This window comes from Electrophorus electricus, chromosome 6, assembly GCF_013358815.1.
Source record: "Electrophorus electricus isolate fEleEle1 chromosome 6, fEleEle1.pri, whole genome shotgun sequence".
NCBI lineage: Eukaryota > Metazoa > Chordata > Actinopteri > Gymnotiformes > Gymnotidae > Electrophorus > Electrophorus electricus.
Window position 1 is genome coordinate 26,949,534 of NC_049540.1, and position 67,500 is coordinate 27,017,033.

A 67,500-nucleotide genomic window follows, 5' to 3' on the forward strand; every position below is an offset into this window, starting at 1 on the left:
CAAACCGAGATGAAGTGATGCAAAACAGGCAGCCAGAGCCACACATACAGCGATACCCGCCCCAGGGTTAACGAGCAGCTTCCTCGCTTGCCGGGTTCGTTAACTAGGGCCGGCTCATGCCGCATCTGGAGACGCTGCATCGGCTAACAGGAAAACAGAGTGACTCCTGCTCAGAGAGAAACAGAAAAGGATAGAAGGAGAGAGGGAGGCACTTAAAACAGCAGGCAATCAAAGCTTTGATATACATTGGCATTAATAATTCACGTGTGCTGCTTACTCAGCCAAGCCTCGCTGCTGTAGCAACCCCAGAGCCCTCTGTGGCTCCTCTGATTTGTTTTGACCCCTGCTGCCAGCACACACACTGATCAGCTCGTTTCAAGGAAGGACCGAGACGATGCCGCTCAGGTAGAGGTAACTACAAGGACTCTTTTGGGGGGGCAGAGATCTGTGCGTACCTTCACTGCTATGCTGCCAAACAAGTTTTAAATGCAGTAAATGAACTACTAACAGTAACAGTAGGTTAGGCTGACAAAAGTCAGATGCTGCGTCCTTTCATTCTAAAGTGACAACGAGGAACTTCGAATGATTAGTGTGGAATAGCGCAAATCGAGACATTCAGTAGCATTAACAGCGCCTGCGAATGTCGATTCCCTGTGCAGGAATCCACTAATCTTACATAACCTCCCTTAAACCTAACAGGAGCGATGATCGCAGGAAGCCCATGCCTGTTAGATGTCCGCGTGTGTATGCTGGGGGACCCTCAACGTGACCACCGGCTATTTGGCTGTTTCTGACCAACAAGTCAGCCAGCAGAATCTGAACCACCTTTGCCCCCTTGACATGCTGTCCACGCCGCGAGACAGCGCTCTGTTCTGAGGACCAGGCCTCGCTCCCTCTCACTCTCTGACTGCCACACTTTCATTCTGTGAGTTCTGGGGGTTTGATTGTCCTTCGTCTCTCGCTTTCTCTCAGTCTATTTCTCACTCCTAACTTTATGGTGCTAATGAGTGTGTAGTGTCGTAAAATAACTAAACAAACAAACAAATAAATCAATCAATCAATCAAATAAAGGCAGGCTGACAAGTAAACCACGCAAGGGACAAAGAGAGACAGAGTGTCTTCATGATTACGCTAATGGTTGGTTCAGATTTAGACAGGCTTACAGGCACAGAGCATGAAGTAAACACCCCCCCCCCCCCACCCACCCTAGTGCTACAATTACACAAGTACATCTCTGTGCACTCTCGAACTCCTGGAACACTATGGCTCACAAGTCAGCCTTTAGGTTCAGTGCAAACAGATATCTTTGAAATACAACTGGAACACTAGGGAACAACGTGTACCATTTAAAATGTTCTCTTCTCGTCTCAGCTAGTTCTGCAGTGCTTAAGTTGCTTTGATACATAGCCGATATGTTGTCAATGTTGGTATATTCTTAAATCTAAACAGAATATATTGGTATATATTTTCTGTATGTTCCATTTTGCATAGAAAGAGAACGAATGGAACTTACTGAAAGAAAACTTGTCCCTGGAAAACAGGAACTGGCTCTAAAGCACGTGGACAGGCTTTTCTCCTGTGCCATCATCTCCAATAAACCAGGAGCTCCATCAGCTCTGGCCGCCTGAGCCAGCGCTGACCCTGCTCCCCATAGTCGGCCACGTTGCCTCTGTACATCGAAATTACAAACCAGGAATTATGTACTGCACATGAGCCATAGTACAGTTCTACAGTACAATATTCACAATCTCATCTATACCATGCTTCTTAATATGTTGTTTTTTAATATGGCCTTCCCTAATGTAATATCTATTGTGTTTATATGTTTAAAATGTTTAATATGTCTATTGTTTTAACATGTTTAAAATGTTTTTTTCTTATCTCTGCGCAGGATTGATAAGCACTGAAAATAAAAGTGATTTCAGTAGTCCCAATAAGAGAGGAAACTATGAGTTACTGGGCCCCCAGATGTAAGTCCTAGATCATCGTTTGTGGTTTTGATAGGGTGATCAAGTCACTGTGATGGCAACTGCAAGTAACTCACTGGTCCGTGCAGTGACTGCACTGTGTGTGTCTGTGTGGGGTTTACTGTCCTAGGCTGCATGCATTGCCTGGTCTTAACCTGCTGGCATTGGCAGCTACATGGGATGTTGATCTAAGGTCCCCTGGTGATTGATAAAGTCCACGATGTCATGTACATAATGAGGTGTGTGAGGCCTTTGGATGACACGCTGCCCCACAACAATCACCAACATCCACCAGCATCCTTTGCTGCAGGGATGAAGATCTTTTCTGCATGACTTTGCCTCTTAAAATCAAAGATACCTCTGGTGTTTGATCCCAGAAAAAAACAACAACAACAACTCTATATTGTTCAAGTTCCAAGTAAAGCAAACTCCAGGCAGTTAAGCTCGCAGACAAAAAAAAAAGTGCCGTGTCCACCAATAGCGCGTCATTGTTCCGTGTCAATACGTTGCTTTGGTTTTCGTGTCAACTTTAACATATCTATAGAGTGTCTCTGAACAACCACAGATATCATTCTGTGCTTCGTGTCCAAGCAGAACACAACATTCACACTCATACATTTCAGAATATAGGGTGCACAGGGCAGCATCCATGTGTGACTGGTCCAGCGAGCATAAGGGATCACTGGAAAACTTTGACTGTTCCATCGAATACTTGGGATGATTAAGAATGGCAGGTGAAACAATGAAGCAGGCAGCCAGGAACTCTGGCTGAGTTTCACCACCTGTTAGTGGAAGAGTGGGCTAAAACTGACAGAAACTCAAGACTCTGGTGGAATCCTTACCTGACAGGATTAGCACTGTTATTAGGACGAGGAGAGGCGTAAACAAGTATTAGGGAAGAAATGACATCTGTGACTGCTTTTTTCCTTTTGGGGATTGATGACAGCGTCTTTCTTCTGGCAAGATTTACAAATAGTCTGCCGGTACGGATGTGCCGCCTAACTGTAGTTTTGGAGAGTCTGTGACCCAAGCTTCTGCAGTTGTCCAACTGGGATTCTTGGAGAAAGTTTTCCCTCTCAAGCCTTGTACTCGTTGTGCTGTTGGTAGCAAATATATGTCTATCCTCTACATGCAGGTTTATTGGGAACATCTTAAATATTACTCTAACAGTAGATATGTCAGCTTTTGTCTCACTGTATTGTGTATTTTCTTGTTTTATTGGGTATTTTCATTTTTCTGGATGACAAAGTTTGGCTTTTCTGTCATCTCATATTTATACTTCAGTGAAACAGGAAGTCATGGAAGTCAACAGGATGACCACTTAAGAGTTCCCGGTGCTTGAATAAGGTCAAATAAATAGGCAGGCATGTCAATTTTAACGAGTGACAATTGTGTACTTGTAATTTAGTTTTATGATTTTTTACATTTTTATTTATATCATGTTTTAGGTATAAGAGCTTTTTTTGGCTCATCCTTACCAAGGGTGAGTTGATTGGGATTAAAAAAAACGTGAAAGTGAAAATGTTGGCGTTTTATGAAACAGTACTAAAATTTTTAATTGGCTCTGCTTGGTGTGCCAAATGAGTATTGCTGAAACGCTAATGAAAGTCTACAGATGTCTCCTGTAGTTAACCATGCAAGCTGGACTTTAACAAAAAAGCCAAATAAACAGGAGTCACCTTCTTCAAATGTGAACTGATGATCACTGTGTGCACACTGTCACACACACACACACACACACACACACACACACACACACACACACACACACACACACACACACACACTTACTTATACATGAGCATGACATCAGCCCACTCTGACCTGCATGGTCCCTAGAGGGCACTGGGCTCCTAAATCCAGTGTGGTAATGAAAGCTACAGTTTCAGAGTAAACCTTCCCGCGTCTCCCCCAGTAGCGGGACTGCCTCAGCCGGCACACATGTGGTTAATAAGCGCAGTCTGAGGGAGGCCCTCTGCACCCCCGGCCAGCTAGAATAACCAAATAATCGGAATTTCTGAAAACAATGGCTTCCTGACTTCTCCCCGAACCCTCACCTCATCCTTCTGGGGTCACGAAGCCTAAACTTGAACCCCCGCCCCCTTCCTGCTACCTATGGCCAACTGACACCTCTGTTTAACCCTGCAGTCTCTCACCAAACACATAAAGTGAGACAGAAATAGAGCTAAACCAAGCCCAGGTGCACCAGGCCAAAGGCTCTGCTGTCTACCCCTGAAAACTCCAAAACACTTTTAAAATGCTTTTAAAAATAATGCCCTGAAATAGCTCAGAGCAACACTAGACGTACATTTCCCTCAAGCTGAAGAAACTGGAAGAGGCCTGTTTACTTGTGGTCACAATGCCAAAAATAATGGCCTCTTGGATGGAGAAGTTGGGTTAATTATCTGTACTGTGGGCGAATCAAAATAAATCAATAGGTATAATACATATAACTAGTTTTGAAAACCTCAGGAAATGAAGTACTTTCTAGGGGCCCTGATCCATACTGAACAGCCGAATAAACAGTTTTACCAGACAAATATGCCCTCAAGTCTCTCGATCACACAGGAACAGATGGTACAATCACAGTTTCTTTGAAGAGATGCGGTTGCTTTCATTATTCTTTTTTGTACTAGAGACCTCAACTGGGAAAATGTTTAAGCAACCTTAGAACACAAATAAGATTTGGTAATAGCTCTCAAAAAGAGCTCAGTGCTAGATAATTGAACCAACTTTGTACACAAACTGCAAAACATATTTAGTGGGCAAGACATAACCATGGCAACAGCAGACTGCCATGTCGCTGAAAATAAGTTCTACACCATTGTGAAAGTGAAGATCAAGATTGTTTATTGAGACATTGCTACAATATCAGTAGAGATTAATTTGCTTAGAAAGTTTGGATCACCTCAAATGTTAAGCTTGAAAGCAGGAAAATTGTTTATGCATGAAACTTTAGATTGAACCTCAAAAGATAAGACTCAGTTATGTGCTAACGGAATCGGCCTCTTATAAACACTCAATGCCATTTTATTCTCAATTCAACAAAACAGACTATGCTGAAGGTTTGTAATCTAGCTTCAATACAATGAGGACAATAGTCTACTTTCTTTTCCCTCTTAGACATATGGTCCTCCTCGCAGGAACAATAACTGGCCTATTCTCTCTGAGGCCATATATTTACTTTATTCAATAAACATTTATAGATAGAGAGCATTGCATACCTCAGCACAGAATGAAAGCCCTTTTCAACAGGGCAATTAATCTCTTTTTCTACACGAGCATACACCATCCATTTAAGCTAAGCCGAACGACTAGTGCTCAGGGCTTCAACCAATCGGGGTGGGGGGTTGGGGGCGATGGGGGGGGGGGGTGGTCTGCCATCCAACAAGCTTATAGAGTAGAGACTAAATCACAGCAGTGATTTGATAAGGTCTCTGTTTAAGGTTCGGGCGATGTTAGTGTACCGTTGTGTTTGTGTGTATGCCTACTCGCTGCAATTGCCCTGTCACATCGAACTGCAGGGAATAAGGGGTGAGGTAGGGGGTTGCAATATAATTACGCAAGCTGACGCTATGCTTCGAAACCGCCTGGCAACAGTGAGGCACAGCACCAGAGTCCATAGGCCCCCGTTCTGCTGAACGCGCATGTGAAAAACAATCGCAAAAGTGGATGATGACCGTACACAGGGAGGGGGTAACTAAGGGGGCAGGGGTGTCTGCTCACAGGGTCAGCATCCTCAGTGTCATGTTCATTTGTGAATGAGGGGTGGTGATCTATATTACATGGTCAAAAGTATGAGGACACATCACCATCACAGCTGTATGCGTTTGTTGGACGTCCCATTCCAGAACCAGTACCCTCGGTGACTGTAACAGCTCCCACTCTTCTGGGACGGCTCTGCACAAGATTCTCCCATTTGGTCAAGAGAGCATTTACGAGTTCAGTCACTGATGTTGGACAAGTCCTGGCTTCCAAGTGGTGCTCCAATGCATTGATGTTCACTAGCACTGAGATCAGGGCTCTGTGCAGTACTGGAGAGCCCCCCCCCACACCAAACTTGTCCAACCATGTCTTTATGGACCTCACTTTGTGCACAGTGGCAGTTGTGCTGGAATAGGAAACTGTCTTCCCCGAACTGTTGCCTTAAAGCTGGAATATAATTGTCTAAAATGTCTTGTATATATATAATTGTCTAAAATGTATAATTGTCTAAAATGTCTTGTATATGCAGTAGCATTAACAGTTCCTTTCCCTGGAACTAAGGGGTCTATAGCAAAGTCAGAAAAATATCCCTACCACAATCCTTCCTCCAGCAAATATTACTCTAGGCTCTATGAATTCAATAGGTAGCTAGCTTTCTCCTGGCAAACCCAGACTCGTCCATCAGAATTTCAGATAGTGACGCATGATTCATCACTCCAGAGAACGCGCTTCTACAGCTCCAGAGACCACTGGCGGCATGCTTTACACCACTCCAGTAGACGCCTGGTGTTGCATATATTGATATTTGGCTTGTGTACAGCTGTTCGGCCATGGAAACCCACTTCTTGAAGCTCCCTACACACAGCCCTTATGCTAATGTTGCTTCCAGAGGCTATTTGTGAGTGAGTGATGCAAGAGAAGGGGATTTTTATGTGCTACATGTTTCTGCACCAGACAATCCTGCTCTGTGGGTTTGCATGGTTTAACCTTTCATGGCTGAGCTGTTTCATGTCCATTTCACAATAATAAACACTTACAGTTGAGCAGAGAACAGAGCCAGCAGAGCAGAAAATGTAGGAACTGACCTGTGGCATCCTATGACAAGTTTAGCTTTGGAGAATTGCATGGCTATGTACATATTTTATTTCCTTTTTATTTTTATACACCTTTTAGCAATAGGTTTGACTAAAACACCTGCCCTGTCATTAGGAGGAGTATTGACATTCTTTTGGTCTTATCTGCAAGCTTATCTGCAAGCTTTTTTCCTTTTCTTTCTTCTTCTTCTTCTTCTTCTTCTTCTTCTTCTTCTTCTTCTTCTTCTTCTTCCTCTACTACTACTACCACTACTGCTACTTCTACATATTCTTCTCTCCAGATAGAGTGAACGGTTCTCGCTGCAGCAGCGGATTATGTGAGCTGTACGAAGCAGTGGGCATTAGCGGTGTTTATATGAGTTCATCATCTTCCGAAACAGGTCCCTGGAGCTTGCCTGCCACCATTAATCTCTCTTTCATCTGCCTACCACTGTGGCACTAGGCTGGCTCCACACAAAAGAGACTTTTCGCCCACTGCGACTTTGATGTGATTTCTTACACCATCTGAGATGGTTTTCAGCTGAATGGAGAAAACACAATGAAGTTACTAATGAAGTTACTGTCTGCCTGGAGATGTTCTAGGAATACAGTTGTACAGGACTGCTTATATCAATACCACGTTATATCAATACCATGTAGGCATTAAGATATCAAATATTTACATTTGCAGAATGTTCCGTGATCGAGCAGCAATCGCATTTGTGTATAAAAGGGTGATTTCCCTTTGAGCAGTTGTTCTGAGTAGGCTATTTCATGTAATGAAGTGAGCTCCAACTCCTCTTGACAGCAGAAGAGAAAGAGATGGAGAGAACTGGAAAGTAAGAGAAATGGAAGAGTGAAAGACTTCTCCCTTTTGACGAGGTGGGACAGCTCCCATCATTACTGGAAGGCATGCGCGTGTTGCACTGTGCCAGGCTGAGGCGGTTAAATCGGGCAGCATGAAGCAGCTCCAGCAGCTGCCACAGACAGACAGACACTCGCAGCTTTGAGTGTATTGTGCAGAGAAAGAGAGCATCGTATGAAAAAACGAGCAGGCAGCCTCTTCCAGCATTATCTGATTTGCCAATTAGTTGGGCCAATTGTGTCCGTGGGACTGAAGTGCTTATAGAGTTTGTGATTTAAAACTGTGCTTGGCACAGAGTATCGTGTAGTGCCGGATTTGTTTTTTGGCGCCTTTATAAAGCTTCACTTGTAGGGCAGTGGCAAAACCCTTTTGCTGCTTTTCTACACTAACAAAGAAACAGCCTGGACATCTACAGTGGCCAGACTCACGGGGATCTATCCTGGTCAGGAAAAGTCATTATTTTCCCAGCAGTGCCTCCATGGCATTCCAGAAAATTCCCTGGTGACCCGTATTTGCATAAACAAATTTGACTGTGAGAGGGAATATGCTCTATGACAATTAAGCAGTCTATGTGCATGTGCATCGGCACAGCCCAGGATGGGGGAAATGGTTAATGGGGCTTTGTCCCTGAGGAGGGCCCGGTCTTTACCGGGACCGCTTTTCTACATAATCCCCCCTTTGTGTTACCGAATGAAGTAATGCAACCAGACTCGGAGCAGCCGCTCACATTTATGGAACCATAAATTGAATTTTCATAAAAGGAACACTGTGAGAGCGGGAGCACTGGGGCGAACATGTCTCTCGTCAAAACGAGAGTTGAGAAACCAGTTGGGCAATTACCACTCCTACATGCAAATAAACAAGAGTAAATCACTTTTGCCAGCCGCTAATATTCTACTCGCTACTTTTCCATTCATGCTTTTCACCCAGATTACGGAGAGCAGATCAGGATCGCGAAAATTATGAGGTAGGTGATTTATATTCCGCCCGGAAAGGGCAATGTGGCAGGAACATTGTGAGACTGTGCGACCTCTAAGCATCACCACAAAACCACCCGGAACTGGGAGCCAAGCTAACCATCAAACGCTGGCAGTCACTTGAAAAGGGATTGGAAGACATCAAGATTCAGTATTGTTACAGAAAATTTTAAAAACAAAGAGATTGACCGGGAGTACAGGCTTGCTGAGGACAAAAGCTTTTTTTTTTTCCTCTAGACCCCTCTCAATAATGCAATTTAGTTCCGTTCCTCCGAGTCTGTTTTCTGTTGCCAGTCCACGTGAACTCCGTCTGCCCTGTGTTCTGTAACTACGGGACAGATGAATTGCCTAATCCTGTTTCTCTTTCTATCACATGTTGCTAAATCATTGTGGACTAGTGTGTCAAGACAATGGAATGAGAAGAAAATCAAGAGCGCGCAATAACTCTTCGTCTTTAAACGTGCTCCGTGTACCACGGGGAGACCTTTCTCCTTCCATTCTGAACAAACTCTCTTTGCTTACGAAAAAAGCCTCAAACGGTAAATTAAACGATCGTCCAGGCAGCCACAAATCTCTCTGGAAACGCAGTCTTTTAAGAGAGGAGAGAACGCCAACAACATTTATGAAATGATTACGCGCTTTCACTCTAAATTGTATATTTACTGCAGAGTTCGATACGAAGCAGAGAGAAAATTGCGAACAAATGCGTCCGAGGTTTTACTAGACACGGCCAAAGCTTCTCGCTGCAGAGCTCGTGCGCACGCGCTCTGGCGCAGGTCAGGTCTGGTGCTTGGTTACATGACACTTCAAAGCTGGATTACTGAGCGTGCGACATGGCTCACGTTGTTGCAAATAACATTGATTTAAAGGATCTGCTTGGTTACAATTTAGGGGATAAATTAAACCTGTCAAAAGGCAGGTTTCGTTTCACAGTAGCGACGCCCTAAATGCACGGGACGTCCGTGCAGTTTAACAGGACGCAATATCCAAACGGTCTGTGAAAACCATACACGAGCATACATACTTTTACATGACTATGAGGGATCCTTCCATACGAAGTAATTTATTTACACATGTCCTGTTTCATATAGTGAATGTTTAATGCTTTACACTTAACTTTGGTTTTTGACCCATTCAGGTCTTATACTATATAAATATTTTATAGGAAGTTTTATGTATTTTAAGGAGCTATTATATATTTTAAGAAATGTATCTGGCATATGTGATTCACATGGGTGATTGAAATAACCTTTTTTATATGAGAAACACTTCATAAGTTAAAAGAGCTCTCTTCATGTGCAGTTTGCTGAGATATTGAGAATTCTTAATCCAAGGCTGTCTGGAGGGCCACTATAGTATCAAAGAGGTTCAAAGATCTGTATGTAAACAAGACATTCGCTTCTGTAGAAGATTCTGTACTGAACTATTCCAGCATGAAACGCTGGAGTAGCTAACTCACACCATAGCATGTGCACACACAACAGAGCACCCTGACGGAGCACAAACTGTGCCCACCATAACTATTTTAAACTGAAAACCATGCATCAGATTCACTGTCTTAGCAACTTCACACACACACCCCACACACACACATACACATATTCATCTGTTTGTTCATTCTTCATTGTACACATCTCTATTCATACATTCAGTCAAACTAGGACTTTTAATTTCGTTTTTGTTTGTTTGTTTGAGCGGTTTTCTTTCTCACCATGCTTCCTCTCAGAACAATCCGTTCTATAATAGGCACAGCAACGCTGATTCTGGATTTTAGCCAAAGCCAATTGCAAAGAGGAACAGCAACACAGTCAGGAAAACCATCAGCCGTTAGTAGAGTTCTCGAGTTTGGCAACTTTCTTTTGCCCTCCCTTTAAAAAAAAACAACAAAAACGAAAGTCAAAGTCAAACCAGCTATTGGGAGATTTCGTACTGAAGGAAGGGGCTTTGATGTGAGGTAAAAGCGCTTCGCTTTGATCTGTGCTGAAATGCTAAATACATGTCAATGCGGATATTTGCTCAAACATGTTTAAGATCCCAGGCCTGACGAGACTACTGAAAGCATAACAATCCACGCGTGAAGGATGGGACAGCTTGCTTTAGCTTTTCCGCATCATGGTTGACTTGTGTTGCCCTGTGATGTTAGCACGGAGCATTTGGAGGGTGTGAATTGTTATGATAAATGAGAAGATCGATTAGGAGGAAAGCAAATGTCCCCTTCTGTTTTCCAGCATTCGGGAACTGAAGCTTTCACAGATTTACATTTACATTTACGGCATTTAGCAGACGCTCTTATCCAGAGCCATTTACTCATAGAATATATCCAAGTACAGTATAGTAGGTTAGAATTAAACATACCAATGAACTAGAATACTGTAGAATACAGGGATGAATGCTGATACCTAGAAGTGCAAAATACATAAGGTCTATCTTAAACAATGATAAGTGCTGTATGTTTAAAAGCATAAACAGTGCCCTACATTAAGTACTAAATTAGTCAGTCAATAAGGAAGCAGTGTCAGTTGTCCTTTAAATATTCCACAAATAGATGGTCTTCAGTCTGCATTTGAAGACTGCAAGGGACTCTGCTGTCCAGACAGCAAGCGGGAGTTCATTCCACCATCTTGGAGCCAGGACAGAAAATAGTCTTGATGCTTGTCGTCCATGAGACCTGAAGCAAGGTATTTCAAGGCGAGCCATACTTGAGGTTCGAAGTACTCGAGGTACAGATCGGGCTTTGACCATTGACCTCATGTATGAAGGGGCTGGTCCATTTTTTAGGTTTTAAATCTGATGTGTGCAGCTACAGGGAGCCAATGAATGGAACGCAGCAGTGGAGTAACGTGTGAACTTCGGAAGATTGAAGACCAGTCGTGCTGCTGCATTCTGGACAAGTTGTAGAGGTTTGATGGCTCTTAGAGGAAGACCAGCAAGTAATGAGTTGCAGTACTCTAGCTTTGAGATTACAAGAGAGTGCACAAGCACCTGGGTAGCTTCCTGCGAAAGAAAGGGTCAAATCCTTTGTATGTTACAAAGAAGGAATCTGCAAGACCGGGTTAGATTAGAAACATGAGTTGAGAACGACAACTGGTTGTCCAAAGTTACGCCCAGGCTACAGGCAGCTTCGGGTGGTGATACCAGGGAGTTCTCAAAGGAAACAGTGAGGTCATGGTAAGGGTTGGGAGTACCTGGGATGAACAGAAGCTCAGTTTTAGTGGGGTTGAGCTTCAAGTGGTGGGCTGTCATCCATGACGCAATGTCAGTCAAGCATGCCAAGATATGTCTGGAGACCTGCGTGTCAGAGGGTGGAAAATAAAGAAATAATTGAGTGTCATCGGCATAGCAGTGGTAGGAGAAACCATGAGAAGATATTATATCACCAAGAGAACGAGTATACAAAGAGAAGAGAAGGGGGCCCAATACTGAGCCTTGTGAAACACCAGTGGAGAGTCTACACAGTTTGGATGTGGATCCTCTCATGTCACCTAATAGGACTGTCCATCTGCACAGATCTTCACAGACTGGATCTCTCAGGCCAGGCAGGAATATAGAGCATTAGTGGAAGAAGAAAACACAAACAGCTGAAAGAGAGAGAGAGAGAGAGAGAGAGAGAGAGAGAGAGAGAGAGAGAGAGAGAAAGAGAAAGAGAGAGAGAGAGAGAGAGAGAGAGAGAAAGAGAAAGAGAGAGAGAGAGAGAGAGAGAGAGAGAGAGAGAGAGAGAGAGAGAGAGAGAGAGAGAGTGAGCATAGTGGAGGATAAATACAGATCCCAGGGATAGAGATACTGTTAGAATCATGCAATGGGTACTGCCAAAGTCCACTGGGCAGAATAGAAAAAACATACTTTCTCTCTATATTCATAAACATGTCAAATTCACTGTCGGCTTTGGTGACATCCAAACGGTATTTCATTACAGTCATCTGGACAGCAAAGGTTACAGTGGACTATGGGCACGGCTGTTCCCCACTCCACATCTAAACTCGTGAGACCAGAGACCACACCGTTAATGCACCATGGGGACAGCTGAGAAAGGGTTAAACACTGATGGCACCAACACTCCAACAACATTAGATCTTTGGAGCACAGCAGCACGAGGAAGACTATCAGGCCAAGTGAGAAATGCAAGTGCCAAGCATGTAAATTGATTCAAAGTTATTTGTCAACTGGAAAATTTGTTTAGAGCCAACTTTGAAAGTGACATTTATTTTCCTTGTAACGTTAAGGGCATCTAACAAGTCATTCACCACAGCAGTTAAAAAGAAAGTGATTCTTTCAAGATTAATCATTGATTCAATCAGGAAATTAACTACGTGCTGGATATTAGATCGAACGTCTGGCCCTGCTTCTGTCATAAGGCTGCAAATGTTCTGTAACTGGCCGGTTGCCATGGAGAAGGTGGGACCTGAGTGTTGTTTTCCTTCCCTGGTCTCTGGCTGGATGCTGTTCACATGGTGTTCTCATACACTACAGAAAACAAGTGCTAACTAATGGATGACACAGGCTGTATGGGAGGTTAAAGCGGAGTTCGTCAGTCTTGGTTTCCGAGGCACAAAGTGTTTGTGGTGTTTGTGTCAAACACACACACACACACACACACACACACACACACACACACACACACACACACAGAAAGAGAACAGAAAGAGAGAGCGAACATATGAGGCTTTGTGGTTGTATTTTCATTAGTAGGGTAACCGGAACCAAATACAAATCTAAAATTAGAGTGTTAAATGTTTTACGTCACTCGATAAAATGCTAAACGCCTTCATTTTCTATGACATGCCTTGCTTGAGCCAATTGATTTGTATAACAGAACCTCAGAATGATCCAAACTCTTCATGAACATCACCCTAATGAGAATTTTCAGCATAAATTTCTGCACCAAAAGAAATATTTTTGCCCAGAAGCCACACCTGTCTGCTGACTTCCTGTCTTGTTTAAGGCCCATACACACAACACAAAACTAGACAGACAGACGAGAGACAGATAGACAGATGGATAGATAGATAGACGGACAGACAGACAGACAGACAGACAGACAGACAGACAGACAGACAGACAGACAGACAGACAGACAGATAGATAGATAGATAGATAGATAGATAGATAGATAGATAGATAGATAGATAGATAGATAGATAGATAGATAGATAGATAGATAGATAGATAGATAGATAGATAGATATGTGAGCGGTAGTAAAGCAGAGACTCATGTCAGTGCAATGCTGGCTGTGCTGAATATAAGAGTAGTGTGAGAATGCCTGAGAGCACCATTCACTTTTACACACATGTTCAAGTACTTATCTTAGTTTGCACCACCCCACCCCTCTTCTCAGAGAGAGAGAGAGAGAGAGAGAGAGAGAGAGAGAGAGAGAGAGAGAGAGAGAGAGAGAGAGAGAGAGAGAGAGAGACCAAAATAAATTCAAGTTTAGTTAATTTTGAGGTTTTGGTCACACACGTTTGAATGGCATTTTCGATGACTAGAGAAAAACTGTGGGTGGAGGTTGTGGAAGTTGTCATTTTGTAAGTGCTTCTCCATCCCCCACCCTAAAGATGCATTTTACAGGAACTACTACTGGAGGGCAAACCAGAGGGATTTTTCGTATCCTGTTTTTATTTTTGTTTCTCACTGTCCACAAAATCAGTTGACATGCCGGACTGAGCCGTCAGTTCTGAAAACGGGTGGAGTTTGAATAATATGAGGAGTTCACGATAATATGTTCCCATAATTTCTTTTACAACCACTCCCACTGATTCTTTCCCCACATGTCCGAGCCGTTTCATACGACTGGCTGCAATCTCGCAGGCGCTGCGCAGCCACTGGTTGCACGGGCCCCTCCATAATTATTAACATGAATAAATAAAACATCCAACGCTTTCCATCCCTCGCGCTCTTAATAGCGTTTTGCAACTGAAATGTGCAATTGTGGGCTGGCATGAAACTGACCTAATGGATTCATTAGCAAGGCATGATACCAAAAAAATAATCAGGAAAGCTATCGGAGCTCAGCTCTGTCACCGTGTGTACGTGCCCGTACCCCACACCCCTCCACCCGTACAGGGTACGGAAACAATCCACGTCACAGCTACACCAGGGTTACGGCTGAGGCAAAGAGCAAAAGTTCAAGGAGCCCGTTTTTCCTGCTACTCACATGTTGGTAAATGTCTCCATCTGGTGGGCACAGCACCAAAGAGCAACTCCTGCGTTGATTACCGAATAGCCTTTATACAGATCCTCTGTCAGAACAGAATACAGGGCAGGATACACACAAGCAAACGTATCATTGCACTTAATATGACTGAAACTGAAGTCCTTGTTGGCTGAGTAGGAATAATTTTTCTATTGGCTATTTAGCTTTATTTATGGCCTCCATATTATTTTGTTAATGCGATGAACCTGAACACGCAAATTATTACAGAGAATGATTCACAGCCAATCGTTTCCCTTTGGAATGCCAAGTTACTGCAGTATAACATTTAATTTATATTGATATTATAATTAATTAAAAATAGTGTCACTCTAACAAGAGCCTAGAAAAGGTTCAGTTCTCTTTGGATGAAGAAGTAAGTTAAAGACTAAAAAAGGTTTTCATTCAGGAAAAAAATAGGATAAAAACAAAAACAAAACCTTAGGAAATATTTTTTCCATTTGCCTTTTTTTTTTTTACTTTTTGCAGCATTATTCCTGGATTTATTAATTCTATGATACTTTGAAATGTTAAACGTTCTGCTGTCCTGGTGTTTCAAGTTCAAGTTTGGTTTATTCGTCACATACATAGTCATACACAGTATAACTCGCAGTGAAATGGTGGAGAGTGCTCTGTCCAAACTGAGCAAAAGAAAACGGGTGCATAGAGAAATATAGATATTCTCTATATGTGAAATATATATATGCAAGATAAATATATATATTCTATGTATGTATAAAATATATTAACAATGTATGTACAGTATATGTATATTATGATTATATACACAATGTACAATGTATATGGTTGGGTATATATGTACACAATCTACAGAATGTACAGATCCATTTCATATAATAACATATCTACAGTTGTTGTGTAACAAGGTAATTGAATATAAATATATATATACAGATGTACAGAGATACAGTTATGTTACATGGTAGTGGTGGTCCCCACAGTTTATCAGTTTCCCTGATTCAGGGCCCGGATGGCCTGTGGGAAGAAGCTCCTCTTCAGCCTCTCTGTCTTGGTCTTCAGGGAGCAAAAGCGCCTCCCTGACCTCAAAAGAGAGAAGAGTCTATTGTTGGGATGGGTGGGGTCCTATCCTCTCACCGGCAAATCCAACCAAAAGAGCAAAGCAGCACAAACCGAATGACCTTGGGAAGAGATGTCACTGCATGCTTATCATGCAACATCATCCATTTCTGAGCGACCCACAGGTATTGTCCCTACAGGCTGCACATACCCTCTGAATTAAACATCTCTCACCTGCACCCCGCTGGCCGTTCTGACGGGACATGGTGGAGATTGCCAACCAGCAAAGCAGCGCTCGATTCTGATACTGCCTCCTCCTCGCTTTGTTTTTGTTTTTGGAGCCACTTAAGTTCACTGGATATTTTAACTTCTCACATAACCAGTCTCTGTGGGCACTGCAGCCCAGATTCACATCTTACTCTGAAATTCGGCCCTTATATCAGCATAGTGGCAAACGTTTTCACGTGTAATGCATCTCCTCTGAACAGCTGACGCTGAAACATCGACCTCTAAGAACATTTAGCCGTGTTTCAGGTGCAATAAATCAGTGTCCAAAGGATCGCTTGCCTACAGCAGTAAGATCACCACCACCACCATATTTATATTACACATCAATATCAATATTTAATGCTTGTTACGACCCTGTCTAGGTGGTGAGGTCGCAACAGTTACGTGATGATATGACTGGTAGCTGATAGTGGAATGGTATGTGGAATAATTAAACAAAGGATATATATATATATATATATATACACACTGCATGTTTCCATGTAATGATGCTGCACACCAAAATACCAAGGACTTCCTCCTCCTCTCTCTGACTTCCTCCTCTTGTGGTTTATTCAGAATAAAAATGTTTTGCTATGGTAACAAAGGGTATATCTACATAATGGATCACTTAGTCATTGAAACAGGAATTTCCTAACACATTAAACTATTTCATGAATATATAAAAGTATTACATTCATTTAGAAGGTAATATGATGTGGTAGCATACAGAGAGTGTGTAAAAAAAAACAAACCTAAATGATGTGTCTGACCTGGAAATTGACACACTTGATAAACTAGGCCAGTTAGCCCAGGTTAGGTGAACAGGAAGCATTTCTTGTTTGTGCTGGTTCTTTTATCAACACGTTTTAAAATATGCGTGCTGTGCTAAATTTCCATAATGGCATGAAAAATCTTTTGTTCCTAGTGTATACCAGATTAAAACATGAAGTCATGTAATGTGTGCCTTCAATTTTCTTGCAATAACATGAGAAAAAAAAAGGTCTATACCACATACATTTATCATTCATCATACCACAGAGCATCGCCGGGACAATAAAGTCCACAAGAATACAGCTTTCAGCTGTCTGGCAGGCCTGTTTTGCTTCCACTCTAAGTTTTGCATGACACACACACACACACGCACGCGCACACACACACACACACACACACACACACACACACACACACACACACACACACACACACACACACACACACACAGAGAGATTAGCTTCAGGAGTGGTTGCCAACACAACAAACAAAACCCACATTACAAAAGAAACACCACATCTAACTACACTCCACAAGACAAAAATAAAATACAATTCTACACTCCCTGACAATAAACAGACAACAATCCCAATAGCAAACAAACCAGCACCACTCACTACAATCAGTAACTGTACACACAAACACGCACTAGAACGTGCTCTAACACAGGGATTCTCGATATACACAAACACAAGCCGACTATGGATGTCAAAAAGACAACGGATGCACAGCCAAGACCACAAAAACCAAACAAACAATTTGTACACTAAGGCTACCCCACACACAGCCAGGACGAGACTAGGGTGAGCTCGGGCCAGTAAAGGTCCTTATATAAACCACAGCAATCACTTAAGGCAGGACGGAGCCAGTAACGAGATGCAGAGCAAGACTGTCTGAACCGGACCGGGAGCGTAACAGCTGCACACTGACTTTTTAATTGCTTAGTTATGTATGCTTTGGTAGCTCAGTGGTTAAGGTAGTTGACTTGTAATTGGAAGGGTGCTGGTTCAAGCCCCACCATTGCCAAGTTGCCACTGTTGGGCACCTGAACAAGATCCTTAACCCTCAAGTTGTACTCAGTCACAAATGTAAGGTGCTTTGGATAAAAGCATCAGGTAAATGTAATGTCTTCTCCCAATGGCTGTTGTGTAGTCTTTATCACATTTAACATGCAACGTTAGCATTCGCTGCACAAATGATATTCCTTCCGTAAATATTTCTAAATCTAAACTGTTCAGTGTGCGGAAATATTCCACAAAGTATCATTATTGCAGAATCAATGACCACGGCTTTTATGTCATATTTCTACACAATTCACATCCACATGTACAAGCCAAGTTACATACTTTAACCAGCTGATGGAGCCAGCACTGAGAATAAATATACACTAAAGTAGGAAAGCCCTCGCTTTTTTAACCCAGGGTCCTCAAACTCTGGTTACTGGTTTCTCTGATTCAACTCATCAGATCGATATTGAGTTGAAAATAAATGGCAAAAGATTTGAATTTGAGAACATCACACTACCTGCCAGCTCCCGAGTAACCTCTTTCATACTTGTCCTGTCTGCACCTTAGCAAAGCGTTGATTCCCCCTGAGTCACACATTTCATAAAGCAAACTTTGACCATTGTCTCGTGGTAACGACTCCGAAACCGTGTGTCTGCCCGGTGTCTCTTGCACTCACACAATACACAGCACGTAATTCTGTTTTTTTTAAAAAAAAAAGAAAAAAAAAAGAAGATATGCTAGGATTTGTCAGACGAGTCATTATTTACCAGACAATTCTTACTCTTCTAAGTAGGTTTGCATCCATCCAAAATAAGCTTACCGTAGACTACTATTAATAGGGTAAAACCTTTGAATATCAAAAAACAATTTCCTATTACATTTTCATAATTTTCTTAAGAGATAGCAATGCATTCATCGTAAAAAAAAATGCCATTTTTCTTTGGGTGTTTGATCAAGCTGCATAAACTGAATTCTCGTTGTTTGCACGTCTGAAGAAGTTCGTAGTTGGGTTGTAGCCACTCTCTTCTCCTGTCTGCACCTAGAAACTTGTAAAACAGCTCTTTGGCATTTCCAAAGTAGGCTATATAATTTACACGGCAATAGCTAATAGAAAATAAACATTATTGCGATGTTTTATTCATTCAAATTACAATTTTAGGCCATTTAGACACGAAAACTGCACAAAAAACATCCCAAAACAGAAAAACTTGTATCTTACGTCGCGCGAAAGGAGGTCGCACGGATTCGCCTCGCGGCCGTTCCAAAAAGGGGCGTCGCTCACGCGCCAGCTTGTTCCGGTGGACTCCGGTGTTTCGTGCCCAAGTCGGAGAGTGTCGGCCGACAGAGGCGCAGGAGTACAGCGCACAGTCCCAGTGTCAGACACGTCCCCGGCAGTCAGCAGGAGGTAAGGCTGCGCTTTCTGAATGCTTCGCCCGCTGTTGTAAAGCTTCTTTAACTGTGTGTGAGTGAACATTATCTGCAGATTTCTCTCTGTGTCGCAGCACTTTGATATCCAATTCTGTACGCACGCTTCAACTACTTCAAACCATTGAGCATATTTTTTAAAATCATATTTAACTAGATATTAATTTGCAAACACGATTTCCAATGTCCTTTATTTCCAAACCTCATTCGCTCAAACGAGCCGTATATGGCTTGATAAAAATGTCAATCGCAGATGTCTCGAATTCTCTGGGCGTGCCGTGCGCTTTTTGACCTGAGCTTGGACACAGGGCGTGTTTCTGCAGCCGTAGCCTACAGCGAAACGCACAGTTATTAAAGCTGAAAGGACGAAAGAAGGCTCTCAGAGGAATGAAACTGCGCAAAATCAATGTTTAGGCGTAGATTTCATTTCACACAAATGCGTGTCGAAGGCAGGATGGCCTCATTTAGTGTGTGGCAGATTAGTGCGTGTTTGTGTGTAGTTACTAATTGTAGGGAGTGGTACCGGTTTGTTCGCTATTTGTATTGTAGAATTGTATTTTATTTTTGCCTTGTGGAGTGTAGTTAGATGTGGTGTTTCTTTTGTAATGTGAGTTTTGTTTGTTGTGTTGGCATTCAACCACTCCTGAAGCTAATCTGTGTGTGTGTGTGTCTGTGTCTGTGTCTGTCTGTCTGTCTGTCTGTCTGTCTCATGCAAAACATAGAGTGGAGGCAAAACAGGCCTGCCAGACAGCTGAAAGCTGTATTCTTGTGGACTTTATTGTCCCGGCGATGCTCTGTGGTATGATGAATGATAAATGTATGTGGTATAGACCGTTTGTTTTCTCATGTTATTGCAAGAAAATTGAAGGCACACATTACATGACTTCATGTTTTAATCTGGTATACACTAGGAACAAGAGATTTTTCATGCCATTATGGAAATTTAGCACAGCACGCATATTTTAAAACGTGTTGATAAAAGAACCAGCACAAACAAGAAATGCTTCCTGTTCACCTAACCTGGGCTAACTGGCCTAGTTTATCAAGTGTGTCAATTTCCAGGTCAGACACATCATTTAGGTTTGGTTTTTTTTACACACTCTCTGTATGCTACCACATCATATTACCTTCTAAATGAATGTAATACTTTTATATATTCATGAAATAGTTTAATGTGTTAGGAAATTCCTGTTTCAATGACTAAGTGATCCATTATGTAGATATACCCTTTGTTACCATAGCAAAACATTTTTATTCTGAATAAACCACAAGAGGAGGAAGTCAGAGAGAGGAGGAGGAAGTCCTTGGTATTTTGGTGTGCAGCATCATTACATGGAAACATGCAGTGACTGCACACATGATGATGGCACAGTAAGACTTGATTTAGCTGTAATGTAGTCTCCTCATGTACATATTAAATGGAATACACAATACTAGAGTTTTATTGAATGGCTAGCGGCTAACTGTTTTCTTTTGGCATGTTTCTGCAGTGTAAGGTTCCCTCAGGCCTGTAAAATCAATAATATCACACTACCAAGACCCTATAAAAGCGACCCTATCGGTTTCTCTAAAGGCTGATAACACACCATTGAGAGACAGGTTTTGTGTTACAGCCTCTGCATTTATCTTGGCTTTTGAAATTTGTGTGTGTGTTTCGGAAGACCAAAAGCAGTCTAATCTGTGAATGCCTGGTTTCTTGTCATGGAGGGAGGTGTTGTCTGAACTACACAGAAGCAGCTGTTCCCCAAGTCAGCTGAGGGATGTGACTGTCCTGTGGTCCTCACAGCTCTCTGTAGTGTCGTGTTATCTTCAGACTCCCTCGCCCAGACCAAGCCCAGTGCAGTGCGTGACATTAAACTGCACAGCAAAATGCCTGCCTTGCCTCGAGCACAGCTCTCTCAGAATTTAATCTCCAGTCAGTCTTTTCGATCCATGTATAGATCATCTCGCAGTTATACCGTGCTGCCGCTTCTAAAGGGGGACTCCGATCTCTTAAATGATCTTGAGTGATTTTTTTTTTTTAAACGTGCTCTAGTGGAGGTGCTCTTGGGTTCATTAAACACCACTGCTGAGGATGTTTGAAGGTTCCTTGCAGAAATGCTAACGAAGTGACTAAGAGGCCTTCAGTCCTCAGAGAGGGGACGTCAGTGGGGAGGAGGCTCTGCCTACATGGAAGGAATGAGTCACCCAGGAAGCCAAGACTCCTTGAGCAAACAGAAGGAAAACATGTGGAGGCACCAAACAAGACAGGGAGCCGTGATGAGCATGACATGGAACCAGTGGCCCCCGTAAACCATAAAGCTCATCTGCTCAGCCAGTCAGCAGTGCATTCCTGCTAGCATATTGTGTCCATCTTAAAAAGCTGATTTTGGTCAAGACTCTTTAGCACACACATCTGTTGCATTTCGGGCTGTGTTTGAGTACTTTTTGGCCCGAACTATTTTAAGCCTTTAAAAAAAACAAAAAAACCTCAGTCGGGAGCTGAAGTGCCACTGTTACCCGCATGTCTTAGCAGGGAACAATGGTGCTGTGTGGTTGTGCTGCAGTGTTGCTGAAGGCCTCTTTTGTTTCTGGTTACTGTATCAAAAAAAAGCGTACATACATAAATAAAAATTCCCCATTAGGATATTAAAGTGATCATCTTTGCCCCGGTAATGTTTTAACCTATAGGGATGGAATAATGTGTTTTTGCCTCCTGTTTCCAGGTGCAGTACAGTATTGAGCTCTTTTTCATACGAAACTCCCCAATGCACCAAATTTTGATCCTTTCATTGCTAACTGATGTAGATTGTCTTATTTTTTTAACTTAAAAATAGTACAAGAGCTTAGACATTAAGCATAGCAACTAAAAGTATATGTGCATTCAGTGTAATGTAGTTTCCAGAAAACTCACTGAGCATTAATCCAGTGTTGATGTAAGATTGTGTGACATGACTAAATAAACTTGTGCTTAAATTTGAATAAACATTTATCTTATTCCTAGTCAGAATTCTAGGCTACTGAATTACATAGACATGTGTGATCTAGGTCTGCTAGTCTTGTCCTGTCACACAGAAATGCAAGCATTGTTTAATTCACCAGTATTGACCCCCCTCTCCAGTACTAAAGCCTCTCAAACATATACCTTTAACATAATGCATTTTGTGGGATAGCCATATTTTCGTACAACATGGGTGCACTTTTATTTTTACTGTGCTCCTTGTAATCTCCCATACAGTAATTTACCATGAACCAATTTTGTTGAGACACAGTCTGTATGTGTGTGTGTGTGTGTGTGATGGCATGCTGACTCATTTTTTTTTTTTTTGCATGAGCCCTTGAGGTAGACAGCAGCAGTCATGTGACTTAGACTATTTATAACCCACTTTAGGCGAGTAAACTGTCTGGAACATATCAGCCTCGGGACAGCAAATGTAAGCTACAGTGGCTGCCCTGATTCTGTGTGTTTGAGACATGATAGTATTAGTATTTCCTTTTAATTCCAACAGACACCCTCCTGAAATTAAGTATCTGGCATTCTTTAGATACCAAAAAGATTTTAAACTGCCCCTGGTTCAGGCTCCATGGCAATGCTTTCATGTGTTTCCTCTTGGGATATCATTTATGTTATTTTTAATGATTTCCTCAGTGTACGTGTGTGTCTCTTGAAACGCACATGCAATTATGGAGCGTTTGATCCAAATGAAATCTAATAAAAACAAGCTCAGAGCAAGCAAGAAGAAAACCGTGCTGCTGGACACAGCCAAACTGCAGCTGTCAGTAGGCATGGATGTGATCGTCTTTAGAAGACACCACTGATACTTCAGCCTTTTCTGTTCTGCATCTTTCCACACCTCTTCAGGTCAGGCCTTAGGGACTACAGCTGAAACCCAAATAACAATAAAACAGTTTTTTAAAGTAGCGTTAGAATAATTTTTCAAGTTCCCCCCCGCGCACAGGTAATAAACATTAAACAAACCAGTATGCTGCATTTTCCTGTACATGCATCCAGCTAATTTCTGCATTCGGCCTGCTGAGTTTTCAAACAAATGAGTGTTTTGTAGACTGCCCTCCGGGATAAAAGAAATGCCTTTTTTTTTTTTTTAGCAGAATGCTCTCCTTCTAAGTGAGTGTTTGTTTGGCGAGTCTGGACTAGAGGGCTGGTCCCTGACTGCTGTAATTTTATCTCTGGTGTTGTAAAGGAATTCTAGACCACTCTCTCTATAATCTCTATAATGAATGAGTTATAACATTAAATATCATGAAGATAGTTTATAGCATAATACTCTCATTCTAATCGATTCCTGTGCTGAATTGTGTACGCCACCTTTAGGTATAATCATCTAACATGAATCCAGATAATCCCATGATTCAAGTATTCTTTGGTCTCCTTCCCTTCCCCAGTTGACTCCCATTGATCATGTGCTATGTATTAGACAGACTGCTGTACGTTCAGCTGTCTTCCACTTCACATTCTCCACTGGGCCTATAATAGCAGCTGACGGCATTCCCGACATTCCAGTTTCCATTCCAGCCTAAAGGTCCCAAACAATTCCACACTCCTCTCTCTGCAAGTTTGTGGTGAGCTCCACACACGAGCCCCATGCTAACGGTCACACTGCAGCAATGTGCCTAAACTCAGAGCACAATGCTGATAGTGTGCAGGTGTGCCTGTGTGTGCATGTACATGTGAGCGGAAGGTGAGTGGTAGAAATGTTCTGAGTCACAGTTCTTCCTCTTCCTGAGGGTCTGTAATACGTGTCCTTCAGTGCAGGGGAAAATCCCCAGCCCTTGGGGTTTATTGAGACTTCCAGTTCAATGAATTCACAGACTTTAATTCTGCATTGACTCAGTGAAGTACATTTAGGCAACTGGTTAAAAGTAAAAATAAATTATTCAGCATGGCACATTAATACTTTTAAAATGAGCTTTAAAACTGAAGGCTCATATTTGAAAGTAAAAAGAAAAGCTCTGAAAGTGTGCAGTGAATTTCCACCAATCAGAACCATGCGTGACCTCTCTCCAGACAGCATGGTGTACCACCCTGAGTTTGAGAAGGCAGGCCAGCAGCCTGGCCTTCAGGTATGGAGGATCGAGAAGTTTGACCTTGTGGCTGTGCCAGAGAATCTCCAAGGATCGTTCTACACCGGCGACGCCTACGTGGTCCTCAACACCATCAAACAGCGTTCTGGTAGCCTGCAGTACGACCTCCACTTCTGGTTGGGTAAGTGGCTGTTCACATGCATTAGGCAGTGGTAGCTCAGTGGTTAAGGTACTTGTAATCGTAAGAGTTGTTGGTTCAAGCCCCACCACTGCCAAGTTGCCACTGTTGGGAAGACCCATAACCCTAAATTGTCATAAGTTGTACTTATAATGTCATAATTGTAAGTCACTTTGGGTTAAAGTGTCAGCTAAATGCAACTGAGAAAGGAGTGCATTATAACTTGCCAGTTCCTGTAACTTCAAATGCTAACTGCGGAAGTATTAGTGTCAATAGATCTGTTCCACAGTGTAAACGTACCATGCTCCAGCATGGTTTCATCTAATAAACAGGTGCTTGAGCCCTATACTAAAATTAGTATAGGATAGGAATATTTAAATGAGGCTCAATGGAGACATAATTCCAATTAAACTGTTCAGCTAAATTCCCGAGCTGAAGGTGACTTCTGTTCTGTTCCCGACCTGTTCTGAAGGTGACTTCTGCACTCAGGATGAAAGTGGCTCTGCTGCCATATTTACAGTCCAGTTGGATGACCACCTGGGTGGAAAACCCATCCAGTTCAGGGAGGTCCAGGGTCATGAGTCTAAAACCTTCCTGGGCTACTTTAAGAAAGGTCTGCAGTACATGGTAAGTGATCAGTGGACAAAATGAGAGCAAATTTGAAAATTATTTATATAACAGTTTTCTATATATATTATATTATTATATAACTATAATCTTTGCATTTTTTCTGAAAACTCTTTTTCACTCTTCTCAGAAAGGTGGAGTTGCCTCAGGGTTCAAGCACGTCGTAACCAATGAGGTGGTGATGCAGCGTGTGCTGCAGGTCAAAGGTCGGCGTGTTGTCAGGGCAACAGAGGTACCTGTCACCTGGGATAGCTTTAATCAAGGAGACTGCTTCATCCTGGACCTGGGTAATGTGAGTACCTCTGGGGCTGAAATGATACGGCTGGGGTTTTTGTAAATGTCACATTACAATTAGTAGCTGACCAACCATGAAATTATGGTCTTATATGTAATGATAAGGTCATCGTGCGTGTGTGTGTGTGTGTGTGTGTGTGTGTGTGTGTGTGTGTGTCACAGGAGATCTATCAATGGTGTGGATCCAAAAGCAACCGCTTTGAGAAACTGAAAGCTACTCAGCTGGCCAAGGGCATCCGTGATAACGAGCGTAGTGGACGCGCCCGGCTGTACGTGTGTGACGAGGGCGTGGAGCGAGACAAGATGCTTGAGGTGAGAAGCTAAAATCATTATCATTATTTTCAGCATTTAGCAGCACTCATCTTAGCGCCTGGTCACGAAGAACTCTGTGAAATGGGTTTCGTTTTTTTCAACGCCAGGTTCTTGGAGAAAAGCCAGACCTACCAGAGGGAGCTGATGATGACCTCAAAGCAGATGCTTCAAATAGGCAGCTGGCTAAACTGTACAAGGTGCTGTGGTTCTTCAGGTTCTCACACCCATATATGTCTAGACGGAGAGACACGGCTCAGCACTTGCTCACAGCAACCTACTGCTCCCTGTATATTTACCCCGTTGGTCTGAAAACGCTCGTCTGCTGTTCTGCAGGTTTCCGACGCCAGTGGGACCATGAGCATGGCCCTGGTGGCAGACGAGAACCCCTTTTCCCAGAGCACGCTGGAGTCCACCGACTGCTTCATTCTGGACCACGGCTCAAACGGCAAGATTTTCGTATGGAAAGGTAAGTGTCCAAGTCCAAAGAAAGCAGTCTGCACTTTGTACCTTTAACTGCACAAAGCTGATTATTTAACGGGAGGTTTGTGCCCTAGTATGTGTGCCGTATTCTCGGTTTTTAACTACCTGGCATCCTCCACCAAACAGGAAAGGATGCCAACGTCGAGGAACGGAAGGCAGCCATGAAGGCGGCGGATGAGTTCATTAAGAAGATGGGTTACCCCAAGCACACCCAAGTGCAGATCCTGCCTGAGATGGGGGAGACCCCACTGTTCAAGCAGTTCTTCAAGAATTGGCGCGACGTGGACCAGACGGAGGGCCTGGGTGTGGCCTACGTCTCCAACCACATTGCCAAGATCGAGAAGGTGCCGTTCGACGCCTCCACCCTGCACGATTCACCCGCCATGGCTGCGCAGCACGGCATGATCGACAACGGCCGTGGCGAGAAGCAGGTGAGTGTGACCACCGCCCCCGCTTCGCTTAGCACGGTTGTACTTTTCAATATTTACTCGTCGCATTAGCAGCCCTTCGATGCTGAAACTGTAGTGTTTTTCATAGAGAGATGGAGGAATTTTAATGCAAGTGATGTGATGGTGGTCACATGATGCCTTGTGTTTGCAGATCTGGCGTATTGAGGGCTCAGACAAGGTTCCTGTTGATCCTGCCACCTATGGCCAGTTCTATGGTGGAGACAGCTACATAATCCTTTACAACTACACCCACGGAGGCAGACAAGGACACATCATCTACATTTGGTAAGACCTGATCATGTTGTAGTAGTAGTAGTGGTAGTAGTAGTAGTAATAATAATAATAATAATAGTACATTATATTTATATAGCATTTTTCGAGGACCCAAAGACACTTAGAATAGTCAGTACAAAAAATTGACATTGATGGACATATAAAACAATATCTACAGAGTACATAACATTTACAGCATGTACAGAGTACATAACATTTACAACTAGCATTTACAGGATATGGGCAAGAGCTGATGAAAGATGAGTTTAGGTTTGAGAAACATAAGCAATGTAAAAAGGTGTTTTTTAAGATTAGATTTGAATATATAGAGAGATGCACACTGTTGGACGAGATGGGGGCTAGAGTTCCAGAGTCAGGAAGCACATCTTGAAAAAGCACTATCGCCCCAGCCATGTGGGTTGGAGGAAGGAACAGTAAGCAGCTTGGCTGAGGAAACTGTTTTAACTATAGCGTTGATGTGGGCACTGGAATCAAGGATGATCCCAAGATCTCAAACCGGGGGGGGGGGGGGGGGAGATACAACTGTGTCCTCAATGGAGAGAGCAGAGGACAAGCTGTTTTGAGAATGGATTTAGAACTGATTTGCATCAGTTCAGTCTTATCACTATTAACTTATCACCTTTTCCTCATTTCTGATATGGATTTCGTATTAAAATAAATCTGGATTTCATCTGCGTAGCAGTGGAAGTCAAGGTTAAAGTAAAGCAAGACATGTCAGCTAAATGCCATAAATATGTCCTAAAGGAAGCATGTACACAGTGAATAGAAGGGGCCCACGAACTGATCCTTGAGGAACCCCTTGAGTAACTAGAGAAGTGGAAGCAGTATCGCCAGAGAGGGTAACGATTTTCTGTCGGTTTGATATGATGTCAGGCAGTCCAGTGTGGAGCGGTTAATGCACAGCTTGCGCAGCCTAGACGGAAGGATAGAATGGCTTACCGTGTCAAAGGCTGTGCTTGGATCTAGCAGCAAAAGATTACACAGAAAATGTAGACACAGGATCAAGTGATCTGGTTATAGTTTTAGACTTCAGTAGAACATCAGCAATGAGGGAACAATCAACACTATGAAAAGTAGAAAGAGAAGAAGAGAATGAGCTACCACCAGGGGGATGGAGAGGGAAGAAAAGCAGGAGTTATTAATGGCTCCAGAGAACTGGTGATTTTTGCAATTTTTAGATTCAAAGAAATGTAAGAATGAATCACAGAGATGGACAAACAGCTATATTGCTGTCAGGGGGTTTAAATAGCTTGGTGACTTAATACCAACTCCCGTCATCTCTTCTCATCACTGTTAATGAGTCTGGACAAATAGGTTGATTTAGCAGTGTGTAAACCATCTCTGTCAGCATCTAGGTTCTGTAGGTTCTGTTTATAAGAGAGTTTAGACTTTATACAGTCTTTCTAATTGACGACCGGTCTGCTTCATAGTGTGTAGTTTATTATTATACCAAGGGGAGGAAGAAATGTCACCTTTTTAGATTTTAAAGTAGTTAGTGCTCTCAGAGAGATCAGCAATAAGCAGGTAGCATGTTCCTCAGGAGAAAAGGGACCAGAGTCAACTGCACATCTGCAAAGACAGTAGAAATAGGTCAACAGAATGAGTCTTATGGAAGAAAGTGTATTTTTTATTAAAGCAATGAGGACTAGCCAGCCGTGAAGAGAATAAGCCTGTGATCAGAGAGCGGAAGTAGTAGAGGATGGGTAAGGAGAAAGAACAGTCTAGAGTGTGACCTATGTCATGAGTGGGAAAACCTACATGTTGTAGGAGCTGGAAACAGTCAAGAAGTGAGAGAAAATATGGTTATCCTGTAGCAGCAAATCAACAGCTGCGTGTTCAGGCCAAACAAGAAACCACTAATCTGGCTTTGGAGTAAGTTTTGAGTAAAATATAAATCAAATATTTAATCAAAAATGCTTTTTAAGGGCATGTGAAAATAAAACCACAGTTCATAGCCAGAGAGTAAGGGACGGCAGGGTACCTCTCTCCACGGTCATGAAGTGTCACACCAGAGCAACAGACTTAGGGATCTAGTGGTTTCCAACACGGCCCCTGAGCTGCCTAACGTTCTGTGTAGCACAGAGCTTGAGCAAAGCTGTAGCGTAAGGCACATGAGGGAGTTCTGATCGACTGCTCTGTGTGTGACTCGCTGGCCCAGTCCTGGGATTCAGTGGTTCACTGAGCGCTTCATCGTCACTGCAGGCAAGGTCTTGACTCCACACCGGATGAAACCGGAGCGTCTGCTATCCTGGCAGTGCAGCTGGATGACGAGCTGGGAGGAGGTCCCGTGCAGGTACCCTCGCCAGCCTGGGACGGGGAACTCATGGCGTCCAACTCCCTCAACCAAAGTCGGTCACTTCATTCATTTCTAACTGAATACGTTTCATCGTGAATTTGTTTCTAAAAGGGAATCAAATGTACCATCTTCCGCCCGTCCTCCAACTGCGATGATTTTGTTAAATGATTTCAGATCGACTTGCTTATTTTGTGAAACGCTGTCCATAGAAAAAGAACAAAAACAAAACTGCATATTGAAAAACAATAGTAGCAGGCACTGTGAATCCAAACGATCAATTTTCATGGTTAGCAGTATGTCCTAGTGCCAGAAGCCATGTAATCAAGGTTGTTTGAGCTTACTTAGCAACTCGATATGGTTTCAGTATGAAGTCTCTATGACTCTAATAAGTGGGCATACGTTTCACTTATTTGCTAGCTTCCTAAGCCTAATGGCTCCTGTGCAAAAATCAAAGAAGCAGAATTTGTGGTAAGGGGAAATTCAGCAAATTTTGGCTTTTCTGCCAAGCTATTCTTCCAACTTTGTGCTCTAAAAGCTCTTATTTCTGCACTACAGCATTGATCCATATCTGCCCCTTGTGAGTTTATGGCGACAGAAAGACTCAGATGCTGCAGTCCACCGAATCTTTAGCAAGCCAACAGGAAAAAATCTGGAGTCACCTCGGGAGACCCGTGATCGCTGTCCTCACAACCTCCTCCTCTGACCTCTTTATGTCTCACCCTCATCTGTCTTTCTTTCCTGTCTCTCTTCCATTTCCTGCCTGTCTGTCTCTAGGTGGCTGGCGCTCCCATCACCACTCAGGTAGCTGTGTGTCTGGGCAGCAGTTGTCTATACAGAGCCTTAGCACGAATGCTAAAATGTTTCTTCAGCTCATTTAGATTAAGGTCACCTCAGGGCACAGTTATCTTTGTTGGCACAACGCAACAGGAACCTATCTAAGCTCCAAACAACATTTTTCCAAGTTCTTCCATTTTTTTCATGATTTATTTCCCCATCTTGGCACTAAACCATGCAGCAGACAGAATTTGTTGTAATTGTAACAAAAGGCTCCAGCCAATCAGAGCTCCAAAAACTGCAAATAGGTTAAAAGCCCATACACTTTTGTTTCTAAGGACAAGTGAGCTAAGGCTCTGTGTAGACTAGACATTTACGCTTCTCATGTCTGCTTGTAGTTCTGCTTGTTTTAATATGTGTACACACACTAGCAGTGTGTCAACCCATACTGAGCGGTGAGGTTGTCACCCACTGGGGCGCGAAATTCAGGTCCTGCAGTGTTAACATTTCAAGCCATCTGCATTAGAAATCTGAAAATCAGGTTTCACAATTTTAAATGTGTTGTGTGTACTTAGTGTTTGTTTGCATGTGAAATACTACCAAACAGGCCTGACAAGCATGCACAGATAAGGTTCCCGGGACTCTGGGGACGGAGAAGGATGTTTACCCCATACCTCCATTTTGAAATTTTTTTATATCAGCATTTTGAAAAAGGTTTAAACATGGAAGAAAAAGAGCTCAAGCTGAAGTGAGGCTTTTGGGGAACTTAATTCGGATCCAAACACGGCTGGATTCGTGCCGAAATGTGAACAAGCATGTAATTCACACAGAGCAGTGAAGTGCAACAGCTGGGCTCAGTGACTGCAATAGGGCTCTGTTATATGAAACCAGATGAAGCAGTGCCTGAACAGCCCAGTGTCATACAGCTAGAAAGGCTGGGTGTGATCGCTCTTGGCTGCCATCTGGTGGACGTTTTACAAACAGCAGCTGTTTGTTCCTGGCAGAGCCTACAGTAGGTCATGGAGATGTGTAAGCAATATCTGTCGTGTCAGAACTGTTGTACTGTTAAAGTTCTAATTCAGACTCATTACAGGGATGCTCCACATTTCTTCTCAGAAGTCTGTAATCAATAGCTGGAAGTGGGCAGCTGTCGTATTTAAATGACGCAACTTCTTCCTATTTCAGTCCTTTCCCATTACAAACACACCACAATGACTCAGCAGTCACTTTTTAAAAGAAACGACAAACACAAACTCTAGAACTGGAGGTTTTCGTGTAAACGGACTTACAGAAGTGACGGTAGTGTGGACAAGTTTCTTCACCTCGATTTCACTTGTATAAATGCCTGTTTTCTTTCCAACTCTGTGAATGTTCACTGGAGTATTTGTGGTTTTGGACTTAGTGTGTGCGCGTTTGTGTGCCTCAGGTGCGTGTGGTGCAGGGTAAGGAGCCAGCACACCTGATGAGCCTGTTTGATGGGAAGCCCATGGTGGTGTATAAGGGAGGTACATCCAGAGAGGGGGGCCAGACCGAGCCCGCACAGACTCGCCTGTTTCAAGTGCGCTCCAACTCGGCCGGCGGCACCCGGGCTGTGGAGGTCAGTGTCTAACATGCGAGGGCTTCTAGAGAGGGCAACACTTTGTCCTTTAGTAAATAGCATGTGGTGCCATGTGCTGTGTGTGACAGTAGGCTTTCAGGCCCACTTTCTCACTTAAGTTTCGCACTAATGGCTCTGTCCTCAGACTGTGTGTGTGGAGATTCACTCTGCACTGTTTCTCAGATACAGTCTTTATGTAAGCACTAGGCCAAGTACACTTTGGCTCAGTCAGTGTGCAGCCAACACTAAAGAGGCTCTTGCTATTTTATTTTATTTCTTTGCTCCTTAAATAGTGGAGAAATAAGTCATTTCTCCCCCGCCTTCAAATTATTCCCCCCCTCCTTCTTCAAATTATTTAAGTCATTATACTGACACCTAGTGGCCAAGATGTATCAGAGCTTCTGTATTAAATCTGTTTAAAACATGAGTACCTCCATGTGGGGGACCCGCTCTATGGAGCATAAAGTGGTTCGTTCAGGGACTACAAAGCAGTCTTGATTCTTCATCTCGTGAGCTGCACTTTTTATAGAAAAAAAAACAAATCTTTCGTATTGTTTGCTAAAAATGATTAACCGACCTTTAAATCACCGTCCCCAGGTTGATGTAGCGTCTTCTAACTTGAACTCCAATGATGCCTTCATCCTGGTGACCCCAGCAGGCTCCTACCTGTGGGTGGGTACAGGGGCCAGCGACCCAGAAAAGACGGGGGCCCGGGAGCTGTGCGCCCTCCTCGGAGTGACTGCTTCCGAGATCCCAGAGGGAGGGGAGACTGGTAAGAGCAGAGCATTTCCAAACAGGCTGCACATTATCTATGGATGTGTTCAAGTCAGCCAGGTTTCCTGCAGTGCAGAGAGGCACTCATTCACATAAGGTTATTTTTGCAAAAAAAAAAAAAAAAAGGTTTGCATGGTGTAAAAAGTCTCAGGATTAACATTTAATACTCTACTAATACTCTGTTTAATTGCTCTAAAACATTTAATAATTTTAACATTAACAAAAAAGGAGAAAGGAGTTATTTGAATAAACCCTTTGCAGTCTTTTTGTATCAAGTTATTTTTACTCTATGCCCTTTAATATCCAAATTGTCACACACATCTTGTTTGTCACTTAACCTTTCTGTCTCAACCACTTCCTGAAACTCATGTTAATATCAGACCATCAAAACTATAATGAGTTGGGTGAAGATGTTTAATCAGCATTTCTGGTTCTACGCCTTTGCAGGGGACTTCTGGGGGGCTCTGGGAGGAAAGGCCGAGTACCGCACCTCTGCGAGGCTGAAGGATAAGTTAGACACCCACCCACCAAGACTCTTCGGCTGCTCCAACAAAACCGGACGCTTCATTGTGAGTACCTCCTGCCAAAACGCTCGGGCCTGCCATTCAAAGCACGAAGTCCTAGACACAGCTTATGTAATACATCTGATCTCTTGTTGCACAGCCAGGCAACTGGTTGGACAGTCTTTGTCTTACTATTTTGGCTCACTATTTTTCAGTCCTGCAAGGAAATGATGACCAAGATAGCTCTTGAGACAAAATTATCGTACGTTTAGTCTGATGTCGGACTGGTTGGTGAGGTGGAGGCATTTTATTTATTTTCTCTGTGTGTGTGTGTGTGTGTGTGTGTGTGTGTATAGATTGAGGAAGTACCTGGAGAGATGGTTCAAGAGGATCTGGCTACAGATGATGTTATGATCCTGGATACCTGGGATCAGGTGACTTTTCCCCCATTTAGATTTCTCTAGAGAGCCAAAGTGAAGTAACCAAACAGAGCACTCAACATTTCTCACACACAGTGGCCTTGTTCTGTCTCGCTGATCTTGAAATGTCGCCAACCTAAAATGGCACAAACTCACCAAATCGCAGTTCTTTGACTGAAACTGTGTTATTTAACAATAACAATAAGAAAGGGATCGGTTAACAAATGGAAGTTCTCATTCCACAAGCACTCGAGTCTAAAGTAAAATCCACTTCCCCTGGCAAAGACGCAGATCCACCGTCACCTTGACGCGCTGACGTGTCCTGGGGGGTTTGTAATTGCTGTGGTTGTGTTGCAGGTGTTTGTCTGGATCGGTAATGAGGCACAGGAGGAGGAGAAGAGCGAAGCAATGGCTTCAGGTGAGACTCGTTACATTTCTCACTCGTGTGCAATATCACTAACGAACTCATATGTGCAGGAAGTACCTCACCATGCATGTTTTTTCAGATCCACACCATAGTGGACGAAAGCAGTTTACGTTAATCTGGGCAAAGCAAATACACGCAGTGCCCTTCCTCTTGTCAGTTAGTCCCGTGTTTACCGCACTTATGCAGCTGTTCACTTGGATTTGAGAAACGGCGACTTCGCATGCAGATGTTAAGCTTGAGATTCTAATTTCCCAGAAAATCATTGTGTGCATTTGTATGTAAAAAGCAGAATGGATGCGTTGCGAAAACTCTCACCCTGTCCCGACAGCTGCCCGCTACATCGAGACGGACCCAGCCAAGCGAGACCCCCGCACGCCCATCGTGAAGGTCAAGCAGGGCTCCGAGCCACCCACTTTCACTGGCTGGTTCCTGGGCTGGGACCATGACTACTGGAGCAGTGATCCCCTCGAGCGCGCCATGGCCGAGCTCGAGCTGTGAGCTGTCGCCTGGCCTTCCCTGACCTTTTAACCCAACTGCCTTAGTTGACCCTTGGTGGAAGTCGCCCTTTTTCACTGACCAACGTGTTTCCATACGAGTGGCGGAGAGCCACTGATGGATCAATGCAAAAAGGCTACTTCTATCCAAAGAGCATTGCTGCCCTGGTCTGTAGTGCCCTGTCAAGTCAGGCCAAGCAACGCAACCTCGCTGCACTTTTGTTACTGCGATGTTTAAGTGTTCATTTCTTGCTTTTGCTAGAATTTTATTTGAAGCTGTGTACCAAACATGCAAAAAGGTTTTGCATTGTTTTTATCTGGAGTCAGATTCACAACGCCTCTCCTTTCAGGAACACCATTTTTGGACCAAGGGGTTTTTGTTTTTTTACTTTGTCATGAAGGTCAGTAACATGTGGCCAATATGATCCTAGCCATGTTCTCCTGTTATGAGTTTATGAATACAGACCATGACCTAGATTTGTTAAAGCCACAACCAGGAACCAACAAAACATGAAATTAGCTTCAATAGCTTCCTAATATCCCCAGGTACTTGGAGGCAAAGCAAAACGCATTAAATGTGCCTGCCAGCGTAAAGCACACCTTGTGTCAGCTCGTAAGTGTGGGGGGCAGGTTGAGCTCTGAGAAGTTTGCTGGAGTTCAGGTCAGCCTGTGCTTTGCACTGGGAAGCCAGACGTCCCCGTTATTTAAACAACTCTTGACAATCAGATACAGGAGCCAGGGCAACGGCAAGGGACACATGTCCCAGAGAACTGAGGGGGAGTTGGGGATAATCAGGGAGTCAGCCTGGATGGAGGCAATAAGTGTCATGTTTCTAGTAGTCTGTTTGTTGTACTGAAACTAGCTCCTCTGAGGTGACTCCTAACAGTGGCTTTAATGAAAAGGGGCTGCCTTGTTCCTCTTGCATGTTCCCATTTTAGTGAATTTCTTTGTATGTATGATCTGATTTTTTTTAAACATGAACATTTTAAGGGCTTCTACTAGCAGCACTAGCTTGGGCAGTGGAACTTAGTCAAATATTTTCTAACTGAAATGTTATTTTATAGTGATCTGAATAGTAATTCTCAATACAATGCAATCGCAACCATTACCCATGAAGCATTTGTTTTTCTTTGTCTCAGGATGCTAGAGTTAGAATGATACAAACCCAAGCAGTTATTTCTATCTGCAGGTAGAGGGCACTGCGCTACAGTAATGGTGTCCGCAAGCACAATTACAAACGCAGGTTCTCCACCACCGATTTGAGAAGGGTTGGCTCGGGGTCTAAATTAAACCCCCACATAAAAAAAAGCAAGGACTTCAGAGGCAGTAACAAACATTACTGAGTGAATTTCTGTAGTCACCATAAACATGTATGACCAGATTCCGAATTCAGTCCAGTTAAAGTCAACCAAAGCACTGGGAAGCTTTTGTAGATTCCATTTTGATGAAAGTAAGGACTCTAGGAAACGTTACAGATCCTGTACTGGAGTTATGAAACACACACAGCTTGTTCCAATAGTACTGTAGAGCAGAGTGCAACACAAACTCTCAAACTCAGCACTCCGCTGTGCAATCCCTGCCAAGCACAGACACAAAACAGATGCCTCCATCACACCGGGGGCGCAAAAAAAAAACCAAAACACCACTCCCAGAGTAGTTTGAGTTGGTTATTGTGTTTATAGCAGATGGAGTAACACACAAACACACCTCCAGGTAAATAAATGAGGCACGTGTACACTTGAATGATTATCAAATGTCTGAAAATAGTTTTCAATAGTGTGGAAGAAATTAAAAACATCATTAAATCACTTAAGCAGCACTCCACACTGATACAAGTACAAAGTATGATTTGAGCCCACAATAATCTAAAGAAAAGTAAAGCTCACGGTATTAGTAAGTGACTATAAGCAATGTGGCACACAGTAATGACCGCAGGTTACTGGCCTTGATCAAAAGACAAAACTGGACGGCCCAGGAAAATGACAGCAGCTCCACCTTGCACCATTTCATCCTCCCAAACATTCATATCATGTGGTGCGAGTCCTTCACACCCTCAGTGAACACCTTGGTTTGCACAAACTACCTAACAGCCATTCAAAGACTGACAGTTTAAGAGGTATAACAGCATTCCATTTTTTGTTTAATACTGCATTTACTATTCAGTAACTTAAGTAGACATGGAAAACCTGGTGTTTGAGACACCACTCCTCGGGGTCTGTCAGCACCTCCAGGATTTTTTCCCAGGAGGCCACACACACCCCTCTGTTGGAGATGGCAAAAGCCCTTTGGTAAATCACTTTGGACAAGCACGTTAGCTACATGTTATAAATGCAAATTAAAGGTAAATAAAGCCCACCAATCTCCCGGTACTGTTGAGCTTGAAGCTCGGTCGGAGCAACAATCTGGACCACAGTAAGAGCTGGTTAGAGCTCTTTACAGCCACCGAAATGAATTATTTAAAAAATACAGATAAAAAAAAAAAATACTTTAAATGATCAAATTCATATTGCTTATCAAGTTGGCAAAATAGCAGAGTGGTGTTGTATAAACTGAGTACAGCTTAAGGCTTTACAGGGAAAGACATGGAACAGCTCTTTTAGAGAGAACCAGGCACACAGAGTTTCTGTCCGCAGATGTTCTGCTGTACCTTTCCTGGAAACTACATTACATCACCATTCAGGCCCCTTGTTATATTCGTCATATCTTGCTTCAAAGCACATTCGCACACACCCACACATTCATACACACCGACACACTCATGCACTCAAGCACACGCAAGCAAACTCACAGGCACGCTCACACACTCACATGCACACTCACGCAGGCGCACGGGCATGCTCACATGCACACTCACGCAGGCGCACGGGCACGCTCACGCACTCACACATGCATGCTCACACAGGCACTCGGAAATTCTAACCCTTTTAAAGTTTGTGTCAGTACTGCTGTGGCACTGTCGTGCCCTATGTATACTCTATAAAGTAGATTAAAAGCATTTCAATTAATCAAAGACCACTAAAGAACCGCAAGAGTGTGTGTGGGCGAGATGCTTTAGGTGCTTCCTGCGTGTGTCTGCCTGTGTTACATAAGAATTGAATGCTCAAGTCCCCAGTGTGCATGCGTGTTCTAATGTTGAAAACCTCTGAATTTTCATCAGAATGTGGGAGTGCTTTTGTGAGAGCACGCGTATGTGAGATATGTGTATGGCGCGTGGCGCTCAGCGCGTGAGGAAGGACTGCATCATGTCGATAGGCAGGGGGAAGATGATGGTGGAGTTCTTCTCAGCAGCAATGGTGTTGAGGGTCTGCAGGTAGCGCAGCTGCAGGGCGGAGGGAGACTCAGCAATGACCAGAGAGGCCTCCTTCAGGGCCCGCGACGCGTTCATCTCTCCCTCAGCAGCTATCACCTGCAGAGAGAGAGAGAGAGAGAGAGAGAGAGAGAGAGAGAGAGAGAGAGAGAGAGAGAGAGAGAGAGAGAGAGAGAGAGAGAGAGAGAGATGGTGTGAGGATGGCGCCATCGATGATGAACCTACCAACACTGATACTATGGTCACATAGAAAACAGCAGCACATGATTAATGTCACAAAAGGCCACAATGCTAAAAATGAAACAGTCCTAGTGATAAGAGTGACCACACAATTACACAATTACGCCATTACAAATGTGAACCAAATGTTCTATTAACCAGTGTGCTTTGGGAAAGAAAGGCTATAAAAATGTCTTAAACTAAAATATAAAAGACATTAATATAATTCATTTTAAAAAACCTTATAAAACTCATTTTTTCATAAACACACACGCAAAAAAACATTATTAGCAGTACTGCAGATCCCTGTACATTTCACTCAAACACATGTGAGTTTTTAGAAACTCTTGGTCATCCATGATTTTTGTGTTTTCCTGCACCATAAGACAACATGCAGGCCAACAACACTTTGTCTTGCTTGTCTATGCTTGGGTACTTCAATACTTTCTTGGCAAATACCGTCCTGGAGCTGTGAGGATAAACTGGACATGAAGAACACTAATGTGCCTTATTAGAGAAATGGGGCAAACTTGTGCCAATTAGGAGAACAGGCATGCTAAGCTCCCAGGTGAGAGTGTGGACCAAGTCTGCATAACGAGACAGGCCAAAGTCATCCATAAACATAGGGAAGAGCACAGAATATACAGATAAAATAAGTCAAAACAAACATTTTTTAAAATGTTAAGCTTAATAATACATGTCTCCATTATTAAGACAATAATTAAGAAGTTTCAAACAGCTGGAGCTGTGATGAACCTACACAGAAAAGGCTTAAAAGTATATTTTAAAGCAGGTGGACCAAACATCAAAACTGTCTACGAGGACTATCCCAAACTGAGTGCGGGATAAACATCAAACAAAGGGCTACCTATAACTGTGAACCTTTTTTCTATATATATTGTTGTTCCTTTGAATACGTTTACCTCACTAAAAGGTTAGGACACTTTCATGTTGTCAGTATTAGAACATGCTCATAAACCGTTTAGCTCATATTCACAGGTGCCTGTAATTAGTGACATGGTTGCAACTGCAGTATGTAGCAATATGTTGTACCTCACGACTGTGGCACAAGTTTGAAGCCTGCCATCCCATAATCATAGTCATTAGTTGCTGAGAGACCAGAACCCCTTTCTTTGTTGCCAGGTTCCAAGATCACAACGCAGATGAATTGAAGTAGTGAGAAGTAATGAGAGTCTGTCATGTGGAGCGACCATTGTGCAAGACGTCACTGGACAAGTACAAACAAATCTCATTTGAAGCTGCAAGCATTTCGACGTAAACCAACAGCGCTGAGCGTATGCCAACAGCAGTTCTTGAACGAGGAATGCAATCCCTTTTATGGACATTCAAGCCCTCCAAAGGACATTATAGCAACTTTCAGACTTCTGGGCTAGTTCAATCTTCAAACGCAGACACAAGTATAGCCTCCCCTCGTGGAAGTGTCTATGGGAAGGGTCAGGAAAGAGCACGCTCCAAAACCATCTGTTTACGTTGCTATGGAACAGCATAATTGTGCTCATTTCTCTCTTTGCAGAAGTGTTTATGCTCCCAAAGTAAGCGTGGCGAACGCCCCCTCCCCCACCACCGAGAGGCCATTTTATGAGTCGCACGCTGTGGCAAGAGGCTGTAAAAAAGGCCGGCGTGAGGAACATTCTAGGTCCCGTGGCGAAATGGCTGCTTACAGCACAGCGATTCCCCGGCTGAAGAAAAATAAAAATATATGCCCATGGTTCAGGGACCGGACTGGATCAGTGGGTAAAGATAAGTGGACAATCTGTCAAAGTCCCCTATTCCAGCTTGATTCTAAATGGTCATAACTAAACGTGTGGTGCATTTGAGCATTATTTACATATTAGTTCACGTTCTTGCTTTATAAGCTTTCAAAAAACAGCAAAAGTTTTTGAGACAAGCATTTAGTCATTTAACTCTTTTGGTAATCTGTAGAGAAGCAGCATGCTCAGAAATGTGTGTGCGTTAAACCCACCTTCGCTCTGGCCTCCCTGGCAGCCTCGGCTTCTGCTGCCATGGCTCTCTGGAGCTGCAGGGGCAGTTTGACATCCTTAATCTCCACCCGCTCCACCTTAATGCCCCAGTCATCGGTCGCTTCGTCCAAAGTGGACTGCAAGAGAGGCGAGAACTCCGCTTACTCCTGCGTCGCGTGTCCCCAAGAACGAGCTGTGGCTCTGACAACTTGTCTGGTAATGACAAGCTCTGTGCTCAGGGCCCAGTCTCTCCAGACTGGACATTCACTAGGCAGGTGAAACAGCAATGCGCACGCACGCGGGGGACAGCGTGGCACGTCCCGGAGCCTTACAGTGTTCAAGAGAGCTGCTGCCCAGATGGTCACTGGGCTATCTCAAAACCTTTACAAACTGGCTTCTACATCAGGGCCTGGAATTATGCCAACTTACCACACACCATGCTGGCCTGCCTACAGAGATAAGAGACCGTCGCTGGAACACTGCACCTACACTCCCTGGCAGTCTAATGCCCTTACATGTTACATTTAAATGCATTTCCAGATTTCCTTGGGAAAAGATGATTTTTCTTTATATTACACCCATCACAGACCAAAAACAGAGAAGCATAAAAACAAGTTGATAAATGTTCAGCCAAGGGGAAACAGTATATGAAGTCCCAATGTCCAATGGACACTGCACGGCTGTGCATTTGATTTTACACACCTCTTAGCAGTGGGTGTGGCCGAAACACCAGATCTCAAAAACTAAGAGGAATGTCCACATACTTTTGGCAATACTGTGTATAAAATAAAGTGTGAAATAAGGGACAGTACAAGGGTTTCCCCATATGGTGGCTGTTGAGAGTGTATACAAGGGGGAGTGTGTTTGTACATATGCTCCGTTCTAAACACACATTTCACCTGCATGCTGTGTGCGATCTCCTCACGGTCAGACAGGATCTCAGCCAGGTTCTTGGTACCGAGAACATTCCTCAGGGTAGTCTGAGCCAGTAGGCGGGTGGCAGCATCTGCGTTGGTGATGTTGGCCACAGCTAGTGTGGCGTTCTGCACTCGGTAATAGACCACACCATCCACACTCACTGTCACAGAGTCTTTTGTCAGCACCTGAGATCCCCAACACACACACACACACAGACAAATACTTCAGCAATCCATATAAGGTTACAGGACTTACAGTTCAGCAGTAAAATCAAGCAGTGAGCACATTTACGTATCACCATCAGTAAGTTAGTCTATTGAACACTCAAGACAAAGCCACAAACCCTATGTCAGAAGTGTCACATGTGTTTTACCTCCTGAGGGGGGATGTCAAATGTGATGGTACGCATGTCCACATTAATGAAGCTATCTGTGCAGGGGAGTATAAAGAAAAGACCTACGGACAGACAGACAGACACACAGACACGAAACAGAGAAAAGAAATGTCCAGTTAATCACCTTAATTAACCTGTAGACGGTGATCAGAGTGAAAAACGTCAGCTTACACAATCAGCTGTGTAATGAGCTGCATGCAGCGTTGGGGTTAAAAAGTGAATCCAAAAAACATGTGCTTATCTACATCCCCAATAACCATGCTGAGTGCTTTTTTGGCCAGAAGACACCCACTTAATCAGTTACGTCAACAGAGATGGTCACGGAGTGCAATGCGCTTGCCAAATGCCAACTCGAAAAGTGGACTCACGATCAGCAGAGTGCAGCGCTCCTACATTTTAAGTGTAAAGCTTCCACTTTTCGGCAGCATTACTGTGCACTTTCCTTTTTGTTTCGACCAATAAACAGCACAGCAGAAGTAAACCTTTACACAGGACTTGCTGCTAAGAGGAATAACCCAACTATTAATCCAGCCTTTAACACTGTGTTGTTGGGGGCTTTCCAATGACTGCATAGCAAGTTATCAGACCACTTTGGGGTTTTTAATACACCATTTGTCAGTGAGTGTGAAATCATGGCTGACTGGTTTTCTTAATACATTTTATTTCAAGGCACTTGAAATGTGACCCGAGCTCACCGGATAAATAACAACTAGCAATATATTTACAATAAAAGTATTATGCACACAAACAAACATTCTAGTATTAAAGCATACAAGCACACTCACACACACACACACACACACACACACACACACATACACAGGCACTCCACTTAGACATCTTCTCTCCCAATCAGACTGGACTCACTAGGACACACTACACTGCAGCCTTCAGTGTGTGTGTGTGTGTGTGTCAGGTTCTTCTCCAAAAACAGTGAAACGGTTCTTTTCCTACAAGGTGGCCAGATCGACAAGGTCTCCAACGGACGATCTACAAGGAGCATTCTAAGTGTCATGTTTCGTTTCTGTACAGGCAAAGCAGTTCAGTCCACTGGGAATAACACATTAGGCAGGTGGCAAATCTTATACCAGCTCACCTGTGCGCACAGTAACTCTTATACTGGCCGTGCGAAACATCTGAAGAACTCTGATGTGCATATGCCCGTAGAATGCAGGGTATGAATGTCGGTTCTCACTGAAACATAATCTCAGATGCCACAACTCGTACTCCCGAATAAAATAAGGAATGTCAGCAGCGGTCCTGAAAAGCTGGGCAGGGTGTTATGGGGGGGAGGAAGCATGTCCGCACAGGCTGGTTCTAGGAAGGTCTCTGGTGTGGATGTGACATTTCCCCCCCCCCACACACTTTCAAAAAGGACGCTGGGAAGCCAGCCAGCCAGCCAGAAGACGGGATCCAATTCTCCGATTTTCCGCAGTCTAGTCAGATCTACTGTGGTGCACTTCAGGATTGAGCAGAAAATTCCACCCATTTCCAGTTGTTGAACCGTTACTGCTCTTATACGGCACATTCTTGAGAGCGGTCTAACAAAGACCAAATGCTTGTGACTATCAAGAGGAAACACTGGACTTCCTCAATGGAATCAAATTTGCACAGGCTTTCAGAAACAAATGGGAGAGACCATGCAGAAGCGTGGGGTGGGGGCTTTCGGAGCATAATAAACCCAAGGGTCCGCAACAGCAAGACTGACTATTTCTAATGTTAGCCACACCCTTCAGCCTTCATACTGTTGTGAGCCTGTCAGAAATTCTCTAGAGTTCTGATGGGTCAGATTCCAAAAACGCAAGCCAGGGGGGAAGACCAAATATAGACAGAAGATTTCTAACAGCATCTGAGCTTCCAAGCTGCTATGCTGAAAGCCTCCTGGGGAATGGGTGTAGTATGGCAAGGCTAGGCAGACAGCAACGTAATAGCTTATTGTGTCCTAAACACTGAACCTCACAGACACCTGACAATAAAGCTCCTCAGTTAAACCTTTGGCTCAATGTTCAGCCCACAGGGATCCTAAAACAAAGAGGCTTAGATAACATAAGTGTACAGTTCTGAACTCCCTGCCCAGAGACACGATACCAGGTCAGTTTCAGGCAAAAAAGCTTTTTCCCTCTATTTTTATTGGGGGGGGGGGGGTAGATGAATATCAAAGTATCAAGTGTAATGTCAAATAATGTGAGAAAATGTGACTTTTGGTTTGGGTATACACGAACACACACACGAGAACACGCACGAACACACCTAGGGCTGGGAAATAAAACGATAATTATTTATATTTTTATATTTTTATATTTATATATATATATTGAGTCCAAGTTGACATGACTGCTATAAAGTGGACAGAGCTCATTCCATCCATGTTCTGAAGGACAACACGAAGATCCAGTGATATTGAGAACAGTGCTGTGCCAAACCAAACCGAGACCAGAGCTCCAGCCATGTCGGGTTGGGTGGACGCACACATCACAGAGCATAGGAGCAGTAGCCCATACTAACCCTAACCCTAACCCTAACCCTAACCCTAACCCTAATGCTAATGAATCTAACCTAGTATTCCAGAATATCAGGAGAAGTCTGACAAGAAACCGCAAACTATGTCAAAAGTGTCTTCCCACAGCCAGGCCACGCCACTAAACGTTTTATAACCTGAAGCAGGGAAGCATTAAAACGTGTTTCCCTTGCCTCCAACCTGTAGCAGGGAACGTCTGGTCAGAAACACGAGCAGCACTTTTTGCCCCTGTGGAGCATAAACAGACCACAGGTGAGTGAATGTCAGTTTTGTTTATGTTCTCCCTCATTTGCATTTGAAAGCTGCTTGAATTCATACCGAGGACACATGCAGGGTGTTTCTATGTCTATTTATTTGTGTGTTTGTTTCCCATACAATTTAAAGCACTTTGAATTTTGCATTTTGAACTTTGAATTTTAAATTTTGAGATAGCTTCTTTTTATTCACTCTATTTGTTTGGAACTCTGTTGTAAAACTTAAAAGCTCTAAGATTTCAGTTTTAGATTTAAGATTTTTGAATTAAGATTTTATTTTATTTATTATGAGTTGATCAAACAATCTTGTGTGTTCTTCTCCAACACGTGAAAGTTTTTGATTGGTCAGAATTGAGACTTTATTTTGTATGACCTATTTGATTAACCAAAAAAATGTTATTGTCCATTTCGTTTGTTTTCTTGTTTATAATAAATCTAAATCTTAATTCTGACCAGTCAAAAGCACCAAGTGTTACAGGAAAGTAGAAACAAAATATACATATACGCCAGTGTATATGTACCCGTTATTATGCATGTCTTGTATACGCCAGTCATTAAATGGAATTAACCTGCTAATGGGTGGAGTCTGTCTTAAAGGTCCATGCTGCAGTGCTGCTCATTATACATCACAACACCATGGCAACAGTGACATCAGTTATGTGAAGATGGCCATCAGTTACTCAGCCCGGTGCATTAATTGAATTAAGTGGCTGAAGTCACATAACTGGGCTGCGGAAGACCGTACAGCCTCTAAATGGTGCAATCCTCTGGAAAACATACGATTACCTTGCAGCTATTTGATAGGATCACCTACCACAAACCCTAGCAGAGTACAACAAAGGTTTAGAGTGGGTCCCCTTTTTGGGGTCATAGAGGTGGACATCATTTCCATCACGTCGTGTCTCAACTACCTCTCCCACGCAAACAAGCCGCTCTGAGCCCTTTCCAGCGGTCTTCATTTAAAGGGCTGCGTGCGGATCATTTTTGTGCTTGCACAAGACCGCAACGCTGTTGCCACTGCCAGTCCTTCCGTCTGTCCGACCTGATTACCGCCGGCAGTTCAAAGCGCAAAAACGGGCTGACGAATGTAAGCCAGCGGCGATGGAAAAACAAGCACACTTTGCCTCACTGCAACATGTTTTTCTTCCATTGCAGGCAGGCAGACCAGCAGACTGCATCAGCCAATAGGAGCATCACATAACCTCAACCTGTGGACTTGCACGTTCAAAAACAGGTTGCAGAAATGACATGTCTGACCACAAATGCCTGACAAAACCATGCAAGAGATTTCTCTAAACGCTGTGAAGGTTTGTCTGTCAGCACTGATATGTGCTAAATCCAGTGTGCAGTGTCAGGGTGCCAGCACTGCAGCGTGCAGTGTCATGCTACCAACAATGAAATGTGCAGTGTCATGGTCCCAGTACTGCACCACGCAGTGTCGTGGTGCCAGCAGGTGAGAAGCAGGACTTCTCAGGACTGCTCAGGGTTCTCTCACCCCCAACATCACCATGTAAATGCTGGTACCGACATCCAGTGGTAAATCATATACCTCACACCGACATATTCTCCTCACAGCAAATAACTGATAGACCGCTGCATACTTTCTTTTAGAACGTGACCGCTTTGTTAAACATACACGCGCGCGTGTGCACACACACAAAAGATCTGTCAGAAATTTCAGGTAAAAGTACAACATTCTAAAACTATTGATCTCAATTGAAACCCTCTTTCATCTCTCACAAGCTTTCAACATTTTGTATCTGCCTAGATCATGAAAGAAGCCAGAGTTCAAACCTTCTTACCTGGACCTTTGGCTCCTCCTCGCAGAATACGCCCCAGACGGAAGATTATAGCCCGCTCATACTCCTTCACGATCTACAGAGATGACAAAGGGGTCAGCTCTGTTCCACATCTTTCCTACCTTTATTTATAAAGCTTGACATGTGACATACTGACAGAACTTTACAGACTACTGATAAATGAATCCCTTCATCATTAAGTACGTCATATGTATTTGTTTCACTTCCAAAATCCTACTTTTTCTTTGACATTATAATAAATCGATTTGTAAATGTGCTGCTCCCTGAGAAGAGCCCACACTCGAAACATATATGTTAACATAGAAGTTTAATAATGAATATGCAGAATAATGAATAAATAAGAAGTACTGATTGTTGGTAGGTTTGCAGCACCCAAGGGAGCAGGCAGAAGTCTACCTTAGCCTTACAGTACACGTGCATCATTGGATTTAATCCCGAGATACGCCCATCTCGGATTATGAAGGGTTTTGTACTGACCTGCTATATAAATCGGATTAGGGATTTAGCAAGGCACGGAGTCCCCAGGAGTGAGCTTGACCGATATACAAAACAGGTAATACTGCATACCAAAGATGTTAAGAGGTTCCCTTTAGATAATAATACAATACCAGGTCTTCTCAGGTGTTTAACAACATACTGGCGTTTACACATTAACCATTGTTTCACTTCAGTGGATTCTTAACTCAAAGAAATGGGTTGGAACTAATTATTATTAAGTTCAGATCATCAGCTATATGAAACACAATTTTAATACTCTGCCTGTTCTGCTGATTAATACCCTAACATGGTTTAAATTGGTAAATTATTAAAAGGACCCATAATGCAATTTTCCATTAGACTTCTTGTTGCCAGGCAACCTCCGGTCCTGCGACTGGACTAAATGAAGAGTGATTATCAGCGCATCATCAACAAAGCAGGGTCGTGAACTGAGCCACACCCTAGAGGGGACAGAGAGCAGACCTGACGTGTACTGCCCTAGAGGGGACAGCCTGCTCACAACACACCTTATTCAGTCACACCCAACAGGTGGACACCCTGCATTTTATCACTTACTTTAAATGAGAAATATTGGCCAATCCTGACAGGTCGCATCTGACTTGCTAGTAAGGATGGAACTGACGACTACCGATGTCTGCTCGCCGCTTGCAGCATTGGGAGTTTTGAAAGGATCACTCCTTTAACAGAAAGCCACCACTCCTGTAACTCAGCATCCGAACACACGTACAGTCAGGACGGTGTGCGGTTCCCGTTACCTTGATGCACATCCATATGGAGATGGGCAGCGTGAGAAGGGTGAAGAGGATTGACACCAGCACCAGGAGGCAGCCGCACAGCCCAATGTCACTGCCCTGACTCTCCACAGCTGCGGCGCAACGGCAGCAAAACAAAACACAGAGAGATTAAAACTAATCAAGAGAGACAGATGCAATGCTGCATGCTAAACAGCCATCACTGCTTACAACTACAGGGGCCAGCCAGAGTTTGTTCTTCTGTGTTCTGTGCCTGAATCTATGGAGTATATATTCATTAAATACATGGGCTTGATCTAACAACCAACTGTTCATTCGAATTTGATTCAAGAAATTAGCAAAAGACTAAGCATTAAACAAAAGGTTTTTTTATTAATCAAATCATGCTTTAGCCAGCGTTAAAAAAAAAAAAAATTCAGCATCCCCTGAACATTTCCACCAGCTCTGCGGCCTCTGGACTGGAACCATGACAACACGTTGAAGCACAGTGCGGTATTAACACAATTGCATTATGGTACCATATATAGTTTGTCTGGCTTTGTGGCTGTGCCCTACATTGAGCTCTGTGAACAGTTGTTTGTGACTATTTAAAGCAGAGTAATAGTCCAAATCCAGTCTCAGACCCCAGCTGGACTCCTCTATAAATGATGGGTTATCTTTAGGCTTGTGTTTGACAATATGTATGATATGGATATTTTTTTAGTGGTTCATCTTTAGCGTGAAGCGCATGCATTTGCACGTTATCAAGCAAAAACAAACTGCAACTACTATGAGAAACCTACAAACCCACTGATTTATTTCCACACTGAAACGATCACAACACAAGCCATAACTGTTTAAGGATCATGCTACGGCAATAAGCACACGTTTATGACCCTGAAAGAAAGTTTCGCTTGGGAAGGCGTCGTACCTTCTTTCTCAGCACGGCTGAAATGGCAATCTAGAGAAAGACGCACAGTTACAAACCATGAACAGGACAGATAATAAGCGGACACGTTATAGCGATCACATCTCTTCAGCAAATTATATTTCTGTTAATCCTTCCTTGTTAATTTCCTCCTGGTAAATATATATTTACATGTTATAAACTCACATTCATAAACAAATTAGGCTGATAAACCAAAGTATTATTTTTGCTTTATGGGTGTAATTATAGGCTATGTGGACTATATTATTACTTATATGATTTTACTTGCTTGAAATAAACATCGATGTTGGTGGAACAGCGTGCAAAGTAGAGATGTGTAACTGGCAGCCCACCTGTTGCAGCCAGGGTGCGCGCTTAGATCACGCGCTTGCCGTTTTCGAAACCGAAATAGGAGCCTGAAAATCCCCTTACTTGCATATCTTAAGTGCAAACACCATATACCTTTATAGCAACGCAAATGCGCATATTTACAGAAATCTACAGAATGTATAAAATTGCACAGGGTTTGCATACATGTCACTCGCGCTCTGGATTTGCGTGTAAACGCCCCTTCACAGTCAGCAATAGCTAGCTAGCCGTGAGGCGCAACATGCGCCAAACCGTAATACACTCGCTATGCACTATTTACCTTTCTGACCCCTCCGTTTCTCCTCTCTCATCGCCGTTTCTGCACCGTCGTCCATGTCGAGTAATAACTTTAAAACCAACACGGGCCCGACGAACACGCGGCACACTCGCTCCGCGAAAACAAAACAAACAATGGAGTATTTCACACCGGATGCGTGTGACGCAAAGGACGAGGGGCGGGGCACATGGCAAGGGGCGGGGATGTGGGCGGAGCGAAGGACGAAAGGCTGAATATACGGGCGGAGCGGGGCGGGTACTTCCTCCGTCTTCGTCTTATGTCTTTTGTCTCGGGAAAATCTCACTGTCGCCATCTACTGCTGACTGAGTTTTATGCTTATGCCAACCATTTCATTAACCTACACTCAGCCATTGTGCTTAAAACACACATCCTACTGATAGAAAACCGTCAGTAAGACGCAGTCATTATGCAATTATATGTTATACTGATTCTCCTTACCCATTCTGCCTGACGGGTAACTTAACCGTTGCTTAAACGGATTTGGAATGTTTCATCTTCCACAACACTAGCCCACCAAAAGTGTTTCTCCCGCGCTCCAATCTCGCGTCTTTCTGTGTTTTATTTTCTTTCTGGGCTATTGTAGTAATTGCAGTGGGAATACAAAGGCACTTTAGCTAAAGTATTCTTTAAAGCTCATCCAGAGCTTAAAACTTTAGCTTAAAAAAAATTGATCATATTACTACTGATTATCTGTTTACACTAGTGGGTAACAATGCGTCCACGCCCCTTTCAGAGTAAGTGCACCATGCAATACCATTAAGAGTCCTTGATACTACATATGCCTGCATATGTAACATGATTGAAATTGCAAGTTGCTCTGGATAAAAGCGTCTTTCAAATGTGAAATGTTACTATATGCATGGACATATTGATATATATTCAAAAATATACATACTCCATGATGCTTATTCGCTGCAGTGATGCTTTGGGAGACGACACACAATAACGGAAGCTACTGCAAGCTGAAGACCAATCATGCAAAACAAACAAACAAAGACTTTAAACTTAATTTTTTATTATTTTTTTTAAAATTATATCTATGAACTGATCCAGCTGAACACGGGTCCTCATCAAATGACCTGCGGTAAATGCCAACGTCGCACTGACGTCGCCATCGCTGGCAGGTGCGAGGTGGAGCTGCTCCTGTCTGCGCGGTCAAAGTGACCGAGGCTTACGGCAGCCTACAGGCAGCCACGGCGCTCCTGGCCTCCCTTTTCCGGGCCGCCGTCCAGAAAACCCCTCTGCCCATCCCTCCCATTTCCTGGAGGCGCGATTATCCTGAGAAAGTAAGGAGAACGGGTGCGCCTCCCGCTGGAGCAGGCTGGGACTCCACGCCGGCTAATCCTCTTTTAATTAGGCTAAGGAGAGGGGATCTGGGACCCCCTTGGCTTAGTCTCAGCACATTGACAAAGCATCAAGCTGGGAGAAGCGTACGTCGCTGGCTGCCAGCAGCCAGTTAAGGCCCAACACCGTCCTCTCAGCCGGGAAAAAAATGCTCTTCCTTTACCCAGTGGCCCGCACCGATCTGACCTTTTCTTCGGTCCCAAACGACCACAGCGGATATGTTACAGAACAAGCTTCGCATTTCTTTCATTTTCTCTCTCTCTCTCTCTCTCTCTCTCTCTCTCTGTATTTTCTGTTTGTGTCATAAGAGTAAGAAAACCAATCCTTTGAGGAATAAGAGTCTGGTAGTTCTGCTTCAGTTGACATGGGAAGTGGGGGGTGGTCAAGCAATGACCACCATTACCACAGACCACAAGTGCCTTCACTAGGTCTTTATTTCTTTTTCAATCCAACGAAGGAACAGTCACCCCCCCAAAGTAAACAAAATGCACAAAGTAATCACACATCTACAGTAGACAATATTAGGCACAATTTAACCTGATGCTGAGGTTGATGACGCCGAGTCTGCAGCGTCAACACAAACTGCAGTAAGAATAATTGAGCAGTAGAGGGCAGTGTTGCTCCTCAAACGGATAACGCGACAACGCAGCGTACCGTCTAATAGATGGCTTGCATCGTCCTCAGTCGTGTTTGTACCATCTGTTTCCTCTCCCAAAAGCGCACCCAAAACAGGAGACCAGGACGTGCTTTTAATCACAGCCCTCCGCTAATCAGATATAGCCTCGTTTTATTTAAGTGTCTAACCAATGGAAACATTTCCTAACTCCCGCGCTTCCTTAACACTACACACTTTATGGAGCTCGTCAAACTAAGAGTAATTAGGCTTTCATTTACTTAGATTTTAAGCAATTTTATAAATTCTGCATTAAAGGGCAAGTACATTTAAACATATGAAATGTTACCCTTGTTCATAATTTCTTTGCATTCAGAAAACACAAGTATGATGATTTTTTGAAATGTATTTCTTTATTTTTTAAATGGGCTGTTTTGCAGAGGAAGTAAACTCTGATGAACCTGTTAGCGTTTCAAATTACCCAACGAGCCGGATCTTGGCCCGGCCTAGTTCGATTGCACACGGCTGAGCAAGAGTGACTTTTTGGTCAGAAGGTTGTCCTTCTGCGCTGATTCCAGCAGGTGTAAGACAGCGGAAGACGCTCTGCATTCCGGTCCATCTCTCCCAGTCAAATGAGTTTTTCTGCCAGAGCTGGAGGACTCAGGACCCACACAGCTGCTCTCCCCTGAGCTGCCGTACATAAAACATAAAAGGCAGAGTCTATATGAAAAATGCACAGAGCTGTGGATTATAATGCGCTTGATACCCTGCTGTTGTTGAGGAGAGAGAGAGAGAGAGAGAGACAGAGAGAGGGAGAGAGAGAGAGGCTTGCCCTGGGTAGATTTCCTCTTCCAATAGAATGGGTTTGATGGCAGGCCTGGATGACAGCCTGTGCAAACATTTACTCGCAGTGCACCCATCCGCCGATCGCATTACAAAGATTGATTGTTCACACGCTATCTCACCTACTGCTGTTTCATTGGCTAGTATGAAATCAAACACAGGCTTGAAACAGGGGAATAAGAAACGAGGGGGGCTCGTTATGCCCAGGGGACAGGCAGAGACGGCAATAAAGCATAAAGGACAGAGAGGACACACGTCTTCGCCAAACTCCCCGTCTTTGTGCGGCTCCTGCAGCGGACGGCCTGGGAGCCATAAGGAGGTGATAATGTGTATAATGCAGGGAAGAGGGAGTGCTTGACGCAGGGCGGACCCGGAACACAGCAGAAGAGGGCTCGCCAGTCCGGCGGGAGTCACACGGACGCGCGCGTGCGGGCCCGCGAACCACGATCGAGCAGACACAGCTCCGGCTGCAAGGTGACCCAGAGCTTTTAGCCTGGGGTTTTCTAGTCCACTTCACCAGCCACATCCAATCAGGCCTCCATAACTTTTATTACCGGGGACGAGAGCAGTATGAAAGTCGCCGGGCGGGTTTTCCATCAATATCTGAGTGGCTGGAATGAATGAGAGGTAAACATGGGCAGGACGCAGGGGTGGGCGGGGCAGGGGGCAGGGGTGGGCGTGGCACAGGAGTCACGCTCTCTCGAGTGGAAGTGCGGGTGCTGATGAGGGGCGCCGGCCTCGCGGCGGTAAGGTCATCGCACGGCCTTAAGGTCACTGTGTTCAGTTAATACCCTTCGCTTCACGCCAGCTCCTCCACAGCCATGCAACAAAGGTAAAACTCGACAGATCGTTGCCTGAGACGCCAGATTAGCAGCGAGGAGGCAGCGCGCTCTCTCGCCGCTCGCGTCGTTAGCATTTAGATAGGCAGGAGCAGCAAGGCCTGGGTAATAGGGTTTTCCCCCCGCCCTGCTCCAATCCGCTGAGGAGAGGGAGATTAAATCAAAAGAACAACAATGATGAGAGTGAGAGAGAGAGAGAAAAGAGACTGAACGAGCATTCTGATCAGCCATGAGCTCATTATGTGAGGTCATGAGGTGATTGGACTTTATCGCAGTTCTCAAAGGCTTCATCCATGTGCCACACTTCTCCCCCTCTCCTTCCTCCTTTTCTTTCCTGCCTTCCTGCCACCGTCCCTCGCTGTCTCTTCGCTTTCTCTCCATTTCATCCAGGTCAGCTGGCCCGGGCTGGCGTGTCCTGTGGGACTCGGGCTGGGAGATAGCATCAGCGAGCTGTGTTTCTCCTAATTCTGCTTCATTTAAACCTCATCAACTCTTCCACTGGACCGGAAGACGAGAAGAATAGAAACAGCTTGCGTGGGTGTTTTTTAACCTCTGCTCTACTTTTGATGTCAGAGCTGATATTATACCTTCACACACACTCACACTCACACTTACACACACACACTCTCATGCTCCCTCATCGCTTAACAGTATCATAACCTGAAATCTCAATAGAATGAAAAAAGGGCACTAATCCTGCATAACGCCCAACTGTCCCCCAAAACACACACACACACACACACACACACACACACACGCGCACGCTCAAATTTGGCATGCCCCTCTGACTGATGCAGAAAATGAGATTACTGTATTTAAATGACTATGATAATAGAGTCCATGCCTCTGGCCCCCTGTAGGAAAGAAGGATTTCTCCCCTGTCCATTGTTAGCAGTTTAGCTGGGAGGCCACATCTGAATGGCCCCACAATAGGGATGTGATATGCAAAGGTCTTTACTTTCTTTCGTCTTCTATCGTTCTCTTCTGTCTCCGTCTGTCTGCAAAGCCCCCCCCCGCTCCCAAGACACAGATGTGAGCCATTCGCTTTCCTGGGACCCATGACCCAGATGCAAGGTGGACGATCATCTTCCAAAGCCGTACACTGACGCGCGCTTATCGCATCTCTAATGACATAATCCCACACTAATCGGAGTTTAAGAGACGTGAATACAGTGGAGATCCTTCCCCCTCCACTGAGCGAGACATGACAGGCGTCCGGGGCCTGGGTCAGTGTGGCACGCAACAGGCCTTTTAGCAATACGGATAAGGGTGAGACCCATGCTCAGGTGTAACAACACCATCTGCCACTCCTCTACAAGGTGAAGTGGCCAGTAGCGTCTCCGTGTTCAGTTCAGCCACACCTACCCACTCGTGTTTTAGGATTTTGGTTGATTGGTGCATTGCAGAAACCAGTGCACACTAACAAAGCTAGAGGAAAAAGGATCCACATCACCCTGTGAGCCTCCAGCTCCAGTATACATTAACTGGGCATGGGAGAAGTATAGGGTTGGAGAAAATACTTGCATGTGGATGTGTACATCCAGAAACGTGGGTGTACGTGTGTTTGTGTATGCATGTGTCTGTGCATGTGTGTGTGTGTGTGTGTGTGTAAAACAGCCGCTGTGGCAGAGCAAGCGTAAGTGTGTCACACAGCACTTTATCATAGATGGGTTTTTCGGCAGGCCCTAGTGCCGATCCTCCCCTCCTCCATGCGCCTCCCGCTGCTTGGCTGATCTATTGCCGCTCTGCAGCGCGGGGAACGATAAATCACGGTAATGCGGCCTCGCCCATGATCGGTGCGGTGGGCGCACGGGCGAGATGGATCTGTGGGCGTGGGCAGGGAGGGAGAGCTGCTTACGGATGGAGTTTGTTCGCCTCCGGGCGGAGGCGTCTGGGTGCTACGCGCCAGGGGCCTGTGGGAGCCGGGGCCGGTACGGAACAGGAAGTGTCAAGAGATGCAACAACGGAGGGTCAGATTTAGCCGAATCCTGATTATGACACAGCACCACGTGCTCTGGTCAAAGAGGTGCAGGGGACCTATATGAAGACATACTGCAGGAAGAGGAGCCAGGAGGACGAGGAGGAGGAGGAAGAGGAGAGAGAAGTGGGAAAAGAAGGAATAGTGAATGCAAATATGTACAACAGTTCAGGGGACAAAGCATTGAAGTCCCTATTTATGCCAACGATGGTTTTAGCCTCATTTTAGCCTTATAGGAAAACCAAAGTTATTCAAGAGACAAAATGAAGAGTAGCAAAACAAAGGCTAAGTAGCAGAGCATAACAACACTGTAATCTGCTCTGTGTCCCTGAATTGTGAAAGCACAGCGTGGGAACCACGGGGCGAGACGCGCCCTTCCGGGTTCATCGGTGTGTTAATGCGGCAGCAGGCGGGAGGTGTGACTCTGCTTCCGGGGCCTTTGTTTACTGTAGAAGATGCACCACTTTTTTGACTGTCTTGGGCCGGATTCCTCAAAGCCGTTGCCACGGAAGCGACGTATCGTGTCCTGGAAGGGAGTGTGTAAAAACAGAGAGCTAGAAGGGTGATGTCACTCTTAGGGCAAGGCAGATGCACCTTAACCTCTGAACTCTAACTCACTCTCCTATTTTACTGAACTCTCACAGTACTTTAACTTTTATTTGCGTGAATTTAGCCTTAAAGCGAGCACCTAGCTTTACACACGGATGTTCAATATTGTCATAGGTTTTTGCATTTATTGTTTCGATTTTATGAGAACGGGCATCGGTTACCTAGGGACAAGGCTCTTTTCTCACACTCTGTGTGAAAGTTCACACTTCAACACCGTAATCTAAGGTAACAGTAATTCCCAGTAACAGATTCAAACTAGAGCACTCATCCACTGTAACAGATTAAAGTTAGCTTGCATCACTAAGGGCTGCGCATGCATGCGATCTGAATGAAAGAAAACTGCTGATTCATCGCAGCCCACACAGCAGTGAGTCTGAGGCCTTTTCTGATATAGCAGCGAAGTTGACAAAGTTGCTTTTAGAGTTTTTAAAGCTCCAGGTGAGGGAAGCTGTCCGACGCCACTGGGATAAAGGCTAGAAAGGTTTTTGAGGGTGTTCTGATCTGGGGCGGAGCATCAGTGGCCCATCGGTTCCTTTCTCCCGAAATGCCTCTTCTGTCTTTGCTCCTGGAGCAGGCTAATTCCCTTTTGATGAGGCATGCTAAATAAATCCTATTTCCATGCCTTTATTCCTCTCTGGATCCTAAGGCGAAGATCAGGCCAGCAGATTTCAGGGCTTCTGCTACTCTGCGAGCCCTACAATAGAAGTACGTCTGTGTGCCTATCACCACCCGAAGCTCACCGCGTGCTCGCTCTCCGCGCTCAGAGCTCAGTCCCTACAGGCCGGGCCGCACGGAAACATCCTTCTCCCAGGAAGCCGTGATGCGGAGGAGCCTTTCCGGAATCATTCCCGCGCCTTCGCCAGCCTCAAGCGGGCCCGGACGCGGCGGACTGCATGCAGCGGCGCGTTATTAATGAGAAGCAGCTGGGACCAGCGCCGGTACACGCGCAGCCAGACAAAGCCCAATCTATAACCGTGAATCCATTACAAACAAGTGCATGGAAATGAAATGGTGTGTGTGTGTGTGTGTGTGTGTGTGTGTGTGTGTGTGTGTCGGGGGGGTTCCTCCACCTGGATCAAGACCCAGACCCTTTCCATTGAGACCGCAGAGCGTCACCACAGGTCAGCTGACACTATCGCCGCGTAAAGGGCCAGTTAGCTGGTGGAGACCAACCCGAACACTTCCCCACAGGCCACGGGGGGTCAGAGGTCAGCCCTTGAGAGGTGTAGCAGTGCTGCTCGCGGGCACTTTTTCAGCCACTGTGCATGGCAGTAAGCCAAAGGTGACAGCTGCATGCGGACCGGGGACGTGTTCAATCAAACTGAAGGGGGGGCTTCCCAGCCCCACTCACTTCAAGGGTCTGCACATTACACCCGACGCAACATTATCCTCGAGTGCAAAATTACAGGCATCACGCTTTAAGTGCAAGCGTCTGCTTTTTCTTAATGGTGTTTTTTGTTTCTTAACCTCAGACCGATCAGCAGTCAGCGACCTTTTGGCTCCGGCTTGTGCCGTGCCGTGTGTTCGCGCGCCTCGCGAGAGACTGACGCAAAGCGGATGGATGACATAAAGAACGCACAACTAGGTCACACAGCCGCCCTGACCGCACCACGGGGGCGAGATAGCGATCCGCACACCTCGCAACATTGCATGACAGTGCTGGGGACACAGAGACCATCGAGGGGCTGGTTATGCGAGGCAAGGGGTGCTCTGAATGTCGTCTAACGCAGTTTAATGTTAGGGGACGGTTATTGAGATAAGTAAGCAGGAGGGAGAGATGATGTCACTCCCAGGGAAAGCTCATCTGTAGTACAGGCGTGATACAGGCTTACGCAGACACATGCTCCCAATTAGCTGGCCTTCCTCATGTAAATGCCCTATAAATTATCCCCCGTGCTACAGGATTAGGTGCTCATAAAGGGAGTTAGCATCTCAATAAAGAGCCAGGTTTGCAGCTAGAGTGAATTAGCAGAGCACAGGGTGACGGGGGGCGGGGGCAGTGGGTTTGGGTGTTTGTGTGTTTGGATGTTTGTGTGCTTGGGTGTTTGTGCATTTGGGTGTTTGTATGTTGGGATGTTTGTGTGTGGGGGTATTTGTGTGTTTGTGTTTGGATGTTTGTGTGTTCGTGTGTTGGTGTCTGTGTGTTTGGACGTTTGTATGTTTATGTGTTGGGGTGTTTCTGTGTTTGTGTGGAGAGGTGTTTGTGTGTTGGGGTGTTTGTGTGTGGGGGTATTTGTGTGTTTGTGTTTGGATGTTTGTGTGTTGGTGTGTTGGTGTCTGTGTGTTTGTATGTTTATGTGTTGGGGTGTTTCTGTGTTTGTGTGGAGGGGGTAGCTGTTGTTGCAGTAGTGTGTGCAGAGACAGTAAAACACTCATGATGAGAATAATTGCAAGACTTACCAGAGATGAGACGCAGAAAAAGATTAGTCCCTCTGACTGGAAAGGGCAACCAGAAAGCATCACTCTCCTGATTATCTAAGGCTTATAACAGTGCTTCATGGGGCCTTTGCTTTATTAATTCCCTCTTTAAAAAATAACAACAACAACAACAACACAACAAAATCCAAACATTCAATTTTGAAAGAAAAAGCTGCAGAGAGCAGGCTTGACCGGAACATTGATGCAGGCAGGACACTAAAGGACTCTGCAGGACACCAGTCTTGGCAGGAATAGGCTTGTTGGTCTAGGCGTACGATTCTCGCTTTGTGTGCGAGAGGTCCTGGGTTCAAGTCCTGGACAGGCCCTTTGTACTCTGGATCCACATGTGAGCAGCACCCTGCTTCTTCACCTCCTGACAATCGTGTGCGTTATTTATTGCACGTTGTCTGATATAGAACTTATACTTAGTTTGAGCTTCTTCTAGGCATCAGCTTTGAGTCCTGTATTTCAGCAGTATTCTAGTTCATTGGTATCTTGAACTTTGACCTACTGTACTGGCTATGATACACTCTGTGTGTAAAGGAATAAGCACTTTTGTAAGTTGCTCTTCATAAGAGCGTCTGCCCAATACTGAAACTGTAAACATGTAAATATAACAATGTCTGTCGGAACAGACCCAGCATTAGGTGTGGGCTACACACAAATGGGACCAGGTCAGAACAGCTCCCTGATATCCATAAATACTGACTGCTGTGTTTTGGCCGAGAGCACACACTCTCCGTCCACTGTGTTAAGACTGTCCACCCTACACCAACACTCACACACAGCTGCCACATTAGGGACCTTTCTACTTCAGAAACGCCTTTTAGGCGTAGCGTCCACGTCCCATCTGTTACCACTTACCGCGTCTATCTCTCGCCAGCAGCAGGACGACTGCTGACCGGATATTATTTGGGTGGCAGAGCGTTTTCCGTCCAGCAGTGCCACTGACATGGTAGTGGGTGTTTGCGCCGGTATGAGCGCACAGCGGTGTTGCGGGAGTGTTTTTTTTTTTACACGTGTCACGTGTCAGCGTCTCATTGTCGCAGCGGGGCTGCGAGTGGTCTAACGTCCAAACACATCCGGCTGGCGGCAGCCGCGCGGCCAGAAAATGACCACAAATACAGAGGTGGAGGACAACTAACACAAACAAGGCAAAACAACAGATGGGTTATAGTCTCTAACAGTACACCCATAAGGTGTTGCTGATAAATAAAAGCTGGGTGGTGAGAGGATCCCTGGACCATGGAAACCAATAAGAGTCTTTTGGCTGCTTGTGTTAGTATTGGGTCTGGGTTTGCTGCTTGTTTATGACTTGTGTTTATCACACAGTAATAAGAACGGCCCGTACAGAGAGTCGCCCACCCCATCCAGCACAGACTGCTGCTGGACTTGTCCAGGAAAGGCTGGAGAGTCTCGTTAACCAGAATGTCAGCTGGAGAAAAGAACTTTACACGGCACCAGGTGGATCAAAATTATGCTATTTCAATTACATCGTGTCTTTGGTGCGGTGACACTCACACGCGCGCGCACATACACACAGAAGAACGTATGAAGTCAAAACTTAGGTTTGGATCACTTACATTTTTATTTTTTTTTGCAAAATAAGGGATGCATCTTGGGCATAAAGGAGTCTCATCTGTTCTCTCTCGTTCCGTTGCACCACATTCAAACGCACTTGCATGCTCACACACACACACACACACACACACACACACACACACACACACACACACACACACACACACACACACACACACACACACACACACACATAGGAAAGGTGGAGCTGGATTAATTTTAAGACTGTATTCGGAGGATCTGCTGTGCCCAGATCAGGCACCAGATGGCGCTGTGTTGGCAGTGCCAGGAGGTAATGGGCACGGATCGGGCCGCATTACTCCCCATTATCTTCTAATTAGTTGTGTGAGGAGCGCTGATCCTGGCGTCCGGGTAAAAGGAAGACGCAGTCTGGATTACTCACGCTCTGTCTCCAGAGACCGCACGCATTCAGCCAGGCTGCTGAGCTAAAGACGAGATCGAAAAGAGAACAATCCCTCTCTCTTCTTTTCCCTCTGAGTCTATCTGCACTGCATCACAGATTGCAATCGCTATCCACATGCCTAAGTGAAAGAGACTTTCTCCTCTCTCTCTCTCTCTCTCTCGCTCTCTCTCTCTCTCTCTCTCTCTCTCTCTCTCTCTCTCTCTCTCTCTCTCTCTCTCTCTCACACACACACAACTCACACTCTCTGTCTCTTTCTCCTGAATCACAGGTTTCTGTATCCAAATATCTTTAATATAACAATCTCTAGAGCACGACCTGAGAGATAGTGAGAAAGAGAGTGAGAGAGAAAGTGAGAGAGTGAGAGAGAGAGAGCACAGACTGGTAGCAGGTACAGCTCTTCACTGCTGGAGGCGGTGTTAGCAGTTCACTCTCTCTGTCTGGGCCAGCTCCCTCCCATTCACTCCAAAAGGCAGAGGAAAGCGGGCGAGGCAGGAGGGTTCTGAATGAGCCACAGCTCAGGGGCTCCTGGAGAGAGGCGTGCTAGTACAGGAGCCAGAGAGGCTGAGAGAGAGAGGGAGAGAGAGAGAGAGAAAGAGAAGGAGAGGGAGTGAAAGATTGGAAGGGAAAGAGAGGGATATAGCGAGCCAGGGAGGGATAATGGGGAAAGCACAAAGACAGAGCAGTGGACAGAGGGAACAAGAGAGAAAGAGGAGAATGAAAGAGAGGGGGATAGAGAGATTGAGACAGGAGAGAGAGAGAGAGAGAGAGAGAGAGAGAGTGTAATTGAGAGAAAGTGTGCTTCCTTTGCTACCCCAGAGGAGGCAGCTCTGTGTTCGGAGGCATATGGCTAACCATGTGCTGAGTCCCCCGTGGCTGGTCTTAAGCTCCACACTCCCCCACACCTCCTCACTTCATTATCAGCATTTTGTCCTGCCTCCTCTGTTTGTGCATATTAATATCCAACAGCCCCGGCTGGCGTCCGAGGGGCGGCAGGCTGCGTGCCGTCAAAGTCTTCAAAAACAGTTTTCTCAGAAAAACAAGAAGGCAAACAAACATGGCACGGTCGTCTCCAAGCTGCATTTGTTGGTTTATCCATGCAGATTGCGAACGATTGAGTTTATATGTGATGAGTATGATGAAATGCAGACATGCCCAAGATGTAACCGGAAATACACATCAACAGTGTTCACAGGTGATTGTGTGGAGGACGCACAAAGATACGATGAACGCAAATTCACAAACGACTGACATATGAATATGATAAGAGGCAAACAGGTCCGGTATGATTATGGTCAGCCATGGCACGAGCTGTCATATTCTTTCCCCACCACCTTTTTTTTGACAACCTGGTTAGAAGGAAATCCAATAGTACCACCTCTGCTCATTATATGTCTTATGAATTTATCATGAGACTGTGATGTAACCTACATCAAGGGTTTGGAGCTCTATTCCTGGATGCATGAAAACCATGCTGTGCTCCATTCAGGCTGTACCACTGCAGTTTAGGATGCACGCTGACTGGCATCCACCACAGTTCCGTACTGACCCTAATCCGGCACGATAGATCCAGGTCATCGGGCCTTTGAGTAAATCTGGGCACTGAGAGATTACATTACTGGAACTGGAACAATCAGGAAGCAGGATGAAATATGATGTAAACACTACGGAGAAGGGATCCAGACCGGATGTGCCGGGTAACGCCTGGAGGGTGGTCTTCAAGAACACATTTCCACTGGCTGTATTCCCACCTGGACTATTGTGATGTTTCTCTCTCAAGCACTGAGCAGGACACGTCGGCCAATCGGACGGCTTTGTGGCCTTCTGGCAGAACAGAGCTCTTAGTGTTCTTATCTGAGAACGTCCAAGAAAGAAGCTAAAAAACATAATACATGATGCATTTCTCTTCTTAAACGTATTATGTGTGCATAAACATCAGTCAGTGTTATGCTTAGTGTCTACTGGAACAAGCTAATGTGTAGGGACGCGCTTTGCCAATTGGGGGGGGGGGGTAGGCGTAGCCCCTCAGCCTGAAGCTGCAGGTACTAGTGGACTCCCCTGGTACCGACCCCACCCGGGTCGTTAGAAAAGGCCCATCCCCCAAAAGTCAGAATCCCTCTGTACCAAATCAGTTTTGTCCAGTGAACACGCTAAGCCCTAAAGATTCATCCCGTTGGTTTCCCCAAGACAGATTCTTTTTAAAGGAATCACTTATATAATAAGGCTGACATCATGGCAGAACACTACAGTATTATAAGCTGCTGGTGGCGGTGGCAGTGCTGGAAATACCAGCGAAAAAGAACTCGACTTACTGGGTAGACTTGGCCGACTATCTTCACTGAGCTATTGGCAGGTCCCACACATGAATGGTGTGTGTGGTAACGCTATACATGGACACATGGCGTCTTGTCTGTGTGTAGATCCAATGTGACTGCACATCCCTGCTCCTACCCATGTGTGTGTGTGTGTGTGTGTGCGTGTGTGTGTTTGTTTACGTGCACGTCTCAATGGATGCTATACACGTTTATGTGGAAACTGTGTCCACACATTTCAGACATGTCCTCTCACGCAATATATATGTGTGTGTGTGTCTTTGTTTGCATGTTCTTGTGTGTGTGTGTGTGTGTGTGTGTGTGTGCACGTGCATGAGTATGCCCACTGCGTCCGGTTTCTGCCTCCGACTGACATGTAATAAAACACGGCGCTGCGTTGTTGATCAATCTCAGTGGTCCGCCAGCCGCACAGCGAGGGCATGTACATGCAAATGAGAATAGCTAAATGCCACGGGGGGGTTGTGGGAGGAGGGAGGGGGCTGTGATAGGGAAGCAATCACTTCATCTGACACACCGCGGAGTGTTAAGGGGTGGTGGGAGAGTGCTGAGACAGAGTGATATAGGCAAAGGTGAGTGAACAGATAGAGGGACAGGCTACTAACGAGCGCGTGTGCTTAATTACAGCCAGACCTCATGGGATACACGGGCCGGCAGCGCATTCAGACTGCGGTGCGGCACAGGGACCCCGCGGCTTTGTGTGCAGCGCGGCTGAACTCTGCCACACAGGGGCAGCAGAAGGCTCAGTCGGCAGTAAAAATTTTTTTTAGAAAGGCACAGAGGGAGGCGTCATGGTTTCAGCGCCTGAGAACGTTTGCCGGGGCCGCTACCGCGTCCCTCCGTCGCCGGGTGACCACCGGCTTTGTGCGCCTTTGTGTGCCTGTGTGCGCTCGCTGTGTGGTTCGAGGTCACCGCGGTGACCACAAGGTCAGCTAATCTTCGCGCAAACGGAATCCGATGCGTACACAAACTAATGAAAGAGAGAAAAGTGTGAGAAAGTGAAACGGTTGGAGAAGGGAGACGCCAGCAGGAAAATGGACAGCCGCAGAGATCGTGATGGAATCTCCGATTAACTCATTCTTCTGAAGCTCTGGGAACTCAATGGAGCTCCCACCGCCAACCCACCCACCCTCTTGGCAAACTCTTCTGCATTATGGGCGATGGGTTCTGCCATAACTTCCCAGTCTAATCTCCGTCCCTTTGCGCGTCTAAGCGGGTCCATAGACACTTCATTAAGACACAATGGGATCAACCTTTGGGCATTTGGGCAAACGTGGTCTTTCCCGAACGCACGTCGCTCAGCTCCCGCTGCTCCTGCTCCCCGCTCGAACACCCAGCTGGAGACAGCGAAGCCGTACACACCAGGACGAAGAGGAGGAAGAAGAGGCAATAACCAGCTGTCTTAAATTTATTCCTGAAAATGTCAAAGGAAAACACGACGTGGTTTATTGCCCAACGAACGGCAGTCAGTTTAGTCCTGGGCTCACGCACCCCCTCCCCCCACCCCATGTCGGTTTTTTTGAATACCGCAGTGCAGACTTAAAACCCAGTCACGCAGACACAGGAACTGGATTAACTGTGAGATAATCACTTCAGGACCTTAAATGAGTCGAGTCATGAGTGTTGCTTGAGTGTTCACCTGCGAATATTCGGAGAGATGGGGCGGAGCGGTGCTGCTGACGCAACCACTGCACTGCCTTCTCCCCTGCTGAGGTGTGTGTGTGTGAGCAGACGCCTACGTGGTCATAGCGTGCTCTCCTACACGGAATCAGCCAAGCACACGTGAGCGCGGCGAGTCCGTCGGCGTCTTCTGAGCAAAGCGCATCGTGTTTGCGACGGTATCTTAGAAATTCGTTTCCTTCCGACTTCTGTCTATCTGCCTCAGTGTAAAAAATGAGATATTATTTCAATTCATGACAAACTTGACTGAAAATACAGGTTCACTTACAATTAAGACTTCTTTAGCTATGAAATGACAGTACAAGTCTTATGTTGTTGCAGCCGCATATGGGTAACGTACCGGCCATGAGGGGGTTTCAGCCAAAGCGGTCCAGTGTGTTCATCTCCTGCGAGGTGCTTGTCATCTATTTCCTGGGCAGATTAAAACGACGGTAATGAACACATACGCCTCCTCTCGGCGTCTTCCCTTTATTTTTTCCAGCTCTCCAGGGCTTGACTTTGGAAAGAGGTTTAAACTCTCTCTGCCGCTGACAACTTATCAGTTCCGCTGAACGCTGACACCTTGACGTCCTTGACAGTGAATTATTACTTTTTCATGATGCAACCAGATGCAATTACAGCAACATCATTGCGGTGTATCCATCCCCAACTGTCAAACCAGGTTCCAAATGGTACCTTGCAGAGGAAAGACATCAAGCCCCCCCCCCGAGCGATAGGAGGCAGGCGGGGGGGTGGGGGGGTGGAGAAGAACTCTGGGACTCTGAGAGGGGGATCCTTCTTACCACTGGCAAACCAATATTACCTTGCACATGGCATCAGTTTTTAAATCGCAGGAATAAAAAGTGTTTGGGTCTTTTTGAGTGAGTGAGGTTAGATGGCTAATGCAGAAAATGGTCAATACCAGCGAATAAAAATGGCCTGCATTTTTCACACACACACACACACACACACACACACACACACACACACACACACACACACACACACACACACACAAATACATTTCTCATAGGAGTCACTGACCCTAAGTCACCAGCTGGTTCTCTCCATCAGTGTGATGACCTGTGCTTGGCATCCAAGCCCCTCTGCTCTGAGCAGTGGTCTAATGGCTATTCTCAGTCCTGCCACCAACACACACACACACACACACACACACACACACACACACACACACACACACACACACACACACACACACACACACACACACACACACGCACACGCACAGAGTGCTCCCACCTGGCCTGATGTGGAAGCATTACCTGACACACAGGCCAAATAGCCCTGTCAAGGACAACTAACACCTCGAGACACTTACAACAAATGTTCACCTACACGGAAAAATATCCTTTTGTTGCAATGGGAGAATTCAATTGGAAATGAGTGTTGATATCAGCAGAAAGGGCACGGGCACTCCAAACCACAAGTTAGGTTTACAGTAATGTATGTAATCTCAATGATTTACAGTCTCTTTTACTCTCATTCACTAAAGTCCCCCTAGCAAAACGACACAGATTACAACCACTTTGTGTGCACCAACCAAGCAAAGCCGACGTTGCATTGCATCAGCGCACGGCTGGTTTATGCAACAAAAAAAAAAAAAAACCTCCACGCATTGCTGCCCATTACGTCACATGCGTTGCTTCTGAGCACCTGTGAGGAATAAAGAAACAAAAGTGCTTAATGGAGCCGTCTCCCCCACTGCTCCATTAGAAGCCCAGAGGAGAAAGGAGTCTCATTCAGGAGCAGTGTGAGGGAATCGGAGCGCCGCGAGGAGCCTGTGTGCCCGGTGGCGGATCGGGTTTTCCTTCCTGCAGGTAAATATTGCCTCATGCCTCTGATCGCTGCCTGTCCTGTGACCGGGCGCCGTGGCAGGCGTGCGGGGGAGGATTTGAGCGCTCGCGTTTGAGTGGCAGCCACACGGGGGAGGGTTCGAGCACACGCGCGCGCTCGAGCGGAGAAGGACGCACGCATCTGAGCGGAGGGAGGGACGCGGCGTACGGACTCCCTCGCCTGGCCGGAGGGACGCCCCGTTCGTTCCGGCACAGACTCATCAGCAGATTGGATCGCTGTCTCTTTCTTCTCCTCTTCCTGGATCCCGCGCCAGCCGTTTTTCCGTTCTCGCGCTCGCCTCGGCACGCCTTCTCCTGTCCTCTGTGCGCGCAGGCTTCTCGGCTGGAAAAAGCATAGGCGACTTATGTAGTTAATGACACCTCAGTGAGCTGCTGGGTTTTCTGGGCCCTCTGCGTGTTTCTCTCCTGCTGCATCCTTCATTCTCACATACACCCCCAACCCGCACCCCCACCCCTCTCTCTCTCTCTCTCTCTCTCTCTCTCTCTCTATTTCCCTCTATCCCTTGTCTCTATACTGTTCTCTCTCCCACCCACCCATCCACCCCCCACAACCTCCCGCCCCACCGCCTCTGTCAGACACAGATTTATTCTGCTTGTGATGCGTGCAGGGCTGTGTGGTGTGAGTGAGCGGGACGGGGTCAGCAGGGGGGTGTGTGTGTACAATAAGAGATAAGATCATGACTCCCCGGGGGCTTGTTTGGCCCTGTACCCGATCCATCAAACGCAGGCTCCTGGTGCCAAGGTCAACTCTAATGAGCATTTGCTGGGGTCTTATTCTCAACAATCCACCCCCTATCCCCTCATACACGCTCACACACTCACATGCATGCACACAGAGGGCAGAAATACCTACACAGTCCATATGCCTTCCATGTACAGCAGGTCATACGGGAGCTCCTGTATAGTGGATACCACTGGCTATACCAAATGGCAACTGTGACAAGCATGTAAACAGATATGACCTTAAGTGTGTGAAAGGCTCATAAAAGACAAGGTTGCTGGTGATCAGTTGATAGGTGTCTTGAAATGTCATTTCTCTTCTTAGAATGTCATTCTATTAAGTTTGTTGATTTAAAAAAAATATATATTTTTAATTGCTCACACACACTTTGGGAAACAGTATCTCTGCTCTACAATGCCTGAGCACGTTTCTCAAAACCTTGCACACATTTTGCAAATAGTGCGAGCAAAGTAAAGACACTGACTTCAAAATTATGAATATTCTCCTAAAAATGAATTGTTCACATATGTGTTCTGCTGCAATAAATTGACAACGCAGTTTGACACAAAGTGTATGCTGCTGTCCTTACTGCACCCATCGAGCAGAAACCATGAAGAGAAAACATGTAATTATTTGGCGGATTATTTATAAATGTGCTGGGAATTCTTCATCTTTCACACACTGTGCGAATTCATTACAGTGTGCATAGTTATTGCCTACACCTGGATGTGTAGTCTGAGGGGTGACTTACACACATTGGCTGTGACAGAGATAGCACTCCGACGTGGAAATAGCATTACAGCAGTCAGAAACAATAACATGCAGCCATTTTGTGTACATGCACAGGCATGTTAACATACAGCTGTAGCCTCTGCGAATGGCCACAGCCTTTTGGAGGGTTACGTTCTGACACAGTACTGTAAACAATTCGAAATCCACCTGGTGACACGTCGTCCCCCTGAGCAGAGTCCTGTAACGTAAAACACCCTTCTGAGCACATTTGCCTGCCTCTCACACTCAAGCCAAGTGTCGTGACAGTTTCAACTTAGCGCGGCTCTTAGTTGAGGCTTTTCCGACTTTTCCTCGTCTTCTGCTTCCAACCATTCTCTTGTTTCCTTCTCTCGCTTCCTCAAGCCTCTCACTGCTTCTTCCTGTTCCTCTGTGTGTGTGTGTTCGTGTCCAGATGTCTTGCTCAGAAGCTGAATGGATGAACACTCTGGTTTGGCAGTTTGGTAGCTGTGGACTCCCAAGGGGACTTTCTACATAAATAAAACTGCATCTACAAATACAGCATACTTTTTAGACACCTGTCTTTTCCATTTTGTATTGTATCCTATATTAGAAACATCTTTTTCTTCCTTCATTTCTCCAATTACCTAGCACTGATACAAAAGTGTAGAAAAATTCTCTTTGGAGTTTGTCCTACTGAGGTCAGAGTTTTATCACTGATTCTCAAATGTATGCATTTTCTCTTGATTTTCGTATTTAGACACTAAGGGTTGTGGTATTTTTCAAAACATGTCTAAGCAGTTTGTAATAAGTTGAGTTTGCAGTTTCACACAACTGATACTAGAAAACTATACATGAGCTTCAAGGACTGCAAACAGTGTGCATTTAATAATGATGTTTAAACAATTAAGAAAAGTGTTGTTGTTTTTATATAGCTATTGTCTTCTATGCATTATTTACTATGTATAAATACCATTTATGCTGAGGTATTGTTTCATGTAGTATTTAATTCTGCTATTATGTTACTAATATATTTTGACATATACTTTTGATAAACATATTTGTTAAACATATTTGAACTA

The 67,500-nt window shown here is 44.8% G+C and overlaps 2 protein-coding genes across 4 annotated transcripts; one reads left to right on the plus strand and one right to left on the minus strand.

Moving 5' to 3' along the window:
- The first annotated feature begins 19,152 nt into the window (after nt 1-19,152).
- On the plus strand, nt 19,153-35,331 carry gsna (gelsolin a). 2 transcript variants are annotated; one of them, XM_027004140.2, is made up of 17 exons: nt 19,153-19,263; nt 24,289-24,486; nt 24,956-25,110; nt 25,241-25,402; nt 25,567-25,716; nt 25,824-25,913; nt 26,050-26,182; nt 26,323-26,627; nt 26,797-26,930; nt 29,142-29,232; nt 30,010-30,036; nt 31,436-31,606; nt 32,204-32,378; nt 32,828-32,949; nt 33,240-33,317; nt 33,660-33,720; nt 34,058-35,331. In XM_027004140.2, exons 2-17 carry the CDS (start codon nt 24,294-24,296, stop codon nt 34,225-34,227), a joined length of 2,217 nt encoding a protein of 738 aa, XP_026859941.2. In that variant the 5' UTR covers nt 19,153-19,263; nt 24,289-24,293; the 3' UTR covers nt 34,228-35,331. The 2 variants fall into 2 exon arrangements, with proteins under 2 accessions (XP_026859941.2, XP_026859940.2); XM_027004139.2 differs by lacking the exons at nt 19,153-19,263; nt 30,010-30,036 and having other exon boundaries at nt 24,255-24,486.
- Nucleotides 35,332-35,880: 549 nt separating this feature from the next.
- Nucleotides 35,881-48,607, minus strand: stom (stomatin). Of its 2 annotated transcripts, XM_027004141.2 has the most exons (8): nt 48,442-48,606; nt 47,796-47,825; nt 46,889-46,998; nt 45,618-45,690; nt 41,023-41,105; nt 40,631-40,834; nt 39,734-39,868; nt 35,881-37,629 (listed from the first exon to the last, which is right to left on the minus strand). In XM_027004141.2, the coding sequence occupies exons 1-8, from the start codon at nt 48,494-48,496 to the stop codon at nt 37,441-37,443; spliced, it is 879 nt and encodes a 292-aa protein (XP_026859942.2). In that variant the 5' UTR covers nt 48,497-48,606; the 3' UTR covers nt 35,881-37,440. The 2 variants fall into 2 exon arrangements, with proteins under 2 accessions (XP_026859942.2, XP_026859943.2); XM_027004142.2 differs by lacking the exon at nt 47,796-47,825 and having other exon boundaries at nt 48,442-48,607.
- Between the last annotated feature and the right edge of the window lie 18,893 nt (nt 48,608-67,500).

Excerpts from the sequence above, each read along its gene's own strand:
- gsna (XM_027004140.2), top strand. The coding sequence starts at position 24,294 with ATGGTGTACCACCCTGAGTTTGAGAAGGCAGGCCAGCAGCCTGGCCTT. Across the intron at positions 25,914-26,049 it reads AGCTGGCTAAACTGTACAAG|GTTTCCGACGCCAGTGGGAC; the intron begins GTGCTGTGGTTC and ends GCTGTTCTGCAG. Across the intron at positions 26,628-26,796 it reads ACGGCCGTGGCGAGAAGCAG|ATCTGGCGTATTGAGGGCTC; the intron begins GTGAGTGTGACC and ends TTGTGTTTGCAG.
- stom (XM_027004141.2), bottom strand. The coding sequence starts at position 48,496 with ATGGACGACGGTGCAGAAACGGCGATGAGAGAGGAGAAACGGAGGGGT. Across the intron at positions 46,999-47,795 it reads CAGCCGTGCTGAGAAAGAAG|CTGTGGAGAGTCAGGGCAGT; the intron begins GTACGACGCCTT and ends GTTGCGCCGCAG. Across the intron at positions 45,691-46,888 it reads CCATATGGATGTGCATCAAG|ATCGTGAAGGAGTATGAGCG; the intron begins GTAACGGGAACC and ends TCATCTCTGTAG.